The following is a 61,222-nucleotide window of genomic DNA, read 5'->3' on the forward strand; positions in this document are numbered from 1 at the left end:
ATGGCTTTGATAACATTCGATTGGGTTGTATTATTATTTGTTTTGGGTTTCAGTTATTTATCGGTTGTATTCCGTCGAATTAGTATTTGTTTAAGTTTTCGCGATTAGATTTGATTAAGTTTAATTGAATGATTATGTTTTTTATTATTATGTGATCCGGGTCGGGTCACTACATATGCGTTAGATTAAAATTATATATATATGTGTGTGATATATTTGATAAAAAAAAATTCAAAAAATTGTACTTGTTGAAATATTTTTTCTGACAACTACCACATCTAAATTCATCCTTTATTTAGTAAGTTAAAGAATATATTAGATAAAAGCACATCAATAACAAAAATATTACAAAATGCAGAAATTTTAGCATATACATTTGATAGAATTCGAAAAAGAAAAGAACAATGTATAATTGAGATAGAAGAGACTATTTAAATTAAGAGTAACACTCCTGTGCAACGGTCTCATTCGTGAGACGGGTCAACCCTATCCATATTTATAATAATAAGTAATACTTTTGACATAAAATGTAATACTTTTTAATGGATAACCCATATAAGAGACCCGTCACACGAATATGACCCGTGCAACGGTTGCATACAAGTGTTTGCCTTAAATTAATTATTTCAGTTTTAGAAAAGAAATTGGGGGCATGAATATTAAACTGATCCATATGCACCAGTAACTACTACGTCAGCCAGCCACTGAAGTAGCCATGAATATGTAATTGAATAAACAAATTGACTCTCACTTTCGTGGAAACGAGCATCAAATTGATTGATAATATACATAAATAAATATTCGCACATACAATTATACAAAGCAACAGATTCCCCCTCTCACTACACGCGACAACTAACCGCTCGCCATGTGAGCTGCTTCTAAACCCTAGATTATCCCGAAAATCCCATTTGCGGATTGGAAAGGAGGAGGGATTTGGTTGCAATGTTCGGTTTTTAGCTTTTCCTTGTTGATTTATTGATTATGGAGAGATCCGATGAAAAGGATTTCACTGACTTCTCCGACCCTTCAAGCAGCTCCATCTCTGGTTCGCCCTAAGCTTTACCAGCTCGGTTTTATCTTATCTTCAACGATCCCCGTTTCGTCTTTATCCATATCGATATATATGAGTATTTAAAAGAAATGCCCTTTTAGGACTATTTATGCTTATGTTTGGTTTTGGTTTGAAGATAATTAATTTTGATCTTGCTGGATTTACTGTTGCAGTTTGCTGATCTTGGTTTGTTTTTTGTTTTTTTTTATTCTTTGTGGTGCAGATAGCGCGCTGTTTGATGCATCTCAGTATGCTTTTTTTGGAAACGATGTAGTAGGTGATGTGGAAATAGGGGGTTTGGAAGATGAAGAAGCTGGTGTTCCTGTGATTGGAGGTGGGTTAGGTGGTGATGTGGAGTTGCACCAGTATCATCTTTTTGATAAAGATGAGGTAAAGGCATATATAAAATATTCACCGTGCGAATATAATTCGTGTGGGCTCTGATGTTTAGGCATTCATAGATTTGGATCTTGAAATACAACATTCTTGGTGTTTGCTTCCTGCGAGGACTTTCTTGTTTAGAAATTCTAAAGATTTGTGTAAATTATTAACATCTCATTCGTGGTTACTATTTATGAAGAGAATAACCGAGGATTCTTGATTTTGCGCATTCTATACTAAGTCGATAGTTTGCTGCTAGTTGCTTTCTCCATGATCAGTTTTTTTTCTTCCTAGTCGTGTTCACTATCCCAGGCTTTCTCCACGCTGCTAGAAATATAGACCGTGTGAAACATTCATTTATTCCTTGGTATTGATTTCACATACATTTCATAACGTATACAATAATGGGCTTGGGTTCTTGACTCTTAGAAACCTTTCAGCATCTCAATGTGTTGCATTTGTATGCATGGATAATATATTCTGTGTTAATATTTGTTGTAGTGAGTTTTAATGTATAAGTTTGTTCTGGCAGTTATTTGCATGGAGTGATTGGCCTACTGATTGAACTTTATTTACATTTCCCAGGGATCAGGATTTGGATCATTATCTGATATGGATGATTTGGCTACTACATTTGCCAAGGTAAGCTGGCATACAACCAAAATTTGTCAAGCCAGATAAGAAACTCAAATTAGTGGAGCTGCATGTGTGTATTAAAGGACATCCCGATTCTCATTTTCTTTTGTGCCTGCACAATATTTCGTCACTTCTTATCTTTATTAAATGTTGAGAACACTGAGTAGTGAGTGTTGCTTTAGAAAAGAAAACAGCCATAGAACAGGATGATTGAGAAACTCCTGCCTGGTTGTGGGCATTTGACTAGACAGTAAATGCATCGGGAATTGCCAAAGTGGTATAATTTTTGGGTAAGCATAATTCAAAGTAAACTACGGAGTACTGAAATTTCTCTACTGATAAATCTGATAGAAAATGTCATTGAAAGTACCTTTTAGTGACATAGAAAATTGAAGAAACTTTTTTTTTTCTAGTTGTTTTGTCTATTCAAATTATTGCTTGTTCTGTTTTTTCATTTGCCTCAATTATAATTTCACAGTTGAACAAAGTTGTTTCTGGACCCAGACATCCTGGAGTTATCGGCGATCGGGGATCTGGATCTGGATCTTTTTCAAGGGAGAGTTAGTACTTGTCTTTTTCTTTATTGTAGAATCCTTCCCATTTTTACTTAAATTTATTTGCTTTATTTTAAGTATTATATGGTCAATTCTTCATACCCATATCTTGTTAGGAACTGCATATTGCAAAAACCATATGTTTTTGTTGACATCCTGCTATTATAATTCTTTATAGCTATGACCTGTGCCGGACATTGATGCCCCTTTTTTTTTTTTTTTTTTTTTCAAATCATGTATATGTATGGAAGCATAAATAATGAGTCATATGACCCATAAGATGTTTGGTAGGTTTCAAGTTCAACAGTAATTGGAGCAGTTACCCATCAAATCCAATTCTGGATCCTTATTCTTCTGAAAATATATAATTTACAGCTTCAGGGCTTCGGTTCTGAACACAATATTTTCTCCGAACTCCGAAGTAGTGGTAGCTAATTGTAGTGACTGGTGAACATGGGGTTTGATATAATAGGTGGGATGAGGAACCTTGGAGAACTATGATTGTTGGGACGAATGTTTTGACTTCTTAAGTTTTGCCATAAAAGTAAGATAGTGACATGGGCAACCCTTAATTATGATGTAAAGCAATGGCAAAGTTTTTTTTGTTATATATGATGTAAATTAGAGTTATTGTTCTGGAATACTAATATAAATTATCTATTCATCTAAGTTTGTCCATCATGCACAACCAAAGCTAGTCAGGATTGTTGAGCTTTTAGGTGGATTCAACCGTGTACTTGATTAATCGCAAGATATAATGAAATGAGTTGGATTGCATTATTGATCTAGTAGAGCTTTTGTTTAAATTAAACCCAAACATATTACTCTGAGTGCAGTTGTTCGCTAGTTTTACAAATACCAAGGCAGACCATCCTAATCTCAGGCTTAGAGATAGAAGAACGGTGTTTGAGCGACGCTGGTTTTTCCTGAAAGTTTTTAGATATCTTTTTGGAAAGTTTATCTGGGTGTCTAACTTCAAGGTTTTCCTCTATGTGATCTGTCCTAAATGGCTTATTAATATTACTTTTCGGTTGTTTCTCATCCTATATCTTTTCATCACTATCTGGTCACAAACTAACATTGTGAATGGTAGGATCATATAATTTTTGTGTGTGTGAATGAGGTTTAGAAAATATAAACCTAAACTTTATTTTCAGAACGATTTCTTGAAATTGTCCTTGTATCATTATTCTTGGACCTTTTGGGGCTCTCTGATTAATGCCATTTTACTTCAGGTTCATCAGCTACAGAATGGACACGAGAGACTGATTTTCCTGATTGGCTTGATCATCATATGTCTGACTCAGAATGTTATGAGGAAAGTAAAAGATGGTCATCACATGCTCGTCACTCTCCAATATATCATGTGGAACCAAAGTCATTGTACAGAGCATCATCGTACCCTGAGCAGCAGCCGCAACAGCTGCAACACTATAATAGCGAGCCTATTTTAGTACCTGAGTCATCTTTCACTTCCTTCCCTCCACCAGTATCTCAACAAGCTCTGTTGAGTAATTCTCATCACCTTAATTTGTCATCTTTATCTGGTGGAACGCAGTCACCCCTCTCTGCATTGAACAACTCTGCATTGTCTAATCGATCTCTCTCGCTTGGTGGTATCCCAAGAGGGTTCCATAATAATATTTCAAACATGTCACTCCTGGCCTCACCCAATATATCATGTAATGCGCGTCTGCAAAACCACTGGAATAGCCATGCTGGTCTTCTTCATGGGGATAATTCGATCCTCTTAAACAATATTTTACAGCATCAATATCAAAATGGACTATTACCATCTCAGCTGATGTCTCCACAGCAGCAGAGATTACAGTTTTCATTTCAACCATCATTAGCTCATTTTCCAGCTATGCAATCTCGCTTATTTAACACCTTTCCGTCACCATCACCCTTCAGTAAATCTGGTTCCATTGATAAGAGGGAATTAAAGCCTAAACCAGCACACAAAGGTAGACACACAGTGCGATTCTCTGATCAAGGATCTGATGCTAGTAGTAAAAAAAGTGACAGTAACATACCACATTTCAGATCAAAGCACATGACTGCTGAAGAAATAGAGAGCATTCTTAAATTGCAGCATGCTGCAACCCATGGTAATGACCTGTATGTGGATGATTATTACCATCAAGCTAGTATTGCTAAGAAATCTTCTGAAACAAGGTCGAAATATCGATTCTGCCCATCTCACCCAAAGGAGCAATCTTCCCGGTCTCGTAACAGTTCTGAGTCACAACCACATCTCCATGTGGATGTTCTTGGACGGGTATGCTTTTCTTCAGTTCGCCGGCCTCGCCCGCTTCTGGAAGTTGACCCTCCACCCGTTGCTTGTGGTGATGTTAATGCCGATCAGAAATTATCTGAAAAGCCTTTGGAACAGGAACCAATGCTTGCAGCAAGGGTGACAATCGAGGATGGCCTATGTCTACTTCTGGATGTGGATGATATTGACAGGATCTTACAGTTTACTCAACCCCAAGATGGTGGAAATCAGCTTAGGAGAAAGCGCCACACTCTGCTAGAAGGTTTAGCAGCCTCTCTTCAGCTCGTTGACCCACTTGGAAGAGGAGGCAATTCCGTTGGCTTGTCTCCCAAGGATGATACCGTGTTTCTTCGTTTGGTTTCTCTATCCAAGGGCCGAAAACTCATCTCTAGATTTCTTCAACTTCTTTTACCAGGTAGCGAGCTTGCTCGAATAGTCTGCATGGCCATTTTCCGCCATTTAAGATTTCTATTTGGGATCCTTCCTTCTGATCCAGAAGCTGTTATTACCGTCAACAACCTTGCTGAGACTGTTTGTAATTGTGTTAATGGCATGGATCTTAATTCACTTAGTGCTTGTCTTGCTGCCGTCGTTTGTTCTTTGGAACAGCCACCTCTTCGTCCGCTAGGCGGCCCTTCTGGTGATGGTGCCTCGGTCATCTTGAAGGCTGTTCTCGAAAGAGCGGCTCACTTGTTAAGAGATCCTCATTTGGCCCGCAACTTCAGTATGCCGAATCCTACCCTATGGCAGGCTTCATTTGATGCCTTCTTCGGTCTTCTGACAAAGTACTGTGTGAATAAATATGACAGCATTTTGCAATCATTAATCACTCAAAATCCCCCCCACACGCTGGTAATTGATTCAGAAGCTGCAAATGCTATAAGCAAGGAGATGCCCGTTGAACTTTTACGTGCTAGTCTTCCACACACTGACGAGAATCAGAAGAAACTGTTACTGAATTTTGCTCAGCGATCCATGCCAGTTACTGGATTTAGCATTCATGGCGGAAGTAGCAGCCAAATAAATCCAGAATCAGTTAAAGGTTAGCAGTGACTTTGGCAAAGCTGCAAGTGGAAATGTGAATAGTAGATGCTGATCTGAAGGTCAGATCCGTTTATGTGCTTTTATTATTGTCAAAGCATGATGCATTCTTTAGGTATGTTTTTATTGCCTAAAGTTCTACTTTTAGCTATATTTTTAGTGTCTTAAGTGTCGTCCTTACCGTCTAGCCCTATCTACCCCGCGTTTTTTATGTTTAGGTCAGGATTATGTTCTGCTAATTTCGATGAACATAATATAATACCTTGCATAATTGTGTATTATGTAAAACCTTTCTAAAAACTCGGTGACAATACCCTTTTGAGTGTGATGACGAAGGGCTTTGTTTTATTGCTCTTTTGTGAACTTGGGACACCTGGAACTTGAGAAGGGTGAATTTCTGTACATCTTTTAGGGGGAATGAAATTTTCTCAACAGAAAGTAGCATCAAGTTGTCATCAAGAAAAAGTATTAGCTCGATTAACAGATTTAGTATGAATAAATTTGATGTCCTTTAGTACAGCTTTTTTAGCTGTCACTGCTGCATTTGGTGTTGTGTTGTACACATTTACTTGTCCCAGATGCGCAGATTTGGATCCTGTATTTCTTAGGAGTCTCTTGAATGAATAATTTGCAATGTTTCTTGTTTATGATTCGTTTGTGCCGTTTCGCATATTATTAATTATAATCAGGGATCTTTTTTTCCGTATGTTTTTTTTTACAATATGGTTAGCCGTGTTATCAAATTGGAGTGTTGGTTTGACAACACACTAGGCAGCTTTATATTAGAAAATTGATTAAAATGACTAAAAAACAAAGATAGCCGAATAGATTGAAATTTGACATGGAGAATCAGATTTACAAAGTGATAAATGTATAAGACCAAAATTGTGGTATTCAAAATTTCCTATTGCAATGTTTCTTATGGCTCATTTCGGCCCTCCCATCGTTCACAATATCATTGAGCACTGTTTTTTGCGCATTATATGATATTTATGGATTACATAATTTCTTTCCGTTCGATACATTTGGATTTCTAAAATATTACAAAAGATTGCAAGGGCAAAATCTATTACAATTAAAATCGATTGCTTTGTGATAATGTGGAATGTCTTGGACTTGTGGAAAGTTTGAAATTAAATAATAACCGTAAATTGTGATGCGTAAGAAAATGGGGATGATTATGTTTGGAGGCCAAAAAAAAAAATAAAACAAAAGTTGGATATTTGATTATATATTTTTGGAAAGGGAGGATGGGTGCTTGGAAAAAAAATTCTGATAGCGACGCAGAAATGTTCTTTTTCATATGTAATTAATAAGGGTGCATAAAGTCTTGTAAAAAAAAATTGCTAAATATAGTGAAAGTTTATATATTTAGAATAGATAAAAAAAAAAAGAAAAAAAAAAAGAGACGTGACATTGTGACTTACATAATTAAGACGGAGATAGTAATATTTTTCTATTAGGTTTATGAATTTCACGTGTATTAAATATGAGACTTGTATACGTTTACACATATTTAAAGGTTTTCTTTTTCCGATTTTATAAAGGAGAAAGGTGACCATGAATTTAGGATACGTTAATAAATTCAAGAAAATTATTTATTATTATTATTTTTTTGGATATGAAAATTATTTAGTTAGAGAATAAGAAATCTACTTTTGTTTTCTCCTTTTGTTTAATTTTGTTTAATTTTTTATATTTACTGGATGGTCATTTCACTATGGGGCCCGAAATGAACTAAATGGATTATTAAGACCGCTATTCAATTTAGTTGAGATCAGTGGGCATTTGCACATTTATGGTGTGCAATGTAATAATAATAATAATAATAATAATAATAATAATAATAATAATAATAATAATAAAGTCAGATTTGATTTATTGTGCTTTTAAATCGTGACAACTCACTTTATGAATAATCAAATTTTGATGGTGAAACGTAGGGGTGATCACATTTTTTAAAAAATCGCCCGAACCGACCACCCCGCATCGCTCCGCACCGTCGTATCTCATTTTTTGAAATAACCGCAGTTTTTTTAAAAAATAAAAACCGCCCCGCCGCCATTGTTCGGTTATAATTTTTGGCCCAAACCGTTCCGCATCGCACCGCCGTGTATAGTGGTATTTAGCTAGGGTTTTATTTATAGCACATTGTATATACATTATACACAATAGATTCGATCTTATGCCGCCTCCATTCTCTTCTCTCCCAACTCTTCAAAAAAATTTCTCCTCTTTCTTTCTTCATAATCTATTTACTAGTTCTCTATCCAAATATTAATCTGCAACCTTGCCTAAACATATTATAATTGATTAACTTTATTTTGTCGCTTGATTGTTATTTTATTTAATTTTATTTTGTTTATTATAGTTTTCATTCATAATCTAATAATTTGAATAATTTTTTTTCCATTTTACCTATCATTAAAAAAACCGCGAACCGAACGTAACCGCTTAAAACCATCGAAAACCGCAAAAACGATTTTACATATAAAATCGCAACAAAAAAAATAAAATATAACCGAACCGCAATTGGCAATTCGATTTGAATTTCTTATGAAAAACCGCAAAATAATCACCCGTAGTGAAACGCATCAGTTTGAGATGACAAAAAACAAATAAAAAATTTATAAATTTATTTTTCAAAAGCTAAAGCAAGAAGTTGTTGCTACGTGTACGTAGTTGCCAAGATTGAAATGGGTTGGGAGTTGGGACGACTTAAAAAATTTGATAAGAAAAATAACTTTAAAAATACTTGTAAATTTGTCTTTTACAGGTTATAAGATTTCATTTTACTATGTTATTTTTATATTTTTTTGTTATTTTTCAATGTATAATGATGTGACATTAATGTAGTGTTAATTTTATCTTAGTGTGATGCTCACATGTGTAATGTTATACTAGAATTCTCGATAAAAAAAATTTCAAAAATTAAAAGATCATTATTAAAACCTAATTTTGATAACATGCATGAAATTGCAAATATAGATGATAAAATTTGTAATTCCAATTTTTTAAAATTGAATATTTAATAGAATAATGTTTATTTAAATAAAAAATGATATGGAACGAATACCCTCACGTTATATCAATTTATTAAATTTTAATTTGGTTATACGAGATCATATATATTTATTAACTTCAGTACTTGTACAATTTTAGAACCTTCGCTTCAATATTAAAAGTTATATTTATATCAGCGTGGACCCAACTCAGATTAAGATAATATTAAAAAAAAAATAAACATGTATTTCTAAAGAATTAATTAATAAATAAAATTATTATATAGTATATATTTTTAAATTTCAGAAATTAGTTTCATTCTTGATGTGCTATGCTTTGTAATTAATAAAATGACGTTTCGTGATCCCATCAAAATCAAATGTAGTTGTCCTTTTCAAATTTATTTTTTTGTTATTGATGATGAAATTCGCGATTATTGTTTGTCTTTTATGTTAATTTGATAAATTTTCGAACTAATATAATAACTTACAAATTAGGCTAGTTAGCTAAACCACTCTAGTCAACTCGTACGATGATAATTTGATTGATTTTTTTTTTTTTTTTTGAGTTTGAGAGATGTGTTCTTATAATTGAATCTCGAACTTGAGATTTTATTATATACTCGAGACCTTAATATCATATGAACTACATGTCATCAATGAATGATTTGATATTTTGATTGATGGGTTAGTGTGTTGCTAGCAACTCTAAACAATCTTTTATATGATAAAATTAATTACTACTTTCCATATAATTTACGAATTAAAAAAGTATTTTAAATTAATTATAATAAATAGACAATGTAATATAAAATATTATATAAAATTGTTATAAGTTTAAATAAAATATTTTTATTGGTCATAGTACATGCTAAGTATTGCTAACGAGCTTTTTAATAATATTAGAACTATAACATTTGAGAAACACAAAAAAAAGTGTGAGAATTGTCTCACGGTTTAATTTTGTGAGATAAATATCTTTTTTTGATTAAAAAAATATTATTTTTATGTCAAAAATATTATTATTTTTTAATTCTATATATAGATCATATCGACATATAGCACAAATAAATATCGATAAGACCGTTTGACATAACGTTTTAGAAAATACCTAATACATCATTCACTTCGTGCGTGCTTCGCATATACTTGATACTTATATCATTAGCGTGACACCAAAAGCCACTTTAGAATGTTGTTATCGCATAACTAAAAATGAAGCATCTATGAATACTTTCAAAGATCTTCCACCCAAATTATCATATGATAAAGCCCATAAAAAACATATATTTAAAAATTCAGTTAAACGAAATGTACTTTGATAATTCTTAAATTAATTACCAATATAGACCACATATCTGATGATTTTGAAATATTATTATAGTTCTGATATTATTATATACTCTCATTCTCTCAATTTCATACTAAACAAAATTTTTTTTGTACCACCGATTTAGAAAATTCTGTTTTCCTGAAAATTTATATATTCTTAAATAAAACATTAAAATAATTCTTATGAGTCTATGACCACCATAGATTTCATTATTTCTAGATAAAAATTATCTAATTTATCTTATTCACATATTCTTCTCGTCATACTATTTATCCATCTATTAATTATTTATTTTACATCAATCAAATCATTAATCATTTATCTTACATCAATCAAATCATTAAATTTAAATTACTATATTATCCTTATAAATAATATTATTCATATTTTATTTATTCTTAAAAAGACAAAATGGTAATTTATCATTTTTATATAAAATTTAATCAATCAAATCAAATAAACTATAATCTATCAATCAAATCAAATACTATATTAACTATCATTGTTTATTTATATTATATTATATTACTTATCCATGTATTATTTACTCTATCACACGAACCAAACGATACTCAAAATTGAAAGCAATGATGAAAAACAAAACATACTATTTTTCAGTTGTAAAATACTTTTACAGAACATTTGTTCAAACTCATACTTATTCTAAAAAAAAATGTAAAATATTTTATATATATTTTTTTAAAAATATTTTTATTAAAACGTTTTATAAATACTTGTAACAGAGCATTGATTACATTTGGATTAAGAAGCCAAAAGAGAAAAAAAAAAGTGTTTTTTTTTAAAAATAAGTGTTTTTATTGTTTCAAATATGCTTGAATAGATTTAAAGAACTTTTAAAAGCACTTAATTAAGTCAAAATAATTGATTTTTTAGAAGGTAATATTTATAAATTTTCAAATATTTTTTTTAAAAACTCAAATTTAAAAAAGTGCTTTCAATCTATTTATCCAAATACAAAATTATTACAATTTTTACTTAAAAGTTACTTTTAAAACCTAATTAAAAAAAACACTTTTAAAAATAAAATACTTCTTTATTCAAATTGGTCATAATCTTGTTCAAATTTGACTCTAAGAAAAATTATGATTCTACCACCTACCTATATACAAATCTCTCAACCATCGGATTCATTCATGTAAAAAAAAAAAAAAAAAATCGTATTTATTGCCCTAGTATATTTGCAATATTTTGAAATTTTCAAGATTTTTATATATGCACGAATCGCGTTCGAGATATCGAATATTTATATCGGGTATATAGGTACATACCTAAACCCGTGACATGAGTTGGCCGCCATGCTCTATAAATAAAGGTCCAATACCACAAACAATTTTCGTTGCCCAAACTTTTCTCTTTCCTCACTCATAAATTACCTTCTATTTCATCTGCATTCAAAGTTGGCACAATATCTGCGCACAAACAAGCATAATTTGCTTCTGATTCTTCGAATTTTGTTGTGATCGTAACTTGATTTGGGCTACTTTATTTAATTTTGATTTTTTTTTTCGCTTTGTTGTTTTTGCGTGATCGAGCGAGGAGTTGTTTGGAAGACGCATGAGTGGGTTGGTCAAGCTGGGTATCTCTTCGATTTCCAACCATTTCATTACTTTCATTATTCCTTACTCCAAGACGAACATTTTCTTGTTGTTCATATTGCTGTTGAGATTATCGAAGCTTCTGTTGAGACTGAGATTAAGACTCAGCGATTTTTCCATTGATCTGGATTCTGATTGTCTTTGTTGTGAACTTTTCGACGAATTTTTTGGTGTTTAATTGGAAACATGGATTCACAGTGCAACAACGGCAATCGCCAATTACAAGCAGGTGTGTTTTTGAATCTTTTTTCATCTCTCCGTTCCCATTTTTTTTATAAAAAAAATCTGGTTAATTTCGTGTTTTTTTGTTCTTATTTGATTGCTTTGGTTTTAGTTTGCTCTGAACTTTGGATAAAAAGGGATTAATGGCGAACCCGAACAATTCGATAAATCGAACATCAACTGACGAAGGGTTGGTTCGTTCCACAGGCTTATAGATCAATCAATTAAATAAAATTATAGAGTAAAATATTATCCTTCCTATTGATACGTGGAAAATTTTGCATCCTACAAGTTGGTTTTACATGATGGAAAATTGGAATAATTTAGCTTCATGTAAAATCATCGGCAGAATCTTGGTTGTACGATGTTGACTTGGACAACTAGTTTCTTTGTATTTCATTTGACTCGTTTGGTGAATCTTTCACCATTGGCTCGGGTCTGCCCAGAATTAATTAATATCTGAAAAATACTATGCAGGAAGGGTATAGGAATGTAGCCAGCATGGGAAATCGTTCTTCAATATAAAAATATCTTCAGTTGACCTTCACCGCTCTACTCGACATAAAATAATTGTTTTGTAGAAACCCATAATCCTTAAACCACAAAAATAAAAATTATGGGTTTCATGTTGATTTCATATGTGGCTGCTACATCTTTATAAATACTTAGATGTGAAAGAGTAGTAATTTTGTCATCTCAAATGATGTTTGTTCCTCTCTTTCTCCCATGTCAGGTGGAAGTTTCAGATTTTTTGTATCGTCTCATGGGTTTCTTTAAATGAAAAAAATGTTCTTGTTATTAATCCGTAAAAATCTAAATCGAAAAAGAACACTTCTATTCACTCATCAGTTATTCCATATTCAAACAGAGTGATTCGAAAAACTTTCATGTCACGATCACCGTGCATGGGTATCATATATTAAACTGCGGTTTGAATTATTTTTTAATGGGGTCGAGAAGCATGTGGATGGTAAGTGGGATGTGAGGTCGAAGTGAGCTAGTGGGGGTAAGTTCTAACTTTCAGTGGCGAAGTGGATCAAGCACTGGTAGATGGTAGTGGAATGATGATGGCATCATTTACACGTTGGGTTCTGTGACGATTTTTGAGGGGTTTAAAGGGGGTGGGGACCAGAAAGTTCGGTTAGGTCCAATGAAGTGAAAAACTAAAAAGTCATTAGGGGATGGGACAAGTGGAGGTGTACATATTTTTTGCCCCTAAACTCACTGGGTGATACAATGTTGCTTACCTTCAGGTTACTTCTTTATTTCCAGAAACTAGTTTATCTGAAGGCTACAAGCCAAGCTTGGTGGTAAGCTCCCGCTGTCTTGCTTTAATTTTTAGGCATGCTGTACGTCCTATTTCGTTTCATATTGTAAATTTGACTGTGGATCGAGGCAAAATGGTCTGGTGGCTGTCCAGACGTGGTTGGGTGTTCTTAATGGTTTCCAAGAATCAAACACATAATCATGTCCCCGTCAAGTAAATATTTAGGTGTGAACATTGAGACTCAATGGATCAAAATTCCCTGATTGACTAATTATCATTTACTTTGTTTGATACTTGTAATGTAAATATTTCTTTTTATGCTTTGTTACATCAATAAAAATGGCAGAATTCTTGTCATGTGATAAATAGTTCGTTCTTATTTAACAAGCGCTGCTACAAATACAAACTTCAACGTGTGGGAGGAGATATATGCTCTTTAGATATTTCAGAGGTTGTATCTTAGTCAATTTTTTAAATTCTATTAGTTATTTTCTATTCAGGAAGGAGGCATGCAACCTCTCCTTCTGTCATTGTCATCGGTGCTGGTTTTTCCGGCGTTGCAGCTGCACGAGCTCTTCATGATGCCTCTTTTCAGGTAGAAACTGGGTACATATATTTTTATCAGTTGCATGATTATTGATAGTGGTCTTAAAAGTATGAGTTCTTCCAGGTAATTGTGCTGGAATCCCGGGATAGAATTGGCGGTAGAGTTCGAACTGACTATTCTCTTGGTTTCCCCATTGATTTGGGTGCATCTTGGTAATTCAGTTAAGTATACGTGGAATCTCTGTTAGAGTATTGCCTTCTAATCTCCACCTGAACATCCTTGTTTCAGGTTGCATGGTGTTTGTAATGAGAATCCATTGGCACCTCTTATAGGAAGACTCGGACTACCCATTTATCGCACCAGCGAGGATAACTCGGTTTTGTATGACCATGATTTGGAAAGGTTATTCTTTGGCCTTTCAACTTGCGATATGATCATCTTCAAGATGCTGAATGTGTTCCGTTCATTTTCGGCCAATTCATATGGTTTGCATGTGAACTTCCCTTTCAAAAGAAAAAGGATATACATCATAACTAAGGCAACTCATTGATAAATTTTAGTGATAGTCTTTTGAGAATTTCCTTTTGAAGCAAGTGACGTGAACAATCTAGTCTAGATTCTATTCTTTCTCTCATTTGCTTTTGGTCGAAAGAGACCCGGGCTCAACTTTAGCTGATTATTAGAATTGCTTCATCTTGATTCTGGTTGAGAACCGCTAGGAAAAAGTATACTTTATCTACGTCTTTACCGAAAGGTCTAGTAGTTCAGTAAAATAAAGAATCCGTCAATGAAGCTGTAATTCGAAGTAATAACATAGGGTCCTACCCGCAATGTTTCCTACTCCTCCTCCTCATCGTTGATACCGACGGGACCCCAAGATGGCATTAGCACGAAAGAATCATGCCATACTACAGACGATAACAAATTTACCTCGAGTTCGAGTCCGGTATGCCTTAAATTAAATAATTATGTATTATGTAAAAGTAAAGTTTTCGATGTCAAAGACGCCCAACTACCTTGACTAGCGCAATTGGTATATCGGTCTTATTTTCATTTTATTCCATCACCATTTTCATGTAATTATCTTTTCTAGTTTGTTTGCCAACATACACTTGAAAATTCTTTTCTAGCATCACCTGGCAGTAATGTTTGGTGGCTAATATTTTATTTCTTTTTTCAGTTATGCCTTGTTCGATATGGAAGGGAAAAAGGTTTCCCCAGAACTTGTATCAAAGGTTGGCAAAACATTTGAGAGCATACTGAAAGAGGCATGTTTTCCTGACCATCTTTGCTGCCCGCTTGCTGAGAATTTTATGTTACACTGGAAATTTAATGTTTGTGGATTGGGTATCTGTTGAATCTGTAATATTTAAAATAGGGTAAAGAAAAATAAACATAAGAAAGATCCAGATAACTCGTCCACAAGACTTAATTTTTTGTCATAGATGAGATGCCGACGTGCCCAAACTTCTATTTTTCTCTTGACATCATCACCCTTATATGTATGTAACAAATATTTTGGAGATTTTATCTCTGTTTTTTTAACAGTTTTTTTGCTGTGCCATCTGCAGACGGATGTAGTACGACAGGATCATAGTGAGGACATGTCTATGCAACGTGCCATCTCCATTGTTTTGGAGCGGAGACCAGATTTAAGGTTTTATAACGTATAAACATAATTGTTGTCTGATTTATGCCTTTATGATGCATTACAGAGTGAAAAAATATTTGCACTGCAGACAGGAGGGGCTCGCTCAAAAGGTGCTGCAGTGGTACATATGCAGAATGGAAGGGTGGTTCGCTGCAGATGCTGATACCATATCACTCAAATGTTGGGACCAGGTAATTTCCTCTTCATTGTTTTTCCCCTCGTCTATCTCTTCTTTGTGTCATTGTCAAGATCATTTCAAATACTGTGAAACTAATTATTGTGAATATCTTCTTATTTGTCATCTATTCTTTCACAAAAACATTTGAGACTCACTAAAGCTAGAGAATATTGCTCCCTAAAACTTGCAAGGACCTCACTTGAGCCAATAGAGATGTTCCTAAAATCACATGGAGATTAAGAGCATGAGCCTGAACTTTGATTGTTGGCCTGGGTGGTTAATGTGCTTTGTAGCATTTGGGTTTTACAGGAACAGTTGCTGCCCGGTGGTCATGGGCTTATGGTGCGAGGATATCTTCCTGTTATCAATACGTTAGCCAAAGGCCTCGACATCCGTTTAAGCCACAGGTAAGAAATAGTTGGTTGCTCCAACCGATGGATTGTTTTTTGTCATCTCTACCCCATTTACTGCTAAGCTTAGCCTTTTGGTTTCTGTTTTATTCAAGAGTGACAGAGATTTTTAGGCATCATAATGGAGTGAAAGTAACCGTTGAAGATGGGAGAACCTTTGTAGCGGATGCTGCAGTCGTCACTGTTCCTCTTGGTGTCCTCAAATCAAATCGCATCAAGTTTGAGCCGAGATTGCCTGCATGGAAGGAAGAGGCTATTAATGGCCTTGGAGTTGGTCTCGAGAATAAAATAGTCATGCACTTTGAAACCGTCTTTTGGCCAAATGTTGAGTTCCTGGGAGTTGTTGCAGATACATCTTATGGGTGCAGTTATTTTCTTAATCTGAACAAGGCCACAGAGCATTCTGTCCTTGTTTACATGCCTGCAGGGCAATTGGCACGGGACCTCGAGAAAATGTCTGATGAGGCTGCTGCTAATTTTGCTTTTGTGCAACTCAAAAGAATCCTTCCAAATGCTTCTCCACCGGTATTATTGTATTTTCTATTTCTGTATTCAGGCTTTCACTTTAATCTTTTTTTTTTTAACTTCGTGTGCATGTGAATAATTGAAAAAGGGGAACGAGTTTATTGAGGAACAGAATTAGAATCTAGAAGAATTCTAGCCTAGCTCTAGCTGTAAAAGACACACAATCTCTCATAGTGTGCCTTACACATAGCTAAATGTTAACCAGTTGTTTCATAATTGATCAATTCTAAGAACAGAGTTGTCATATTTGTAAAAGATTATGTTGTGTTTCTTTCTTTAAATTTATTGTCTGTCTAGTAATTATCACAAAGCCGAACTACTTTATTTATCGAAACCAAAGAGCCTATCACACTCAGTTCTTTCTATGAATCATGCAGATACAGTATCTCATTTCTCGTTGGGGCTCGGACGAGAACTCATTGGGCTCCTACAGCTATGATATTGTAGGCACACCACATGATCTGTTTGAGAAGCTAAGAATCCCTGTCGACAACCTATTTTTCGCTGGAGAAGCTACGAGTTTGGATTACACAGGGGCTGTCCATGGTGCGTACTCCACTGGATTAATGGCAGCTGAGAGTTGCAGAATGCGTGTCCTGGAACGGTACGGGGAGTTGGATCTTTTCCAGCCGGTCATGTGCGAGGAGGTTCCGGTTTCTGTACCGCTGTTGATTTCTCGTATGTAACTTCAAGAAGAGTCAAGTGGTCGAAAATTTCTGACATTGGAGAGGTTGCTAGTACATTAGACGTGATGATTGCTTTGTGAGAAATTGTGGAAACAAAAGTTTCCAGAACGAATGATCAAAGCATTGGTTTCTTGCGTTTGTGCTTGGGGCCTTCTTTGAGGTGAGAAAATTGAGAAGTATGGAGTGGAGATTTTCAATTTAAAATAGTGGAGCTACTGTTTTATGTTATGTTTGAAAAATAATTAAATTGACTGTTGATTGGGTATGAACTATATTTGTTGTGGAACTATGTTAAAAACTCGTATTGAATTATCCAAAAAAATTAAGTTGTAGAATGTGCAATCTGTATCTGCGGATAAATTTGAAAATACTTGTGCTACTCAAGGAACTGTGAACAACAACATGGCAGAGTTCACAATTCGAGCTATAGATACCTTGTCCATGAATCATCAAGTGTAGGTCCATGAAGCATAATTTCCCAATTTTTCGACAAAATACAGTTCTAAGCGTTTGAAATAAATGACCCTTGCCCGAGAACTCGGGATAATGACAATTTTCAAGCAACAAGTCTGTTTATGATACAAATCCAACACCAAAAATTTGTTTCTATCACCCTGATCTTATATTTGGACCAGAAATCCCATTCATTTGACGACTACATATAGCAGCATGAAACACTGATTTGCAGAATAATAGCAATTTCACAAACAAAAAAGATTGCTTTCTTTGTGATTTCACCTTGTTCACTGTACAAATAATGGTCCTTGATAATATGTACAGTCACCTTCCCAACGTGTGAGATTGTCTCATTAAAGAGTTCCAAGCAAGCAACGCAGCACCTACAGCCGGCTCAACCTAGTTTTGTCCATGAAAAAACACAAGAAAAAACTGAGGTCAACATCCGAAAATGTTCACAACTCATAAGTACAAAATGGGATTTTCTAGTCTAACATTGCTTTCGATTCATGAGATGCAGGCTCCCAAGAAGAAGAGTGTCACAGCGAACAAGAGAAACACAAACAGGTGGAAGTGGAATTGAAGATGCTTATGAGCTAAAACCTAAGTATCGGAATGATAATATTCCTGTCAGAGATACAAATAAGGATGGTAACTCCTGGCATTTTCACTACGAGACAGCGAGAAATTTGAGTGACTGGATCTTCTCATCGAGAAATCACATAACACAAAAGTTGTTGATATTGTATGCACTTCTTGCCTTCATTGGCACAAAGATAAAATTATTGCGCGAATGACTCTACCAAATTTAAGAAGAGTTGGCCGGAATTTTGTGACTAAGATCATTTTGCTATGATAGTTTCTGGTCCACTTGGTTACCTAATTTCGAAAGGCAACTGTCTCAATTAAAATTAAAAGGTAGTTTCTTACGGTTTCTATAACATAAGGCATGGTGTTAAATCCTGTTTTGCATATCCTGCTAAGATAAAAAATTATGCTACCTGCACAGCAATATTTACTTCATCCTAGGATCCACAATCTTATGGTTGCTAAATCCATTGAGGCAACGAGGCTCTCAAGTATGAAGAAATTCGGAATTCACGTGGAATCTATTGAGTTTTGCGACGAAAATATTGAGAGATGAAATAAAAAGATTTTAGATGATGAGATGTCAGAGAATCTAATGTAAGTGGCATGGAGAATGGAAGCAAACAAACAAGATATACTCACCTTTGGACGAATAGGAAGAACCCCAGGGAAGTCCTTGGAGATGCAATTAATTACTTCACTGCCAATGTCCCATCTCTTATTGGCTTCAAGAACACCTCCAACCATTACGAGAGGAAAATTATCCATTTGATCTGAATAAAAATTTTCAGTAGGATTAATAGTAAGAATGGAATTTGTGATTTAGGCTTAATTTTATACTGCCAATACAGCAGATCATATATTATCAAGAAAACAAATGTCATTGAGTGCAAGATGCTTTCACGTAAGGGAAATTACAGTCCAATTAAAAACCCATAAGTAGTATGCAGATATTCGGATAAAAATTGTAGCAGCTCAAAGATTTCTCAGATTTCTAACATAAAAATTTGGTCACATTGCCATTTTCAAGCCAGTGGGAAAGTTGGAGTGAAGTAAAAAGTAGATAGGACATGCGAGAGAGGCATAGTATACATCACATGACATCATAAATTTTAAGTTCTGGGCCCGGGGCGCGGCATGCCGTACCTTCACCACATAGCTCCAATCTCTCGACGACAGCTTTAACACTTGAAGCCAACTCTTTAACGGAATCATGTAAAATCTTGTTAGCCACTGGATCGCCAGCATCTGCACAAGAAACCACAACTGGAACAAGAGCAGCTATCCTTGCCCAAGATGGATCTGCATAGGTCCACCTAAAATCAAATTTAAGTATCCTTATTTCCCAGTATTGACATTCCAATGCTTCATCTTACTTCACATATCTCATTGCACGAGATTTTTTTGTTTTTCTTTTTAAACTGCACACAGAGGTTCTATCTTTATCTGGTGCCAATTGACACACTGCCGTACATCTGACTAAATCAAGAGCTGTACCACACAGCAGGTCAAAGTTAATTAAATCATCAATTGATCCTTGTTCTCATCGTAGTTTGAGCTCATATGTAAATATGTGCTACTTTATAATTATCAAAGTAGCCATGACACTACAAAAGAAAAACAAATAGCATCTGTTTTGTTGTGTCGCATGAATGTAATAAACTTTGAGGACAAAGATGATACAGACATGAATATTAGTATACTTTGTAAAATCATATTCATCTGCAAAGTGCCTGTCAATCAGCTACAGTTATTATATTCAAATGCAACTAGGACTAGCACAATGAAATTTATCATTGCTGATCATCTATGCATCAGTAGCATACCCGATTAGTTCATCTGGTGAAGAAAGCTTGAGTTCATGCAAGATACTGTCCATCAATGTTGTTTCTGGGCCTCGACCATCGTGAGCCCTTATAACAGCTGTCAGTGCCTGCGCAGCTATACCATACCCGCTGCAACTCAACATAAGAAGAACAACGAAATTGTAACCTAAAAAATTTAAGATGTAGTTGTGAAAAATAAGTAGACTAGTTGGAAAGATGCACTGGCCATATATAACATATTTTCTTCAGGGAATTAAGTATAACTGTCGGTAAACTGTAAAGGGGCATAAGTTTTGGCATGTGTACATATATAAAGAACTAAATACATCTCGACCAAGATGGCATGCATGTACAAGTACTATAATAAAACCTCTACCTTCCCCAGTCACCTAAAACTGGTCCGGCACCAGCAGCCCGAGCTTGTCTCCCATCTTCTGTAAATCCATAGGCAATGGTACCCGTACCAGCTATGAGAACACATCCATGAAGCTTTCCCATAGTCCCACAAGCCAAAGCTGCCACAGCATCATTCTGAACAAATAATCTGACATGGCTGGGAAATATTTCTCTGAGAATACAACGGAAAATGAGAACTCAAGAGTCAGAAAAGGTAGTGGTTAATGATGGCATGAAATTAAGTAAGGGTTAAAAAGGTGAGTCGGTTTATTTAAATTTGATAGATCAAGATAATCAAAGTTGAAATACTGAGAGATTCTCGCAAAATGTAAAACTCTTAGTATTTAAGTTGTCCCAGCAAGTCTCTACACCAAAGTGAGGCAGAGAAATCAGATGGTGTCAATAATGTAAAGTTGCAAAACTATCCTCATCTTATGATGAAATTCGAGCGTTCATATTGGGGCGACCAGGACACTTTAGAGCTGGAGTGGGGTAAGGCCTTCTAAGAATTCCGAGTTAAAGTGATTTTCTACACTGAAAAAATAATGTATGCAAATGTATAAGAATCCATGGAAAATAAATTCTTAGTCAAGTAAACCTCAGCCAACTGAGTATACGATGCTGATCTGTTGGATGATTAACACCAGATACCGAAAGACATACAGCTTGAACAGCAGAACGTGTTAAAGCTGACTTTGAGAGAGCTTCTGCCATAACATGCTCTAAAGTGTCTCTAGCAGCAGTTTCTGTTTAAAAAGTACAAAGAATTAAAACATCATTCAAATTTCTTGTTATAAGATGGGGTTGACGAACTGAACCCGTCATAGTATCTTTTTTTTTTTTTTTCCACTTAACACATTCAGTTCAGATGATATTTCACATTTACATTATCAAGTCATTAACTCCAGGACCTCAATGCAAATTGTAACATACCAATTGATTTTCACATACTTCAGCACTCTACATCAATTTGAAAACAAAATGACTAGTCTTCAGCTAGAAGAATTTTATTGTTTGGCAAATCCTCATCTAGTATCTTCTCCTCACCAAAATTATAAGTAAAATCTTGGCCAATGCTCAAAACCACCCCAACCCCATCCCACTTAAAAAAACCGGTGTATATATCTATATCCCTTCTGCTTTTGCTAGGATAATATCCCCACAACCAGGATCATTTTTACTATCCAACGATATTATCCCACCAAGGCACCATGCTAAACTAAAAACATGAGCCCAAATTTTCCAACTACAACACGGCAAACAAAAACCAAACGAAACGAACAAAATGAAGTACAAGAAACGTAAATATGCATACATGAAGAGACACAAATATACCTCCAACACTGTTGTGATTGGAACAGCCAGCCACTGCCCGAGCAAGGATGGGCAGAGGGTCGGGCACCGGCTGAGTAAATGGTAAGAAAGACATGCATACACACACAGTAGAAGTGGTCCCACCGTCGATACCCAGGATCACTTTTAGGCCATCAACGCCGCCATTCAAGAACACGTCATCGCCACCATTCAACCCATTATTACCGTGTGCGGCAGCCACCAATTGATGCTCGAAATCCCAGATTTCCCGGTTCCTATACCGCTTCATTTGGTCGTGAAAATGAACTCAGAAGTGGCAAGAACTTGCAGATGTTAATATAGAGTGAAATGGGTTGTTTGGAGAGGAGAGGGTGATTGGTGGGATTAAATTATTTGGGTTTTCGGAGAAATATAGTATTTGGCCGGCAACAATGAGACAAACGCTTGAGGTTTAACTCTGTGAAATGGACGAGTGTGGAATTCAATTGAATATTGAGGTTTTTGATTTGGGAAACGCATATTATATATTCCAAACGAATTGATATTGGTTGCATATTTATATTTGGGAAACGAATCGATGGATTCACATAATATTTTTTTTATGAATTGACTAAATTTCATCGCACAAAATTGAATCATGAAATTGATGCGATTTTTTTTTGTGTTTATATAATTATGTATATGTATCTTAAAGAATATTCTATTTAGCTTTTACGAAATATTTTATAAAAATTATGTGTATACGTTAGTATTTAAATAGTTTTGTAGAAAACTACGTTTATTATATTTACGTATATTTATATTATTTGTTTTGTTCACTTATATTTAATAGATAGATAAGCATAATCAGTTCAAATTTTTGCCAACTAGTGGTCAATTATAACTGACAGGTAAAACCTATCTTACGTAGTGTGAATTATATATGTTTTTTTTCCCTCAAATATATAGTATATTTTTACATTTAATTGATTATTAATTTTTCTTACTGGTTATTTTATTGGTTGTATTAATATAGATCTATTGATTAAGTTTTGGAAAAAAAGTGTAATTATTGTTTAAATTAATTGAGTAAGGATAAAATATGAATTTTTTTCCAATAATATTTTTAATATGTGTGAAAAAGTAAATAAACCTATATATACGGGAAAAATTGTACTCTAATTTGGGCATGCAGTTATGCACGACATTTTAATGGTTTGACTCATAAAGACTGGAACATATATACAAATGAGACTATAAAATTTCAAGCTCCTATGTGCGTGTGCGTATATCTATATGTGTGTGTGTGTGTGTCCGATGTATTTATTTAAATATAACTTTGTTCCGGTGACAAACAAACTAAACAAAATGTATGATAATAAAAAAATCGAGCAGTGTATATTATTTTTATAAAGTTGTATAAAACAAATAAAAGAAGCTGGATGGCAAGAATCAGGGGAATGAGGATGTACAATAAAAAATAATTAAAAAAGGGCTTTTTTTCACCATTATCATGTATAATATACAAAAGAGTATCTTTACTATTTTATAAAACTTGAGCCACCTTTAAAAATCACTTTGATACGTTTTGATGACACTAAAATGCATTTATTATTTAACCCTTGGTAGTTATTTAAAATTTACTATATTTAAATTGAAAAAAAGATAAAAATAGATGAAAAACAAAAACAAAAATAAATTACCTTGCATTTTGAGAACTGCCTTCTACCACATTATTAATAACTACACTCACTTTCTTTATGTTGAAAAAAACTGCAATCAATTTGGTTTATGTTATATTATATTAATCACACATGCATAACGTGTGCAACTTTTGCTAGTTTAAATTATACTTCTTCGGTTCTTCTTCAAATTAATTTTTTGCATTTTAATTTTACATCGTTAAATAAAGTTGCTGGTGGGACTTTGGATTTTTTGCTGGGTAGGAATCGTTTCAAAGTTAAATTTCAATGGCTTTTATTTTATGTATGATTTTTTTAAAAAAAATAAATTAATTTCATGTTGCGTTTAGTTGGCTTGAAGAATTGTAGGATAAATAATATTGTGATTAATAAATATTTTGAATAGGATATTAAATTGTTTTGAATAATAATACGTTTACTTTGATTGTTTAAAATTTAGATAAGATAAGATAGTAAATTAAGATTTTATCCTTTTTTCAATACTTAAAAATAAAATTTTAAACCCTAAATTAACGAACTTTAAATTAATTTATAAAGTTAAATGAAAATTACAATAATATTCTCATCTATATAATATATTAACAAAGTTTTTAAAAAATAAGTAAAATATTTGTAATTTAATCATCTATAATTATCATATATATATTCAAATAACATAAAAACTAACTAGCATAAAAAATTTATCGATTCAACAAAAATTATGATTTGCATACATCCTATGTAAAAGATGTTAGTATCTATATGCATTATGTAACAACCGTCGGTCTCTCCCATGCACACAATATCTTAATAATATCTTAATAAGCATAAAAATTTATTTATAATTACAAGATCTTATCTATTTTTTAAAAAAGTATATTAATAAAAATTATTTTATATTTATAAAATTATTAAATATTTAATTCATCGTATCATGAAATTTTAAAAATTAAAAAAAAATAGTATCTATACTATATATAAAGCAAGAGCACCTAGGGCTGACAAAATTGACAAAATTCTCGATCCTTCCCGAGTCCCAATCCGTTTCCATTTCCTTCCTGAATTTTTTCCGACCCGAGTGATCGGGGTTTTTCTCGACCCGATCAATTTCGGGATCGGGATCAACAACTTACAACTCTACCCGACGGGATTCTCGGCCCGACCCGAATATGTTAATAATATTTTTAATCATATATTTTTAATTAAAAAATAGAAATTTTTTTATAATTCTTTTTTAATATTAATATTTTATAATTATCTCTCAAATAATTGTTTTTTATATTTATATTTATTTGTTTTAATATTAATGTTGAGTTATAAATTTTTATTTTGTTTTTTTATTATTCCGAATAATTATAAGTTTTTATTGTATTAACAAAGTAGTTGTTTTAGTTTATTTGTAATGTCCTAAAAAGATGTTTTAGTTTTTAACGGTTATATACAAAGAAATTTTACTTTATTTGTAATGTAATAAAAATTTATTTGAGTTTCTTCATAATCTTTTTTTCAAAAAAAATTTCAAATAATTTTTTTTAAAAAAAATATTTTTCAAGAATTCCCCCTCCCTATCCGACGGGATCTCGAACATTCGGGTCCCGACACTTTTCGGATATGGGATTGGAAGAGAAAAAAATCTCAATTCTTATCGGGACGAGAATCGGGTATGGGGTTACGAGACAGGTCCCGACCCGATCCCACCCTAAGAGGCTAAGAGCACCTTATTGGTCTCTTGGTATGACCTACCTCATAATTTTACCCTTGGATGGTTATGTAATTACGAAAATGTGATCTTTATTATATTTGTTTGGGGTTAATTGCATAAACACCCCTTGTGAATATTCAAAAAAGCAAAAAAAACCCTATGTAAAATTAATAGCATATTAGACCCTATGTTTTAAAAAATTTAGCATAAAAACTCATATGAGAGGGTATAAATGTGCTACGTTTTTAAAAACTGAAGGATGCATCAGCCTATTAATATTTCTTAGGGGGTTTTATGTCTTTTAGACTTTTTACATGAGAAATTAATGCAATTAGCCCTATTTTTTTTGGCTTTTTGAATATTTATTTACAAAAATTATATTTTTTATTTCATTGTTTATTATTATTATTATTAATATTTTTAATTTAAAAAATAGACAATATAAGGCACGCAACGCGTGCGTCCGAATACTAGTATGTATAAAAGAAAGTTGTGGATATTGTATTAATGATTAATCAAAGTGCCATAAATATGTACGAATATAAACAATAAATACGGTAGAGTTCAACCTAGCCTATGGATATTACCCAAATGATAAATCTAATGTCTCATCATTTGTCACGCCAGCAATATATTATTAATTGCGTCTACGTGTAAAAACAAGAATCATTAAAATTATGATTTGAATATTATTCTTAGCTTATGATCTCATTAAATGAATACATAAGTTGCAACTTGCAACCAAACATTTGACAAGCGTATCGTGATTCACTGAAAAAATCAAGCATGAGATTCATTCTCGAATGGAGATAATCACTCTATTTGCTTAGTGTCATCGATCAAATCAAAAATTAAATTCAAACTAACTCGCATCATTAATTGAAAGAAACGATAAATACCAAAGGAGGAAAAAAAATGATCGAACAAAAAATATGTGAGCATACATAGTAAATTATATATAAATTCATTTAGAAAATATTTTTTAAAATTATTTTTTTTTAGAAGACTTTAAAATTATTTTAGAAAACAAGAAATTTATTTTGAGGAATAGAAAACATGAAATTTCAACATCATTATATCATGTTATGTTTTAGATGAGGGATATTTCATATTTTGTGGGCCCTTCCCTTGTGACATGGCACCAATCTTAAACAATAAAGCCTTATCCTCTATCATAAATCCAATCCTCCGAAAATCACCACCACAAATTTTCCTTTACATAATATCTCAGTCACACACACACACTCTCTAACTAGTCCACACTCCCCTTGCTCATATACTCGTCTAAATCAAGAAATATATATATAAGTTATAAAATAAATAAGAATATTGTGTAAATATAATCCAAGAAATGGCGTCAACTGCATGTTTCTTGAACAATCTTGCAGCGCTGTCTTCTCCAGCAGCAAGAGCCTCTTGCCCGCGCAGCAATGCGGCGAAGTCCGGTCAGGTGGTGTGCCGTGCCGCCCAGAAACAGTCTGCGGCCCAAGAAGACGGTGGCAGCACAGCCGAGGCGGCGGCGGCGGTGTCGCGTAGATTGGCTCTCACTGTGCTGATCGGTGCTGCCGCTGTGGGCTCCAAGGTTTCACCTGCAGATGCTGCTTATGGAGAATCTGGTAGATGCTACTTTCAATTTGCTCGTGTCAACCATTGTTTTTGTTAAGGTTATTAAGAAAGTTGTGGTCTCTAAAACCAGAGATGTTATGTGCACTCCGATGCTTGACTTTTGAGATTACAAAACTATCTCAATCCCAGATATTGTTTTGACATCTTTGAAATCAAAGTAAATTTGGGTAGTTTTATGTAATTTCAAAAGCAAGGTGTGTAAATGTGTGTAATTTTCATTGTACGATTAGCATGACTCTAAGGTAGTGTATGGAGAGATCTAGGAAGCATTTTTCAGCTTTTCCATAATAAAATTTTGTAGACGAAAAAGCTAAGAATTACTTCAGATCTCTCAAACACTACCTAAATATATGTTCTACTGCTATGGGCCTATGGCAAGGGAAGTTTAGTGCAAAACATGTGAGGTCATATCAAGGTGTTTAGGTGACTTCTAAATATTGATTTATACGTAAAAGTGAGATTTTTTTTCACTTGAGAAGTAAGTATAAAAGCACCTTCTTCCCATTAAACAATGAGTGGTGGTGTTTGTTATGTGCAGCCAATATCTTTGGGAAGCCAAAGACCAACACAGATTTTACGCCTTACACCGGGGACGGATTCAAGTTAACCATCCCAGCAAAGTGGAATCCAAGCAAAGAAGTAGAGTTTCCAGGACAGATTCTGAGATACGAGGACAATTTCGATTCCACCACCAATGTTTCTGTGATGATCACCCCTACTGACAAGAAGTCCATCACTGACTATGGTCCCCCTGAAGGCTTCCTTGCTTCAGTAATTTCCCATCCCCTCTCTTAACATTTGGTTGAAAACAGAGCACCCTTGGAACTGTCTTGGTGTACTGGTCTAGGTTCCGGATGATTTTGGCTTTAAATGAAACTTGACATTATAGTTTCCACCACGAATTCGTTTGAGCAAACCTTGTCACATGTGTAAATAAATGTATGTTCAACTTTCAATGCTTTTGTAGCTTCTTATGCAAAATTAAAGCTCATTCTGCAAATCCGTGTCTTCCTAGCATGAGTGCTCTTGGTTAAGTTAAAAGCATGATTTAGACGATATGCCGGAGCTTATGTACAAGTGTATCTGCTGATTTTTCAGGTGAACTATCTTCTAGGAAAACAAGTGTACTTTGGACAAACTGACTCAGAGGTAGAAAGACTTGTTTACACAGATAGTTTTGCATATACAAAAACAATATCTTAGGCGTAAATCCTCAACACTTGGTGATGTATTTTCTGGTTATGAATAAGCTCCATTGTCATTTTTTAGGGAGGATTTGAATCAGGAGCAGTGGCAACTGCAAATTTATTGGAGGCTTCAACCCCGGTGATTGGTGGAAAACCGTACTACCTTTTATCGGTTTTGACACGAACAGCAGATGGAGATGAGGGGGGCAAACACCAGCTGATTTCGGCCACGGTGTCAAATGGGAAGCTGTACATTTGCAAGTCACAGGCAGGAGACAAAAGATGGTTCAAAGGTGCTAGGAAATTTGTCGAGGGTGCAATAAACTCTTTCTCCCTTGCTTGAATGGAAAGATCGAGGTGTGAGTATTTTGTATGTAATTTTAACCTCGGACTTATGGTACTTGATCCCTTTTGTTTGTCTCTGCCAGAGGCTGTTGAGTTATGCCCAAGGATTAAGGTCCAAGTTCTGTTCCTGCACAAAAAGAACGTCTCTTTTAAAGAGAGCTTAACTATGACTCGTTATTTTAATTTTTACCTTGAATACATGGACTTGAACAACTCACTAGGACTCAGTCAACCGAAAACCAATTAACTTTCTCATCAAACATGATGTAAATGAAACAAATCGTTCTGAGTTATTCAAAGCATGATTCGATTAAAAATCGTCTGAGCTCTTTTAGATAAACGAATCGAACTCAAGCTTTGCAATATTTGATTCGTTAGCTCGTGAACATGTTTCTTAGTAAGTTAATTAGTCAGTTCTAAATAAAGAAATAATATTTTTTTATACTTGATATATAAATTTTACAAATGTACAAATATCTATTAAATTTATTTTTTAAAATAAAATTACAAATTTATATAAGAATATTATATCTATCTAATCTAAATATATAATTTAGTTTTTTTTCAATTTATAATTTTTAAATTCATATAAATTCGATAAAAATTCGAATAAACTTGTGAATCGTGAATGTATTCTTTAAATAAAGTTCGACTCGAATCAAACTCAATGGTGAAGGAGTTTGACTCGGCTCGACCAATCTCTCTGCCGAAATGGGTCAAGCTGAAAGCAATCGAGGATTAGTGTCAAATTCTACACGCTGAAGGCAAACCGGGTTAAATGTCTCCTACATAACTAAATTCTTGGTCTATGTCTTGGTCATTCACACCTTTTGGTGGCAACAAATTTAAGGAAAATCGAATGGCTCGTTCATTTATTTCTTAGTTCATTTTAAACGTAAAATAAGAGATGCGATAGATGTTAATTGAAATTGGATAGCACAAAAATTTCATTTGAACCTCGTACAGAGACGATAAGGCTCATATCACTATATCATGGAAGATAGCATCCACCAACTGATTTGTGCACATATAGCATTTGGTTTGCCTTATTTTTTTTCCCTTCCGACAAGTTTGGTTATATCCCAATTTTTATTCGATTGATGAATGAACCTTAAGACCTCGACCTTCATGATAATCAATTGACAGTTAAAAATTAAAGTAGCATGAAATAGCATAGACAGGAAACATCAAAATGTTCATAACCATGTTTACATCACATAAAACACCATATCGTCTCTACTACACAGTATACTACATAACCTACCACACCAAATGTTATTCACTTGATCAGTGTCACTTCCTCCAAATTTCCTCTACGTTTGTAACATGCTGGAGAGAAGACAATCGATTTCTTGAGGATTCTCACATGCTAAAGTATGCTTCTTAAATGACGATGCAGCTTCTTCCCTATCATCAAACAGCCCCAGCTTGTCATATACAATGGCCATCAAGTGGAAAGCTTCGGATGCTAACTCGTGATACTGTACAAAAACAATATTGTCTCATCAGTAAAGTAAATATCCTAGCAACTCCCAATGACGTAAATTTAGGAGAGTAAATAAAAAAGAACCACTACAAGGAAGTCGATTTGGTGGACTAAAATAATGTTTGGAAAAGCTTCTAAGAAGCACTTCTCAGCAAAAATGCAACTTCAAGGTCAATCAGTATCGGTGGCACCAAAAAGATTGGAAGCTCAAGTTCTTGAAATAATAGATTCAATATGGCCGTTTCTAAAACGAACTAATGGGTTAAACAGTTGAAAAAAAAAACAAAGACTTCCCAACTTGCAATAAAATCATTTTTTCTCATCATATATTAACCAACCTCTAAGAGTTGAAGTTCTTCTGAAGCTTGTTTTAAAGGTTCCAGCACCATCCCTGAATTATCTGAAACTACAGAAAGAAATGCAATAAACACTTGCAATAAGATCTTGACAGAAAAAGGCAGGAAGAAATCAAATGTTAAAGGTGATAAACAAGACTCCAGTAAATCAGTACTTTAGACACTTGTGGCAAATTTTCAACTTCTTTTCAATTGAAAAAACTGATACAGTACTTTAGACACTTGTGGCAAACATGATATACATATGACACATCTTTACTAATGGTGTTATCAAAAGGATATAAACTGAAATTATGAAAAAAGAACTGATACAGTTTGCCAGCCTCCCACTTCAACAGTAAACATAGTGTAGAATGTAATCACAATAGTAGGAAAATTATACTACACAAAAAGCAACAAATGTTTAGAAAATAATGTGAAAACAATATTTACACGGTTACACCTACTATGACAATGAAAGAATCAACAAAAAAGATGGGAAATCAGAGCCACTGTCAGATGTTGAGCACCATTACATAATTTTTTAGATGAGAAGGGAGGATCACAATAAATGGTTACTGATCATCATATTTCTCAGGCGTGAACACCCTGAATGAATTAGTTCTTAAGATACAGCCTTCTCTGCTCCCATTCTTAAAACTCCGTAATGAACCAAGTGAATGAATGCAAAATAGAATTCTGGTATTTTAATGGAGAATCGTAAAGACAGTACTAAAATACCAGAAAAGCTTGAATCCGATAAATAGCATTTAGCTTCCACTATGAATGCCCGAGCCCGGAGCTCCAAGCCACCATGACCGAGAAGCATTGGAAATGAACCATGCAGAAGGGCCAAAGCTTTTTTAGCATGATGTGATCCAAGAGAGAGCCACAACTCAGCCAGTGTCAGTGTTGCAGAGGCTTTAAGAAGATCCAAATTAAATGACTGACAAAAAGATAGGCATGCCAAGGCATAGGGAATTCCTAAAACAGCATTGCCTGACCTCTGAAAACAAAGGAAGGTCCCTTGAGATCACAAGAGCAGCATGCAAGAGTTAAAAACCAAGGGTATGGTCACACTAAATGCACGTATAAATGAATCAGTTCCACTTGGTAAGTGCCAAGTAGCAATACACAGATTAAAAATAAAAGTGAAGTTATAAAACCATATAAATTACAGTAAATATCACATTCCGGCCAGCACTTGAAGTCGCTGTCAATGTTCTAGTAAAACAAAAAAGTTGTTAGAAGCAGCCTACAAACATAAAATTCTGAATACCTTGTGTATTTCAGCAAGCAGGAGAAGAACACTGGCATTTTTCAATTGCATGTTGAACTTATAACACATGCGGAAGAGAGAGTGTCCAACAGCTGCCGCCTACAAAAACCCACACCAGGAAAAAAGTACAAGCTAAAACCAGAATAAACTAAATGGTAAAGAACTAAAGATAGACGAATTCACAATCTTTTAATGGCATTTTTGAAATTTTCAAGCAAGAAGAGGATGTCTATAATCCAACAGAGGGGCAGGAAAAAGTTCTCAAGCCCTCGAACAAACAACAAAACATTCAAGTTATTATCCTCATAAAACATAAGCAAATGCATTGTGAAAATTGGGTGCTAAATGGTAAAGGATGGCATTATAAAATTAACCACCATTTATAAAACCTTAAATAACAAAGCAATATTACCCATTCATAATTTTTCTTTTTCCCAAAAGAGAACATGAAAGAATTGGACCTGACTGTATTGTGTTGCAGCAAGCAATGTTCGAGCATGACGGAGACAAGCCTCTGCCTTTAATTCCATGTCAACACCAGTTACAGAAGAGGCCAGAACCCCAAGTTCATCACATAATTGTTGAGCTAGTTTTAAGTGCCCCCTGCAGTAGCCCGAGGGCCCAAAAAAAAGAACAGGTAAGCTATCCTGTATATTTGATAGATAAAATAATGCAGAGTTGCAACATACCTATGTAATGCACACTCATGCAGCAATTGTAATTTTACCAACTGGATTCTTGACTTTGAAACACAGAAGAACTTCTCTTCTGCTATCTTTAGAGCAGCAAAGGCCTCTGGAAATGTACAAACACATGGAACGTGACAAAAGGAGGCAGAGGAAGTAGATCTCGAAGTCATCTTGAACTTCTACTTCATATATTTGCTTGATAGTTTTCTTTTTCCTGTTCTTTTCCTTTTTCTAGTTTTCTTAACATGAGGGCAGGGTGGATTGATTACTATCAATATAGTGATCTCAAGGTTAGGCAACTTCTTTAGGGCACTAACACAAATGACAAATGCTAATATTAATCATTCATTTATTGCACAACATTACCCGATATTTTGCTAATTTTGTGAGAAAGGAAAATACAGTGGAGGATAATAATTATTTTTAATTAAACTAAATGACCAAATATTCACTAATTGTTCTTCGTTAATATTAAGAATCCTACGAAGCATAGAAGGGGAAGCAACAAAAGGAAAAATATGCCACAAGATGCACTCAAAATCAAGATAAGAAATATTTGTGTGCTGTGAAATTGAAAAAAAGGTGGTTCAAAATCGCATAAACTAGTTTAGTCATAGGAAGCCAAAGATCAGAATTCTACATAAAATAAATTTATCGTCATCCTTCTTTGCATTATTTTCCTTCATACAGTGCAGTAGCTAATTCATGTCAATCCGGCATTTAGCAGAGAAAAAGCCAAAAGGAATTGAATAATGAATTAAAAATTTTATACCTCGCATTTTTTCCAATTTCCAACAATATAGGCATCAAATTTAGGCATTTATCTGACGCACAATTTTTTAAAATTTTAAATATAAATAGATGTCCACGCACTCATAATCTTAAAATTCTCTCTCCTCAAAATAAGTTCTTAAAAGTGTCTGCTAATGTTACACAGAAAAACCATCTCTTTAGTATTTTGATACGGTCCAAGAGCTACATAATCGTGTCTGCGGAATAGGAAAACAAGAGGCCTGTTAAAAATATTGATTGCACTACTGGCATACATAAGAAGTTCAGTAAGTAGTAATCCTAATTTTTGAAAGAAATCTTTACTTTGGACACACGCTGGACTAAAAACAGCACGAATAAAAGGACAACTAGCAGAAACAAGATACGCAGAAAACTCCAGTCACTCGAGTATAATAAATCACTGCAGTGCACTAGGGTCAAAAATAAAATTGGAACAAGTCCAACAACGACATGATTTGCATGCAGAGATCTAATTCATCATCTGTCTAACCTTTGTATCCTTTATGCACGGCCAAATATTGGATCAGCTTCGAATACGCTAGAGCAGCATCTGCTAAACTGTAAAATAACCAAATGCTACATTCTAGTAAGACAATGATATAAAGAGCACCACCCAAAAATCGACAAACAGGTGAAAATATAACTGACGACAAAGATCCTGACAAACTAACCATTACCTTGAAGAATCAACAAACCAAGTAGCATAAACCAGTGTATTTACTCGAGCTTGAGGAGCACTGGATATAAAAGTTGAAGCAAAATGAGAACATTGTACAATTGTATTAGACGATCAAAAGCATAACTGCCTATTTTAGACCGTGAAAGTGTGATCCACGTGACTCGGAGGCAGCAAACTGCATATGGTCTGAGACAGATGGATGAATATTCACCATCATACCATTAGATCAGTCATAGACTAGGACGAGAACTCATGATATAACCACTTGTAATATGGCAAAGTGTGTTAACAAACCAGCAAGCATAAAGTTACTGTTGCATGCTCTGTTTTAATTCTATTCAGCTTATGTTTCTTTTTATTTTGTTTTCAAGAATTTATCTTACATATTTTTTAACTGATTTTCCCTTATACTAGTCTTGTCTTGTCCACGTCAATCATCTGATAGAGTTTGGTTCTGTTCAATAAGCTCGGTCTCATTCAAAATATCTTGCTCTAAGGCAACCACCTAGTAGGTGAGCTGGTCAAGACCGTTTCCTGATGGGCGTCACATCTAACGACATAAAAGGCATGAAGCATTGTTATGGCAAGGTACTATTTTCTACAGTAAGGATAACATGTGCAGGGCACCTGCCTGTATGCATACTACATAATACCCTTGCGCACACACCGAACGAATCAAATATGAAGACATAAAACCGTTATCTACTTTGAACCCTAATAATGAAGAGCAGATTCCAACTTATCACCTGCCGTACATCTCCCACGACGTTGCGCGAACCAAATAAGAAGACCCTAATAACTGCAAGACTGATCCAGGAATAGAACTTGGCTGTGTAAAAAATTCAAATGCATTTGAATTACTCCTGTTTTCGTTTTCTTGAGAGAAAATTAATGATCCAGTTGGCCTTTTCAAATTCTTCAGCCACTCCGTGCAGAAATGACCTTCGGTGGTCATCACAGAACTTTCATCACCAAACTCGTTAATTAGATGAGAACTCAACTGCAATTCCTACAGTAATATTACCACAGAAGAAAATGAAGACAGTATCATTTCTCATTCTAAATAAATATAAAAAATCGATGAGCGCCACTCAGCATAACATCAAGAAACTGAAAGAACCTTGTAAACATTGGCAGGGTTCGTCCTGAGCTTCATGTAAACATTCGGCCCAAAAGAAAGAAGAGGTCTTTGTACATGCTGCAAATTGAAATGCTTCAATCTAACTAGTCTTCACAATCTAAGACAATATAAAAAGTTTAACTCATAGTTTTAAAAACGCAAGGCAGATAAAAATGCTCAAATGTCCAGGGGCTTTGAGTCTAAATCGAAACACACGCTTTACTTCCATAAAGCGCAATAAATAAATTATTTTTTAAATAAAAATAAATTCAATTTTTAAAAGATGCAAAACATAAGATGTCAGATATTGAAACCATCATCATGTTCATCTTTAAATTATAAAAAAAATTCAAATATCAAAATGCGAGGGCAAAGGACCGAGGTGACGCAATTGGGAAGGCATCACGTTGATAAGGTTTTTCTGTGCTCATTTTTCATGGTAAACATAGGTTAAATCCCACTTTAAAAGAAAATTTCACCTCTCACATTTTTAAAAAAAAAAAAATCTGTTTTTCTCCAAAGCATGCTTCATTGAAGTCGTGCACTTCACTGTGTGCTTAAAGCGCGTTCTGCGCTTTGACAACCGTTGTGTAATTGGATCGATTTTTTACTTGACGAAGACTGCATCTGAATTTTCAAGAAACCCAGCCAAACTAAAGCCTGCCATCCTGCCCTAGTATTGAGTAGAGCACTTTAAGATATAATAAAGGTGAACAGACTCAAAAATAGGTTTACTGATTTTAACCAGCTGTTGCAAGTTGCAACATGATCGAAACTTAAACAATAGGTTTACTGATTTAAACCAACTTGACCACAAGATTGTCTAAAAACAAAGTCGGTACAAGGCACAATACTGATAAATACCACAACTCTAAAGTAAAATTCTTGTTTTATCTCTGAACCTAGGATGGGAATGTTACATTCGGTACAGTCTGGAAAAGATTTCTCACCATCATATCATACTTTGCAATTTCAAGATGAATCGATGCCACCAATCGTTTCAATTTTAGACTCTCTGCCCTCTTCAAGGATCTTCGTAAGAGCACATACAATTGTTGTTGAACAGAAACAGAGGTACCTAAACCAGAAACAAGCCAATATGAAGATCCAACAATTCCTGACGTCTTTGAGATACCGATTTCAGACAAGAGACTGGAAATGGCAGCCAATGTGTAAGCAAGACAGGTATCATCGCTGTACTGAACAAACGAAATAGATTAAGAAAACCAGAAAAAACTCACAGATTAACTGAGATGTGGTCCACGTATTTTGAAAAATTAATGGCGCAAAAGACACAAATGATTAATTCCAGAGAAACAACGAAGCATATCAGAAGTTTGTTGGTGTTGAATGTGCCCTATGATCCTATCCCGCTAGCACTATCTTAGAGAAGTCATGTAGCAACTTGTAGCAACCCATTCTAAGATATACTCAATTTAAAGCTGTGAAACTGCTCAGGCACTCTGTCCATGCGAGCAATAAAATTTAATCATGGAAAAGAAGCCTATAGGCACCATTAATATGTTGCTACTTGCTAGTCACATAATCCATCACAAGGATGAGTTGAAGTAGTATCTCTATCATCAAGGCCAACATATAATTTGAACCAAAAACCATGCAAAGCACTATAATTCAATCAACACAATAAGCATAATCAGTCAAACCACCCACGGATGGGATCACAATAACTTAACGAAAGAAATAAAATAAAATAATGCACTCCGCTCATCAGAAAATTTTAATTAGAGAACTTCAGAAATCATAATTGGAACCGAAAAATTCACCTGTTGAGAAACTCGAACTGCTTCAGTTAGAACCTGAAAATCAAAGAGAGGGCAACAGTTATGTTGAATCTATTACAAGGATAGATCTTAAAAACAGTAACCACCAAAGCAAGACATCATCATCGCCACCACAAGTACACACAAAGACAGGAAAATAAAATAAAATAAAAACAAATAAACAACCCAAAAAAAAAAACAGCAGATGACCAAAACCTTCCAAGCGAGAGAGACTTTAGATATGAAAGACAAATAGCAGAATTTCAAATATAAAATTTAAAGAGGGAGACGAAACGTTGCGGAGGCGATCACATTGATACGCTTACTTCTAAAGCTTGCTTTGGGTGTCCGAAGTGAAAATGCATCATTCCTAAGCATAACAAAGCAATTTCATATCTACCAAAGCTATTGGATGCAGAAGACAATGGAACAGGATCAACTCCCTCTGTCCCTGCACTTTAACATGAAACTTTCTATTATAAGGTGATTGGCCGTAAAATAGTGTTAAAAAGAAGCAGCAGTGATGAGCACCACAATGAAATTATGAGTAAATTAATACAGAAATGGCATGGATATTTATGTAAATCAATCATAAGATCTGCTTGGACAATAGTGGGCAATACAAGGTGGTGCTAATAATAGAACAATTATGACCTATCAGGTGCAAAACCTTTTTCCAAAAATTAAAAATAATCATCACCAATCAATAATCAAATAACTGGCTCCCAACAAATTTCCCTTTTCTGCACTATTCGTCTATTCCATTAAAAATTCCAGTACCAAAGAATAAACTTAAATCAGATAAACTATTAAGGTTGATAATTCTCTGGCAGTCTGGTGCTCAAATTTGATGAAACTCAAGTGATCTGACACTTGAAAATCTCACGTTGTTTAATCAATTTAACTAGTGAAGCACATGAAATAAATTGGCTTCAACCCATTTTATTTGCTGCGAGTTAGAAGCATAAAAGGCTTATAAAGTTATATGGTACCATATAAGATAAAATCGACATTATCTTTTGGCAAATAAGCAGATAATAACCGAGTATTTGAATCTCATAAAAGTAAATATCGAGCGATCAAACAATGTCAAAGTAACGAATACAACAATAAATATCTCCCCACAATTTGCATTGTATTGTGTTTCGTAATATGTAACTATAAGCAGCATTTATGTGTTCTCGTATTTCACATTTGGCACAACAATGGATCATTATTTCCATATGACAAATTAACCTGGGAGAATTATTTGGATGTAATATGAAGCATCAAGCATACTCTACTGAACTGTTATGCCTCGCTCCTTTCCCTTTTTGTCCGCCCATAGTGTCTATGTCAGGCTTCCCAGAGTTCGCATGGGTCACCTCCAAACACTTTATTGTAACATTGGCACAAAAATTCTCAATTATCATCTCTCCACAAATTGCTTAATAACGGAGCAACTGGAAATGCTTTAAGCTAAAGATCACTAGATAAGATCTTTTTCCGAACGGGACTAAAGAATCTATTCATTTAAACACTACACAAAAGAAATATAGACAAGCTATTTCACGAAGATATTTTACTTTGTTTGGGAAGGAGGGAAAGAATAAGAACCAAACAATAACAATAATCATCGGAACAAAAATACAGACATAGAAAAAAGGGTATAAGGTGTTTTTCTCAACTCCAATAATGTTCCCTCTAAAAATTGTTGCATACATATATCTTGAGCTCTCTCAGCCTAAACCAAACAAAATAATGTAATTTCCTCCATAAATTGTTTACTCTCAGTTTTCCTTGATATGTATTTTCCCTCTTTGTTCTTCTCGTCCATCCAAAATTAACTTCACCCAATAGTGTGACTTCAAACTTTTCAATGGATAAAACTCAACCAACTGCAGAAGCGTGAAATAAAAAAAGGAAGCTCCAGTACAGAGGAAAACATGTATCAATCTATACCTATAATCAAAATAGCGGTGAAGATTTTCCAATGCACCCGGGTAGTCATCATGGTAAAAGTTATTCAAATAACGTAAGTAATGGACCTGCAATTCCAGTATGGAATCAAGAGAATTGTTGAAGTCGAGCTAATTAATCTCCCATTCAAAATGCAAAAGAAATTACAAAAAGTGATGACGCAAAAAAGAGACTCACTCGATGCAACTCTGAGGCTGATTTTTGAAGCTTTTTCAGCAGAGACTCAAAAGCATTCAACGGAAAGGAGCTTCCGAGTCTGCGATAAGAAGATAATTACTCGGATTCCATTAAAGTAAGTTTTTTAGTCATACAATCAGCTGTAGATCCATCGAATTCAATAATATGGATACCTGCTGGAGGATCTTTCAAGATATTTATTTGTTTAGTATTCTAAATGCATGAAAAAAAAGAGCACCCACTTTTCAATAACATCTGATTGCTCATATAGGTATCCTTGAACCTGCCAGATTGTACGTAGAAAAGAGCCACTATGGGAGCCAATGCCTCCCGCCGTATCACCAGAAGATGATGCACTATGGCTAGCTTCCATAGGAACATCAATATTTTCCAGCCCCCTCAAGGAAAAATCAGAATCTGTTCATCGAAATGGCCAAAGAAACGCTATTCAAACCACTGAATTGAACCGAGCGTTAACAACTCTAATATCAGAAACGACAGGTTGAATGGAACCTTAGGTTGGTTCGTTGCAAGTGTTTTAATTTGCTATCAAGCTTTTTTTGACTTAACATGCAAGGAAAGGATGTTGAATGCTATAGTTTACAGAAATCAAACAACCAAGTAACATACAAATAAAAGAGAAAAACAGATGAGCCAACCGTTGGAACAGTTGATAAGATACCAGCAGTCCACAATGGCAATGAGGAAAGAATAGGAGGCGAAAGTTATTGATGAAATACCTCCAGCGAATTCGGGGAAGGCATTTGGAGCATGATGGTGAAAAGGAATTGTTCCAGTTGCCATCTTATTTTCTTCAAAATCATCACCAACTTTTTCAAAAACAAGATTCTCCAACTCCATATTCTGAAACTCTACTGCAGTATTTGGGTAGTTAATCGAATCATCTAATCGAGATAACTCATAAGGAGGGTAACCTGAAAGCGCCTCCTTACAATATGTCCCTATATTTGTTAAAAGATGGCAGACACCCTACAAAGTAAAAGTTATAAGTAATTTCTCACTTTCCAGAAAAAAAAAATTATGATGATCGTGATATGAACAAACAATGGAAACGTAATGTTAGGCTGTGTAGCAGGTATTTCCTCCAATAGAACGAAACTAGCGATGCTCCTCAACAATCATTGTAATATAATATGTTCTTCCATTAATCAAACTAAGCTCTTTTTATTAGCACTATTCAAGAAAGTGCCAACTTGAATGGAGACTGCTTTTGTAAAAGCACTTACAAGGTCAAGATTAATCAAGTGCGTTTTTAAGTTTTGACTACTCGGAAATTAGATCTTCTATATCATTAACTCGTCATAAAAAAGAGCATCTAAAACGCCAAATTTGATGTGTAATAATCTTATGTACTTATCACAATATGTAGTGCAGGCAAAAGCCATCAAATAATAATTATTTTGAATGATAATATTTAATTCTTTAAGTTCTGATAATACTTCATTGGCTCTCATATTGTAAATCTATGACTACATCTACATGGCATACTCAAGAGCAATGAATGAAAATCTAATACAAAGAAATAAACACATGAACACACACAAACACACACCAAAAAAGAACTTGGGAAAACGAATGAAGTGTGATGTTTAAACTTTAACTGAACATCAAATGTAGGTAAAAGCTATGCATAATTACCTCAAATGACATTTGATTAAAGGAAAGCAAACAGCGACGAACAAACATGCCAATGATGCTATTAGGATCAAGCATTATTTGATCATCATCCATAACATTTGCGTCACAGACACCCAGAATCCCTGCTCAAGAAGTCAAATAATGATATAAATCAAACAATTATTTGACTGGGGTTATATATATCTAATTAACCAGTATAGGATACCATGATTTCACCGTGTAAATTTTCATGTTAATACAGTTGTACTTAGCTTCGTAATCCCACAGCACGACACATCGAAATAACTTTTTGCCGTTTTTGCTTGGGGAAAAGAACAACTACCTCTCGTTTCGTTGAAGAAATTAAACAGGTCATCCGGAGAAGCCAGAGAAGAAAGTCGACGAGTTAAATGGTCACTCAACCAATGATTGAGTACACCACCAATCTCTTTCAACTGGACAATAAGCTCACCCAGAGTAGGCTCAAAAATACTATCGCATGCCTGAATAATTCAAAAAAAAAAACAGTAACTCATAACTAGACACTTGCAGGTTTCTACATTAAACCCAGAAAAATAAAATTAAAAAATATATAATATTACAGATATTGATGAAAACGTCACCTTGGTAAGAGATAAGAGGAAAATGCCGAGACAATTGTGCTGCGAAACGGAGGAGAAAGGAAACGGGATGGAGATTTGAGAAGGCGGTGCGTAGACTTGAACTAAAATGCAAATAGAGATTTTGTGGGGAGTGATAGTGAAACTTGCCGCCGGCTTCGGAATGCCGGTGGTTGCCATCGGCGGGCGTCGGAGATTTGGATTGAATTAGATTTGATTTTGGCGGTATCGATTCCCGTCTAGGGTTTTTGAATTCGGGACCGAAGGCGCCTTCTTATGGAACCAATTTTGCTCCATACCCGCTTATGTACCCGTTTTTTATTAAATGAAAATGAAAATAATATGATAGATCGAAGATTTTAGCTATAAAAGTGTACTAGAGAAGTTCAAATCAATTTATTCAAAAAAAAAATGAAATTCAGATTTATATATAATCCATTCAATTCATGATTATTTTCTATTAATATTAATATTTAGATGTATATAAATTTATCAGTATAGAAGTTCTTGTTGTCGGGTAAATTAGTTGCGCTGCTCCACCAGCTCTATCGCTCTCTTTGCAATCTTAGATAGTGACGAGTGAGGTACAACATGTCTTATATCTGATAGACAGCTTTCCATAAAAAAAATTTATTGTTGAAATTCATAATTTCAATCCTCTATGCTTAATGTTTAAAAAAATACAAAAAGCAATGTAATTGGTGGAGTTTTGCAAAACTCCATTGACAGTGGTGGACGCGGCAAATGCGGGTGATTCTATGCTACACCGGGTAAAACATTTCCTAATTTTTTTGAGATGTTTGCGTGAACATATCTAAATTACAAAAAATATCATGCTAAATGACAAAAAAGTACAGACGGGGTCCACATGTTTTATTTTCAGCAAGATGTTCGCGCGAATATCTTGATAAAAAACACAAAAGGAATGTATCTCACCGTAGCATAGAATCACCCCGCAAATGCTTATTCTGCAGCATCTGTCAAAAGTTGCATGGTTCGCTACAATTTGTTAGACATGATTCCGCCGCGTTTGTCAAAAGTTGCAGAATTGGCTACAATCTGTCACGCCTACTAAACCATCTCGCCACATTCGTGATGTCAGTCTTTTGACTTCTTTTATTTTATTATTCTTCCTAACCATGTGAAATACCTATATATAAATTCATTTACTCTTATAAATTTTTGTAAACCGGAAATTTTCATTTTACAAAATATATTAGTGTGCGTCGCATATTATTTTTATATCAAGATGACAACAAAGGAGGTGAGATCTCGATATTCTGTATTTACATACATCACATATCTCAATGTATTCTCTTTTGAAACGGTTGATAATATCGTACAAGTTATGCATTCAGATATACTTATTTTTCTCTTAAAAAAAATATACTTATTTAAGTGTTGTACATAAGTAATCACATACACAAATGTGTTTTTAGCATACTTAAATTACACGAGTCATATGAGTATTTCACAACATGGTTTTCGATAATCATCTTATTAAACAGTTTTTGTTGAGCACTAACAGCTTTCATTTTAGACGTTATAAAGCAACGATCACCTTATGAGATGATTCAATAATTTGGAGTCCCAATTTTGATGGTGAGATCGTGACCAAAATAGATTATTTGTACACCGTTGAAAATGACAACATACATGCCTCGAGCTGTTAGGAGTTGAGCCTTCACAATCACAAATTTTTTATAGACTCCGAAAATTCAAGGACATTTGACAATTTAACACAGTTTCAACGTGGGAATCTCACTGAAAAGATTACCGGGATGTAAGATACATAAACAAACTTTCATACTCGGTTACACATTATCGAACTCCAACCCAGAAAATTATTAGTTTTTTTGATAATTTACGAATTATACACAAACTTTAAACATTAATAATATAATATGGTTATATATTAAATAAACATATATCGAGTCTTTCACGTATTCAAGTAATTATTTTCATGCAATAATTCAAAAAAACTTGCAAATATGGTCGAATTATTCAAACTATCTTCATATTCAACTAAGTTCAGTTCGTTTAAATTACCCCTAGCTCCTTGTTCAAAACTAGAGAATGTGATTCCATCAAAGCTCAAATAGAAGTCAAATACTGATATAAAACACTCGAAAACATGATGAATCAAGAATGAGAAGCACCAGAATTATTATCACGCTGACCGGGTAAGTCCACATTAAATTCAGTTAATTGCCAGCTTGACATTTGAAAGAATTTACATAAAAGCAATGGCAAAGGAATACAATGTTTGAAGGAATAGCGTTTATCAAGTTCCTCCATTGCAGTGGTGGACACCATTACTATGCTTTCCATTGTAATTCATGTTTACCTGATGTAAGCCCCATATACGTATAGTTCCATCGTCGCTTGCGGAAGCAAGCATATGGGGATTGACGGGATTCCAGCTAACACAGTTGACAGCTCCCGCATGTCCCGCCAATGTTAATATCAGCTCTCCTGAAGATCTGTGCCATATATAAATCTACACAAAGTATCGAGCTATTAGCAATTATCTTCCATGAGACGGGCAGTTCCAATTAAAATACACAAATGATTCGTAATCATCAGAAGAGGATCGATCGAGGTTGAAATTCAATTCATGAAAATTTCAAAACTTTTCTAGATGGTAGTCCATAAAAGTTGAGTGAATGAGAAAGTACAATCTGATAACATATTAGCAGAGAACATCCATAATCAGATAATAATTTCAGTTAATGAATGGATATTCAAAGTAAAAACATATTGAAGGATTGAAAGATTTGGACTTGAAATCAAATACATTAGTTAATAAACAAGCTAAACATGTAAATAGATGGACTTCAAATCCATGGATTTCAAGAATGCACCAACAATGGGGATCGATTTAAACTTCGGGTTTGAAATAATTTCCCATCCAAAATCTAAATTTACTCTTGGTGCTTTTTGAACCAATTTTAATTCCTGAAGCAAAGTAAACCCAAACCCAGCCTCCTTGTCAATACGTCAGTTACCTTGACACTGGGAAAAATTATTGTAGTTTATATAAAACTAAGTACGATCTGCATATATGCAGTGAATTGAAGTTTACCGCCTATGTAAAGACATCATGTCCATGCTATTTACATCAAACATTTTAGGACATGCAAATGAGCACAAAGCATTTATCTAATCATGCATTTTAGAAGTCGCTCACTTCTGAGCCACATTTTTGGGGCTAGAGAAGTTTCCTGTCTCTGTTCTTAAAAGCAAAAAATAAGCATTTCAAGTATATGCCGGACACAAATTTCCAGGCTCGTTAATAAACACCATAAAAAAGCTTTAGAACATGGAAGTTTTTTATTTTCGAAGTTTGATTATACAATAATACAAGGAAATAGCAACCGTGCTATTGCCACTTTTAGCCCTGAAAAAACAGTTCATGGAAGAGCAGAATAAGTTAATGATTAGGTTCGGTGATTCCTGGACTGGCTGTGGCGTGGGATTATCGTTTGAGGATTTGGCAAAAAAGAGAGATGGAGGATTGAAATTAAATTAGGCATCATTACATTTTGTTACAAAACTTAAATCGCAAGTCACATGTACCGATGAGGTTCAAATTAAAAGCCATTTGGTAGAAGCATTTACCAAATTCATTTATGGGAAGGTCAAGGGCTGGGGTAAATTTTACCACCTCTAAGTACACATCATCATGACATGTTTGTTCACAAGAAGGGATCCAGCATGATTCAGAATTGGTTACAAAATCTTCAAGTTGATCTACATGCAGGTCTTTTGAAGATTTCCCAGTTTTACAAATTATAATCAATTTTAGAAGTTCCATAAAAGAAGAATGTGGACAATTAAATTGTAACAAAGGGAAGACTCAAGTCATCTCAAGCTTTGTATCTCATATGATTAATTCAAAAGTTTAACTCTTATTACAAGTGCACAGAAATGCATAACTGAGTATTCTTTTTAACCAGGACTAGAAATTTAGATAAAATAGAAGCAAAAGAAAACTGGTAAAGAATAGCATGGAATATAAAATATAAAATCAAGATCAGAAGGAGAGTGGAAGTATTACTTGTGAGTCCTCACTTCCACTGGCAATGAAAGCTTGTTCTAATCCGCCGAAACAAGCCCTCACAACAAAGCGTGTGCGCTTATGGCCTTTGTACTTTGCTACCAGCTTGACACGGCCGTCTATATTCCAAAGATGAATTTCTTGATTCATAAGGCTAACTAGCAGAAACTTGCCATCTTCAGATAGAGAAAATGAAATTATTGTCTGATCTTCCTCAATAAATTTATCCAACTTTGATTCCCATCCACATAACAGTATTGTAGTTTCCTTACAAACAGATATCAGCTCTTTTCTATCAGTAGTGACCCCCAAGTCAGAAATCCTAATAGTTCGTTGCCCTTTCCAACATTCTACCTCTTTTCCTTCCAGATCCCACATACTGATGCTTTTATCAGTAACACCAGAAAATATACTCTTCCCATCTGGAGCCCATCCACAAGAGATCAAGCCAAGACCGTTTTTCTCATATATATGAATGCATTCTCCAGAGGCCATATCCCATCGTCTGACAGACTCCTCTGATCCACAGGTAAGAAGTTGACGATCATCTGGGCTCCAAGACATAAAGGAAACAGGTTTCTCATGACCAGATAATCTGTGTTTTACAGAAACTCGACCATCAACTGCAACCTACAGTGAGCAACAAAACGATAGAGTTGTCCATCTAGCTATCCAATCGCATATAAGTGCAAATAAAGACAGCTGTATGCAATACATATCATCACGAGGAAAAATAAAAGGATAACACGATAGTCCTAATAACTTAACGGATGAGGTGCATATCAACTTATCATCTAAAGAGCAACCCTCTTCCACATTGCTCGAAAAACTTTTTGTAAACACGGTTCAAATGCGTAGTTTGCAAATGCATGAAATTGAAAAACCAATTAAACTCCAATTATGTCAAAGCTTTCATAGAAAAACAAATGTTAAAAGATTCATTGTTATTAGATTACAACTAACGTACATAATGAGATAGAAAACTAGTGCACACAAACCAATTATCTGGCATAAAGAAGGCTGAAGGGTTTAGAAAAAACAAGACCAAATGTAACCAATTCATTCATAAATAAAATGAAAGGCATACGAGAATTACCTCCCATACAATTACAAGAGCATCACTGGATGAAGACGCCAAATATTTTCCATTGTGAGAAAATTGCAAGAACCAAACTTCGTCACTGTGTTCATGCAATATCTGGAGGGTTAAAAGCAATGCATGATATCAGTAGTCACCGGAACACATCAGCTTAAATGGAAAATAAAAACTATATAGCACTCCAGTGATATTTGGAGTACATAGAATTTTAGGGAAACCACATATATGATTAGCCTGTGTCATTATATTTGCACAAAAAGAAAACACAGTCAAGATGACAAAGTTAATCAGTTGGTTTACTAGAAGTTTCAATTAAAACAGAATAAAAGATGATGTTGACAAATACTCATTTTGCAAACAATTCTGAATACTGGTTTGATCATTTAAAAAATCTTCCTTTTTTCATTTTCGTACATGAAAATACTTATAAACTAGTTTGAATAACAAATGAAAGGACAAATGTTTAAGTTGGAATTCAAGTATTCATCAATATAACAAAAACAATATTGACTGCATCATGCTATTATTACCAGTAAGCTGCTTCATATTGTTCTCGATTAGTCAAAATGGGAAGTAGTGCTACCTGCAAGGTTTGAGAAGGAATCTGGTTTCTTCCACACTGATGATCTGTAAGCAAGGACATTTCTCCAACTGATGAGTTGTGATACCTACAAGCATCTTTTTGCAAATCAAGAGCTTGTTCAACAAGATGAACCAATCTCTTTTCTGGAATCATCACAGTTGGGGGAAGCAGCTTTTGCAATTCCTCCAGTAACTTTTTACGCGACTTTAGCCTAGACTCATGACCAGAAGTTCCATCAAACAAATTCAGGGAGGGAAACAAAATTGAAGAAGACAGCTCGCGAACTCTGTCATCATTCACACAGAGTGGAGCAATCTCAGTCCTCAGAGTTTTCAAAGCATCCATGAGTTTATCTCCACTCAAAAGTTCAAAAAATTTTTGCTCCATTATTACAAAAGATGCCAGCTTAATTATAGTTGCATCTGCTAGGCCAATTTCATGTAATGTTGCTACGCTTTCATCCCATTTACCATCAAGAATTTGCTGCATAAACAAATCTACTACAGTGGAGTGCAACGGTATTCCCGACTCTTCCTCCAGATGAGCCCCTGTCTTTGTGTAACCAAGAGAATATAACGCCTCAGCTATGATTCGAACAAGTTCAACTTTCTTGACAATACCTTTTGAACCAATAATCTCATCATCCCCTTCAGATTCTATGGGGCGAGCCATCGAGCAACTCAATGAGCAACTACCTTGATCTCTAACAGATACACCGTTTGAAAGACCTCTTAATTTTTCAGAGGATGCTTTCACACGTTTTGATGGTGGTTCATCATCCTCTACACCTCCCATGAAAAGCACACTTCAGGCCATATATGAATACCACGAAACAGCGGCGAAAGAGTCTGACTCTTTCCAGTATCAATAAATGAACGACAAAGTTCTGCAAATCACAATGAACAAAAAGGATATAAATTGATCTGTTAATAAAATGCTACCTCTAGCAACAGCGAGACTAAAGATTAAAGGGTAAAAACGCAAATAACGAATCTGCTCTCTTGCATTTGCGTAAATTTAGCAACCAAAAGTTCAACATCAATGGCAATAAATACACAAGAAGAATAGCATTAGATGGAATTTAAGAAACCCATGGATCATAGTTCTCCCCCACGGTGAATCCAGTCAAACAAGCAATGCTTCGCCATTCAACATTAATGAGTAACGATCCATATCAAACAATAAAGGACTAAAGGTAAACTCATATGCATCAAGAAGGGGTTTTTCTTGATCTTTTAACTTTAAATAAATGACCGACCATTAGAACGAGGAAACTACCATCACATTGCTGATCGACACATGTACACAAACAAAAAGGAGAGAATGTGGATAGATTTTTATGTGGTCAGTATCCAAACAATCACTTGGAATGAAACTTAACGAAGTAACATCATATTCATAGACATCAAACAAGAGAAACTCCCAAAGTTTTTTTTTCGTCGGTTGGCTTGGTGTTGTGGGGGGATCCATTTATGAGCAGGCAAAGCAATATCTGGGAAAATGAAGGGAAAAAAAGTGTTAAAAGTATGCAGCTTCTCCAAAAGCCAATTGATGAACTAGCCACATGAAACAAAAGCCAACACAAAATTATTATAGCAATTCATAACCCATTAATTTTATCACGTCTACCCAATGTATAAACAAAGGGAAGTCATAGACCGATCCCCAGAGCATTCAGACGCTAGCAAATCACATGAACCCAATCAAAACAGAGTGGAAGCATGTCGAAACCACTAGGGTTTAACCAAATTGGGGAAAAAGCAAACATCGAGCCCCAAATCTCACCAGATACACGCTTGATTTCTAACAAGGACAACGATCAACGGAAATCAGTAAATAAAATCCAACAAATTAAAATCAAAATCCAACTCACGTAATATCAAATAAAATCGGCGAAATAATATATTTAACAATAGAAAGCCGAGAAGCCACGCAAGGAACCGATGACTGTGCTGAAACTTTAATGGCGTGAGGAGGAGGTTACGGAGGCGAGCGGCGGCGGAGAGAGAGGGTCATAGATTGGTGAGCCGATGGTGGGTGGTTTCTTGTATAATTTTTTTTGGAGTATTATCCTCTGTGAGGGATCGTGGCAAAGTTATATATATCGCATCCCGCATCTGTCGAAATATGCTTCGACACTCGAGCATGGTTTGATTATCATTTCTTTTTTTTTCCCCATTTTCTCTCTTTTTCTTTTGTCATTTATATTTCAAAAGGTAATTTCATTGTTTTTGAGGAGTTAGATTTTTGGAATGAGTATTAGAAAATTTGAGTTTGATTTTAGATTATTTATTTTACTAGGTTTTTTTGTGGAGTCAATAAATGCACGTCGAGAAATTTGAGTTTGTATGTGTGAAATTTTTTGTTTCATTTCATTAGTTTTTTTATTGGATTGATAAATTTTAAATTTAAAATCCATTGAACTCAAAATTTCCGTATATATTTTTTACTTGTTTATAGATCAAAATATCAGATACAATAGAATACATAAACTAGAAAATTGCATCCATGTAAATATAATCTTTCTTAAAACTGAAGCTAAGTTTAGCTAATTTTTATTTTTTTTTGTGACGTGGGAACCCGCAGTCGCTATCTTTGGTGCGCACTGGGTAAACTTCCGGACTAACACAATAGCCTGTAAACTACGTTAGCCAGGTAAACTACACTATGCAAGTCCTGTATGACAGACTAGTCCTGTTGTACTAATGCTCCGAAAACATTGGTATTTTTTCAACATACCTCACATACATTTACATGTTATCAATTGGATCTAACTCATGATATCAAGATCAAAATTTTCACCACTAGCATGTCTCAGCCCAAATTTCTCTAAGATTTGGTATCGATATATGTTCGTATATACGTGTGTGTTGATTCAAATATATATATAAGCACACATTCGTATATTAAAACAGTATTTACAACCTTTAAAAATAAATGATTATATATTTTTTTTTAATAAATTCACAAGCATGTATGTTTAGAGGTTGCATGCTACCTAAAAATGATCAAATATCAACCAAACACCACCAGACGGTTTGGTTAATCACTCATAGTCTTTGTTAGACATAATAAATGTTAACCTAAGTGTAATACTCTCACACTACGTCTACGAATCCAATTTAATTTAATTATATGAAATTCGTATATGTTTTAAAAAATCACGTGTGTTCAAATCAATTTTAACAGTAGATTTAACATCAAAATACTATTATTATGCTAAGATGATCTCAATCGGGCGGACCAATTAAGGTCCACGGTACTTGAAAGGCATACTAACCGCCCTACTACTTATTTAATTTAGCTGCATGAAATTTATATATTTTTTAAAACCACATATTTTCAATTTAAAATATAATATTTAACATTAAAATACTATCCTTGTATTAGCATATGATCAAACGAAGTGAACCAGTTAAGCTCCACGGACCACAGCACTGGAAAAGCATGCTAATCGCCAACCGGCCTATTAATTATTTAATTAATGTAATATTTGAGGCTTATTAGGTGGGCTTTGATTTTCCGGAAAAACAAAATACAATTCATTTAGTAGTAAATGGCTAAATGCATTATCTAGAAACATGGAGCATCGATAATGTCCATAACTAGGAAATGCTTCTTGTTTTTTTTTTTTTACTTTTGAAAGATTTTCCAATCTTTATCCTCTTAAAATTCAAGAAGAACATGCATTTTTCATAGAAACACATTAATTAAATAAAAAGGAAAAAAATAGCAGAAATAGCAATACAACAATCTCATATAGTTTCCAGCAAGCTTTCAAGGGTTCTATCATCTTTGTAAATTTTGTACTTGCATGTGTTTCTTTGATAACAAAATGTGAAGTTTACATTAGTATTCAGTTAGATCCTCCAAGTTCATGTAGATATTTAGCTTCTCCCAAACTCTCTTACAGAAAATTCACCACGTCGAGTGCGGTGATACACGGAACACTATTCAGTTGTCTCACAAGTCACAAGCATGAGAAGAGGCAAATCACGACGTTAGTGCAAAATATTATCTGCATAATAAGCTCTTTGTAACAGATGAACAGCAGAGAAGTTCAAGTTTGATTGCATTATTACATCAGATCACCAAAAAGAAAAAAAAAGAAAAAAAAAAAAGAACTATATCACATCACTGAGTTTACCTAAACGTTCACTTGCAAAGTTCTTGATTAATATATGTGCATAGAGTTTTCCTAACTCGGTAATGCTTGCGACGAAAGAAAAACACGGTTGCATTCTCAAGCGGTTGCTGCTTCAGTGACTTGTTTTGCCTCGAGCATTTTCTCGTATTCTTCGATAGATTTAAAGAGCTCGGAGAAGTTTCCCTTCCCAAATCCTCCGCATCCGCCCTTCTGATATACTTTTCCTCCGTCGTCTTTGAGCATGCACCCAATTCTTTGAATGATCTCTATAAAGATTGTTGGCCTGTGTTTCGAATACAAAGTCAGATAAGTCTTCATAAATATTCTTGACGTAGGAACTAGCATTTTGCTTTCCATTCCCACACAAATATCCCAAATGGGAAAATAAAAAGTACTCTAAATCTTTTTATTCCAGAAAAGAGAAACAATCAATTAAGAGCGTAAACGGACGAAAACAGAATTTAATGAGAACATTCATAGATAACAAAAAGAAATTAGTCGGGAGTCAGGACAATGGGATTATGGGAACACTTAGTGTGACAATGCCCCATATTTATCCAAGCAATGGGAAAAAGGTCTTTATCCCAAATAATGCCTTATCCCCTTGATGCACAGGTGATTGCACCTTTCATGGAATTTACCAAAAAGAGCAACATTGATAGTCTCCCTGAATTTTAAGCAACATAAACAGTTGGTTATAGGAATTTGTTGCAAATGCATTGGCCAATGGGGGTCATAGTGACAATTGGTTTAGCTTTAGAAAAAAGAATCTTTGAATAGCTCATTTATTGTACCAAAAAAACACATGATAGAGCTATTTACATATTTAGCTGATATCCGCAGAAAGTTCAATCGTTTACCCTTCAAAGTGAGAAGCAAAACAAGCAATCCAAGTTACTCATACCTTATGGTTTTAACAATAAGAAGAAAATAGATGCTAACATGAGAAGAGAAAATATCACCAAAAAAACAAATTAGCACACATCATTTAACTTTGCTAGTTCTACTATCAACTTTCTTTCTATCTATCAGTTGAACACTTTTAAATGAATTCATAGGCACAGAAAGGCTTCCACAGGCAGCTTTCTCACGAGGTTGGCATGTCTATTTCCTGTTAGATGAAGCTATGCAATGTGTAAGTATCGTCAAAAGAGAGAGATGTGAGGAGAACGTGAAAAAGAATCAACCAAGCTCCTCATGAAAGTTTCGAGATTCACAAAGGACTAAGATAACACAAATTCCGTGCTAGTTGCACGACACAGTTGGATGGCGGGAAATCAAATCAACATCATGAGCATCAACTATCAATTCTGGATCGAAGCAGTAATCTTGCAGAACATTGAGCCAAGTCACTGGCTTGTAGACAAATTCTAGACAGGATCATATGAAAAGCAAAAGCGCTAGTTTTTATCCATTCTTTAATCACACCGTCTAATTGAGGTAACCGAGGGATACTTCTTAATCTGATAAATATAGTGGCAAGTGGCACTCAAGATACTTCTCAATCCGTGATCGAAATCCAACACCCTTAATCTTAATACTTTTCCACGGTCATGTGGACTCTGAGATACCCCAAAGTTCATTGTCCAGAAACCAGAATCAATTCCAACATTGATTTTTCAGAATTAATGTATATCATCAAACCAGTGAGCTATGTTTGATTTACAACAGTCATAGAGCGTGAACAATAACCACAGCAATCGTAACACAAACATATACCTGTCACCAATAGGCTTAGTGAATATCTGAAGCAAAGTCCCTTGGTCATCCCTGTCGACCAAGATCTCCAACTCCTCGCACTCCTTAATCTGTTCATCAGTAAGCACATCTCCAGCCCTGCTCTTCAAATTCTTATAATAAGTAAGAGGTGGCCCCGGCATGAACTCGAATCCCCCCACACAACTTCTCTTCCTCATCTCCCTCAAAGTCATAAAAATATCCTCACTCACCAATGCCAAATGTTGCACCCCTGCCCCTTCGTTGTGCTCCAAATAAGTCTGTATCTGGCTCTTTCTTTTCGTCCCAAAAACCGGTTCGTTCAATGGGAATAACACATTCTCATTGTTGTTCGCCAGAACCACAGAATTCAACCCGCTCTCCGCTGTACCAACATCCTCCGCTGTGAATTCAGCAAATTCATGGAACCCTGTGAACTTTTTGAAGTAGTCCACCACAGGGCCCAATGCAGGCACATTTCCTACAGCATGATCAAGCCTCCTGATGCCATAATCCAGTTCTTGATAAGATGCGGAGTGCTCCACCGGCTCAAACCCGGGTAAAAAGGAGAACCCATTATTAATTGGCGAGTCGTCAGCACCATAACTGACGAAACGTAGAACCACATCACCATACAAATGAACCTCAGAAATGGCTGTTTTATTGTCGGACAAAACCACTGGTGGTGAGACGGGTCTAGCACCGCGGGATACGGACGCAGAAAAGGCGGAGAAGGCGGATTCGACCTCAATGGCGAGAGCGCGCACAGCGAAACCATGAGATGAGGCAAACGAACAGTGATTGGAGAAAGAAAACGTAGGAATGGAGGCAGATGCAGCAGAAGCAATGGAGGGTGAATAAGGGGCGGTGAATAGGAAGCTAAGGTCGCCGGAACGAAGAAGATAAGACGCGTGAACAGAGTTTCCGGTTGAAAGATCCGATTTTGCAGCCAAAGGCATGCCCAGACCCCATGAAAAACGCCTGCAAGTGTTGGTGGCGTCTCCGCACCAGAATTCGACGTGGTGGAAGCTTTTGACGGGGAAATGGTCGGATTTCGGGTTGCTGCGTTGGAAATTCTTGAATCCCACGAGCTTAAACGCCGTGGAGTCGGCGGCGGGGGACGAATTCTTGCCCATTTGCTCGGTTTGATTTGGTGTGGGGTGAGTGGAGTTGGTTCGCGAATAGCCGAGTGTGGGTAAGGAGAACGATGACGAAAACGGTGCGAGCATCGTCTGTTTTATAGCCAGATGGATTTGGCGCAGTCTTCTAGATGCCAATATATCCTTTACTCAATTTTCAAAAATTAAGTATACTTTATTCAATTGAAAATTGAAATATATAATCATACCACCAGAAACCATGTCACCCACGTTAATATTTAATATTTAAAAAATTTATCGATTCGACTCATATTTATAATAAAAAATAATAAAATTTTAATCAAATCAAAATAATAGATATATATCATAAAATTGCGTGATCCGTGAAATCTTTTATATAATTTTTTGTGTTTATAATATATATATTATATTGATGTTATAATGATTGCTTCCTGTTGGATGCATTCACGTATTCAGTGTATCTCATAAATATTTTTTTAAAACAAAAGTTCAATTTATATTATATACTTTATTCATTTTGTGTGTGCTTTTATTATATTGATCATTCAATTATATTAACAAAATTTGTGTAGTTTGATGATACTTATCTATTAGTTGTTTATTTATGGTGTATATGTAAAATATGTTCTAATTTTATTCAGATAAACACCAACAAAACTCTTTATTTCACGTTATAGAATTTAAGCTTCTTCAAAATTTTAACAACTAAATATTAGTTGGTAGGTGATTGGTTTTGGCGTGGAGATATACATGACACGTACAATTTACTAATCAAATTTTAGTATTATCATTTATCAGTTGGTAGGTTTTTGCTAAAACATGTTTATTTTTTTATTCAAGTGGAAACAACATTAATTCACATGAAGACGTCAAGTCATTTATTACATGAACATAAACCAATGTGAATAAACACAATCGATTCACTCAAATTCAGACCAAGATAAAAAGGTTTTTAGAACTAGATTATGTACAACTTCATTCGCTCTTCGACTCATATGATAAATAACAATAAAATCAGGAGCTTGAAGCAAACTCCACACTTCCAATGCTAACAAACCTTTCGCTCCAAGCTTCTCGACTTGTTGTGTTACGTCACGAACTGTTTGTAATGAACACGTTTATCTTACCAAATTGATTTGAAAAAAACTTATTTATTCTAAAAAAGGAAAAAAATTACATTTTCGAAAACTTATTAATTTATTTTTTGTTAATAAAAACCCCTTGTACTGACAAATCTCAAGTTTAGAGTCCACGAGGGAGGACAAGTAACAAACATTCACTTCTTTTATTCTATTTGAAAGATGCAATTATTTATGTGATTTTTACCTCGAATATTTCAACATATATATATATATATATGTTTTTTTATAAATATTGTCATATACCTAAATACATGATTACTCAAATACAATGTCATGAATTACTAGTTGGCTAGTCAATATATTATAATAAAAACGGAAAATTTGCCCTGCTCATGTAGGCCACCAAAACGGAAATATAAGGGTGAGCAGAGGAAATTTCATCTGCAAAATATTAATACAAAAGTAGATTTAAGATTAAATAATCCAAAGTATGCTCAAATTTGTTTTTTGGTGCATACCAACTTTAATTTGAGCCAAGCTTTCATTCCTTTCATATTTGATTAAAATGGTTTGTAGTCTATTGTATCAGACCGAGAGTTCATCTAATATGTCAAAGACAAACGCTTGTGAGTTCTATATCTTGTCATAAAAATAAATTGAAATAAATTATAGTGTATATGTCCATAAGCTTGTGTCTTTTGATTTTCTGACCTTAAAATATATGCTCTTCTGAATAAGTAATTAAGAAGTTTGTAAGGGATATCATGGCTCATAAAAATTATCAGAATCAGATGTTGTCACTAGGTGTTGACAACATCCTACACAACATGCAGCAAAAATATTAAAACGTGAATAGTAACAATAAACCAACAGTAAAAATACTCAAGAGTAAATATGCACAAGTACTAAAGTAATAAAAGGTTGCGCATACAAATATATTCAGATGTTGTCACTAGGTGTTGACAACATCTTCAATAACACCTTGATTACCATGCATCAGAATTTTTTAAAGCATGAATAAAATAGATAAGCAACCAAACAAATCAGACTCAAATATTTAAGCAAGAGTATAAAATATTCTTGCAGCGCCTCAGGGCAAAACTTTCAATAGAAAATAATCAAAGAGTTTTACAAACCCTAAAACTAGTGAATTATTGTAAAAATCAATTTTCTCAAAATATGGAGAAAATAAAGAATAAAACAAATAAACCAACTCCTAAAAGTCTACTGAAGGTAGGCAAGAAAATCAAGAGAATAGAGTTGGCCTTAGATGTCAAAACACGAGAGCAAAAAGGCTTTCAATCTTCGATCTTCAATCCTCAATCAACATGCTCTCAAACTCTTCACGGCATTTACAGAAAATAATTTCAACAAATAGACAAGGACTCTTCAACGCGAAAGCACTCCATAAAGTCAAGTTCCTTGTCTTCTACACTTAATCTCTCTCGTCTCTCTCTTTTATTTTGTACGCTCAAATTCTCATCTACGGCTTGAGATCTCTCTTTTATGCGCTCTCTCGTTTTTCTCCAAGCCGCTTGATCTCTAAGTTCTTTATACTATTTAAGCGTGTCAACTTATCTCCAAAAAGTCTTGATCTTTTTTTCTTAATTCAAACTTGAATCTGCAATGATAAGGAAACAAAGATAAGTTAGGAGATAGATATATATTATGATAAGTTCAAATATATCTCCTACCAGAAATATCAAACAACTAAATCTAGATAATTAATATAAGATAATTTCTATCACAATTAAACGTATCAATCTTATTTTAAATATAGGAAAATTATATTATATCACTTCAATTCAAAACAATTCCTAATTTAAAATAAACTATCAATCCAAGAAACCATATTTTAAATCTAGGAATATTATATTATCTCAATTCAAATAAAAACTATTCCTAGTTTAAAATATATCAAGCATAAAGATAGAAAACACAATATCAACTAACAATCCTAGAAAGACAAAACACAATATTATAATATTTCAAAACATGGAAATATATCAAGAAATAATTATCCTTTCAATCTCCCCCTTTTTGCCTTTCTGGACAAAACATCTAAAACCAATTCAGCAACTCCCCCTGAATATTAATTCTCAGAACTCCCCCTGAGTTCAAACTTCTCAAATCAGTTCTCCCCCTGAATTTGATCTTTCAATTCTGAGTGTTGTCAAGGATGTTGGCAACATCTGCCCACAACACTTGGCGATATCAGAAAATACTTAATACCTGTTCAGAAGTGAATCACAAAACACATTTAATCAATTCAGTACACATCACAACTCCTCTGAATATCAATTCTCTCCCTGAATATAAAAATACATTCTCCCCCTTAGTCACAGCTTGGATGTTGTCGAGGATGTTCCCAACATCTCCTCACAACACCTAATTCAGAGTAGAAAAGAAAAAAAAAACTTAGAACAAATCAGAGAGTCATAATCAAACAAGCTAAAATTGATTATAACCAGATCAGAGCAAAAACATAAGACAAATCAGAGCAGAGCAAAATAAACTTAAACCACAAAAACTAAAACCGATTGCTCTGTGACAATCCGTCATTTGTTTTGCCAGAACTAGCTTCTTCTCCATCAGAACCAGAGTCACTATATTCTCCATCAGAACTAGATCCACCAGATTCAACATTTTCGCCCCCTTTTTGTCCATAAGAGGTACCTACACCAGGAAAAATTTGATATTAAGACATAAGAGCTTCATAGTAAGCAATGTCTGCTTTGGCTTGTAAAATCTTCTGTTCAACATGCAGCATCTGGGATTAAATAAAGACATATTCCAGTTGTTGAAGTAGGAGGAACAAATATGGCAGTGGCAGGGGAGGTGTTGGCAATATCTGCCACAACATCTGCAGCAGCACATGTTTTCTAACCAAGGTAGGTCCAATTTCATATTACCTCTAAGTAATGTAGGTGCAAGCTTCAGAACAAAAGCAGATAAAGGCTCGTCATCATCTTTTTCAAACTATTGAGATACTAGCACAACAAATATCAAAGAAAGAAACATGAGCATGTAAGATACCAACCCACAGTTTGCATATTGCATAACTGTAGTAAAACACAAGCTTTCCAAAGTTCAAAGCTGCTCCAGTTCCTATAGTAAACAACACACCAACTTGTTGTTTGGTGACAAAGATGAAATTTGTGGACGGAGTCCAAGTCTTGATTGCAGTATTGTAAATAACATAAGCTATCTTATCAGAGCAGGCTGCACATCTTCTTCCACCTCGGATGGGTTTAAAAATCCATTAATCACAATAGGACTAAACTCGAAAAATATGAACCCTCACATGAATTTTCCCAAATTTTGCGAAAGAGGGTTCGGCACAGCTTTAGTCAAATTTCAGTAGAATTTCAAGACCATAGGTCTACAGTAAAGAGTAGCATATGTAACATTAGAGAGCATATTCCTGAGTTGGAAAATTCTTACCAGATTTTGAGCGCATATGCTTCCAAATCAATGATGTGGTCCTCAAAGAAGTCACAATTGACATAGTGTTGCCAATCGTTTGCAGCATTCTCAGTAAAAAAAATATATAGAGGAATAGGATTGGCTTACTCGATAGTCTTCATCCAAGGTGTTGTCCAGGGTGTCAGCAACACCTTCAGAAAACATCTTCTGCAGAAACAACAACCTTGGATTCCTACATAAAGGTGTAATAACAGTGACAGTAGCCAGCAAATTCCGAATTCTGAAAAATTCTACAATATTCAAATACTCCTCATCTAAGATGTCAGCAGGAATGTCAACAGCATTTGATGCAACATTTTCTTTTGAGGCAGATTCCTCAGAGTCTTCATCAGAGAATGCAAGGGATGGATCAGCAGCAGTAAAAATGACCATCAAATATCTCAATTTTAAAAAAATCATCCTCTAAGGTGTTGTCAGAGGTGTTGTAAACATCTGGCTCAATATCTTCTTTGTAGTCCATCTCTGTTTGAATATCAGTGAATTAAAATTCTTCTCTGCCATAAAATTTTGAACAGTTAGAAAAAGAAGAGAAGAATTTGACAATAATGCAAGGATAGACAAAATTCTGTAGAAGTGATAATGTGGTGAGGGAGAGCAAAGAGTAACAAGACCATAAATATTATGATGATAATATCAAATCTAACAACAAACCCTTCACCGCTTAATCACTCGGTCACAGTTAATGTTCCCTAACAGTAACAATTGTCAATGTTAAAATGGAGTTTGAAATCATTATGGCAACAAATTTCCAAATTAAGGCAATAAATCAAGCCAATTGATTTTCACAAAATTTCCATAGATAAACTCCACATCGAATTTAACTCCACTAAAACACTTTCGATCACAAAACAATTCGAAATATTAGTGGATTGGGCGAATCACTAAATTTTACTTATTTCGAACTTCAAACTTCTCAGCAAGATATATTAACCATAAAATAAATATGCATGTCCTAATTATGTCTAAAAACATAGTGTAACAATGCAATAAAATGCAATCACATGCAAAAACAAATATGTTGACAAATGAGGTGTTATCCACGATGTTGGCAACATCTTCCAGCAACACTTCAGGATTCTCAAAAAATTTTATTTCCAGATAGCCATTAAATTCATTATTACAGAAGTGGTAGCCTGCACACTAAAGGAACGATCTTCAACGGACCCCTTTAGGTAGTTTTTTCCATTTGCTTTTTGCTTCTGATTTTCAATCAAATTTGATGATTGAGATGGTCTCTTTTAACCATTTTGTTATTTTGAGTTTCTGAATTTGCGAAATCACTTTTCACTTGGGACGGGATCATGGAATACACGAACATCCTTCCACTACTTTGTGATTTAGTCAGAACTTTTCTTCAATTAAATCTCATTAAACTGTAAAACAATTTGCAAAGAATCCTGAGTGAAAACTGGTCAATGATTACAAAGTATCAAACACTTCACAAAACAGAGTGTATGCATGAATGCAACATGCCTAATGATCCTAAAGATGCACATTCATGAAAAGGTATTGTCGCAGGGTGTTGGCAACACTCCAGACAACATCTCAGTTCTGTCTATAATGCACACAAACTGAGAGACTTCTTTCGACTGGAAAATCTCTCGAAATCCAATGCTTTGGTGAAAATATCAGCTAATTGGTTATCTGTTCTAATAAACTCAATACAGATCATGCCTTTCTCGACCAAATCTCTAATGAAGTGATGTCAAATATCTATGTGTTTGGTTCGAGAGTGTTGTACTGGATTTTTGTATATATCAATAATGCTTGAATTATCACAGTACACATTCAACTAAGCATGATATCTAGCCCAGTAGCACAAAAAAACAAGATACTTCCAATTATGCTTCTGTAGAGGGTGTTGTCAACACCTTCGACAACATCTTCCCTCGACAGTTTTTCACTTGACCTCATCGGTGTACGCATGTGTTTACAATTTTCATTTAAATATTTTTTCACAAGATTTCTAGCATACTGTATTTGACACACAAAAATTTCACCATGCATTTGTTTCACTTGCAACCCCAAGAAATAATTCAATTCACCAACCATACTCATCTCAAAAGTAGACGACATGCACTTCACAAATTCATCAACAAGTTTTTTACAAGAAGCACAAAAGATTATGTCATCCATATAAACTTGGCAAATAAGAATATTACCTTGAGACTTTTGCACAAACAATGTCTTATCAATCTCACCTCTTTTGAATCCAAGATTGAGCAAGTATTTGGTTAATCTTTCATACAATGCACGTGGTGCTTGCTATAATCCATACAGTCCCAACCTTTTTGGTTCACTGTTTGACACAAAGCATGAAAATCTTACCTGTGAAAACGTGGAGCTCATGCAAATTAGTCCAGACATCTTTCGATAATCCACATTTTCTTTCCTTCGGGTTTGCATATCTCCATGCACATCTCCATTGACCTCATTGTCTTCATCCTCATTTTCAGCAGTGGATTGTTCAATTTTTTGTTTTTGGAGATTCTATAGGAGGTGTTGTCACAGGTGTTGTAACACCTTGGACAACATCTAAATTTTCAGAATTTTCAAACAGATCATAAACTTCATCTTCGACAGTTTTCTTCTTCATATCTGCAAAGTCATCAAAAACAACATGAATAGACTTAAAAATTGTTCGAGTTCTTAAGTTAAACATCATGTAAGCTTGAATATCCAAAGAATAACCTAAGAACAAACCCTTGTCACTTTTATCATCAAACTTTGCAAAATGATCAATATCATTCAAAACGTTACATACACAGCCAAAGACATGAAAGTACTTAAGGTTCGACCTCTTTCCCATGAGAGTTTCATAAGAAGTCATAGTAGAACCATTCCTCAAATATACTCTATTTGAAATGTGACGTACTGTGATTAAGGCTTCT

The 61,222-nt window shown here is 34.6% G+C and overlaps 7 protein-coding genes across 10 annotated transcripts; 3 read left to right on the forward strand and 4 right to left on the reverse strand.

Annotated features, from left to right (window-relative positions):
* The first annotated feature begins 746 nt into the window (after positions 1-746).
* LOC140880726 (protein PAT1 homolog 2-like) lies at positions 747-6,614 on the forward strand. The gene is made up of 5 exons (XM_073285414.1): positions 747-1,048; positions 1,278-1,444; positions 2,021-2,077; positions 2,550-2,631; positions 3,861-6,614. The coding sequence occupies exons 1-5, from the start codon at positions 985-987 to the stop codon at positions 5,948-5,950; spliced, it is 2,460 nt and encodes an 819-aa protein (XP_073141515.1). The 5' UTR covers positions 747-984; the 3' UTR covers positions 5,951-6,614.
* Positions 6,615-11,614: 5,000 nt separating this feature from the next.
* LOC140885126 (polyamine oxidase 2-like) lies at positions 11,615-17,718 on the forward strand. The gene is made up of 10 exons (XM_073292059.1): positions 11,615-12,124; positions 13,885-13,979; positions 14,055-14,143; positions 14,220-14,333; positions 15,112-15,199; positions 15,503-15,588; positions 15,671-15,773; positions 16,070-16,167; positions 16,266-16,695; positions 17,073-17,718. Exons 1-10 carry the CDS (start codon positions 12,082-12,084, stop codon positions 17,379-17,381), a joined length of 1,455 nt encoding a protein of 484 aa, XP_073148160.1. The 5' UTR covers positions 11,615-12,081; the 3' UTR covers positions 17,382-17,718.
* A 137-nt stretch (positions 17,719-17,855) lies between these two features.
* LOC140885127 (uncharacterized) lies at positions 17,856-22,476 on the reverse strand. The gene is made up of 7 exons (XM_073292061.1): positions 21,983-22,476; positions 21,246-21,393; positions 20,628-20,819; positions 20,252-20,380; positions 19,572-19,741; positions 19,068-19,198; positions 17,856-18,236 (listed from the first exon to the last, which is right to left on the reverse strand). The coding sequence occupies exons 1-7, from the start codon at positions 22,248-22,250 to the stop codon at positions 18,162-18,164; spliced, it is 1,113 nt and encodes a 370-aa protein (XP_073148162.1). The 5' UTR covers positions 22,251-22,476; the 3' UTR covers positions 17,856-18,161.
* A 4,095-nt stretch (positions 22,477-26,571) lies between these two features.
* On the forward strand, positions 26,572-28,678 carry LOC140882028 (oxygen-evolving enhancer protein 2, chloroplastic-like). Its single transcript, XM_073287753.1, has 4 exons — positions 26,572-26,940; positions 27,489-27,721; positions 28,049-28,099; positions 28,220-28,678. The coding sequence occupies exons 1-4, from the start codon at positions 26,676-26,678 to the stop codon at positions 28,478-28,480; spliced, it is 810 nt and encodes a 269-aa protein (XP_073143854.1). The 5' UTR covers positions 26,572-26,675; the 3' UTR covers positions 28,481-28,678.
* Positions 28,679-29,639: 961 nt separating this feature from the next.
* On the reverse strand, positions 29,640-41,333 carry LOC140879842 (anaphase-promoting complex subunit 5). Of its 3 annotated transcripts, XM_073283766.1 has the most exons (20): positions 41,041-41,333; positions 40,761-40,920; positions 40,439-40,560; positions 39,520-39,769; positions 39,022-39,196; positions 38,780-38,858; positions 38,585-38,670; positions 36,970-37,099; positions 36,647-36,679; positions 35,813-36,061; positions 34,863-34,940; positions 34,489-34,751; positions 33,741-33,800; positions 33,554-33,621; positions 32,272-32,377; positions 32,044-32,185; positions 31,583-31,681; positions 31,045-31,309; positions 30,307-30,374; positions 29,640-29,963 (listed from the first exon to the last, which is right to left on the reverse strand). In XM_073283766.1, exons 1-20 carry the CDS (start codon positions 41,215-41,217, stop codon positions 29,796-29,798), a joined length of 2,778 nt encoding a protein of 925 aa, XP_073139867.1. In that variant the 5' UTR covers positions 41,218-41,333; the 3' UTR covers positions 29,640-29,795. The 3 variants fall into 3 exon arrangements, with proteins under 3 accessions (XP_073139867.1, XP_073139869.1, XP_073139868.1); XM_073283768.1 differs by lacking the exon at positions 41,041-41,333 and having other exon boundaries at positions 40,655-40,788; XM_073283767.1 differs by lacking the exon at positions 41,041-41,333 and having other exon boundaries at positions 40,644-40,773.
* A 1,842-nt stretch (positions 41,334-43,175) lies between these two features.
* LOC140879700 (WD repeat-containing protein 26 homolog) lies at positions 43,176-48,951 on the reverse strand. 2 transcript variants are annotated; one of them, XM_073283548.1, is made up of 5 exons: positions 48,721-48,951; positions 46,780-47,665; positions 46,194-46,295; positions 45,098-45,727; positions 43,176-43,537 (listed from the first exon to the last, which is right to left on the reverse strand). In XM_073283548.1, the coding sequence occupies exons 2-5, from the start codon at positions 47,572-47,574 to the stop codon at positions 43,322-43,324; spliced, it is 1,743 nt and encodes a 580-aa protein (XP_073139649.1). In that variant the 5' UTR covers positions 47,575-47,665; positions 48,721-48,951; the 3' UTR covers positions 43,176-43,321. The 2 variants fall into 2 exon arrangements, with proteins under 2 accessions (XP_073139649.1, XP_073139648.1); XM_073283547.1 differs by having other exon boundaries at positions 48,653-48,950.
* Positions 48,952-50,793: 1,842 nt separating this feature from the next.
* On the reverse strand, positions 50,794-53,913 carry LOC140882633 (4-hydroxyphenylpyruvate dioxygenase). The gene is made up of 2 exons (XM_073288749.1): positions 52,646-53,913; positions 50,794-51,209 (listed from the first exon to the last, which is right to left on the reverse strand). The coding sequence occupies exons 1-2, from the start codon at positions 53,869-53,871 to the stop codon at positions 51,023-51,025; spliced, it is 1,413 nt and encodes a 470-aa protein (XP_073144850.1). The 5' UTR covers positions 53,872-53,913; the 3' UTR covers positions 50,794-51,022.
* Positions 53,914-61,222: the final 7,309 nt, after the last annotated feature.

The sequence above is a fragment of the Henckelia pumila genome, chromosome 2 (genome assembly GCF_033568475.1).
Source record: "Henckelia pumila isolate YLH828 chromosome 2, ASM3356847v2, whole genome shotgun sequence".
NCBI classification, from domain to species: domain Eukaryota; kingdom Viridiplantae; phylum Streptophyta; class Magnoliopsida; order Lamiales; family Gesneriaceae; genus Henckelia; species Henckelia pumila.

Excerpts from the sequence above, each read along its gene's own strand:
- LOC140880726 (XM_073285414.1), top strand. The coding sequence starts at position 985 with ATGGAGAGATCCGATGAAAAGGATTTCACTGACTTCTCCGACCCTTCA. Across the intron at positions 1,049-1,277 it reads TTCAAGCAGCTCCATCTCTG|ATAGCGCGCTGTTTGATGCA; the intron begins GTTCGCCCTAAG and ends TTTGTGGTGCAG. Across the intron at positions 2,078-2,549 it reads TGGCTACTACATTTGCCAAG|TTGAACAAAGTTGTTTCTGG; the intron begins GTAAGCTGGCAT and ends ATAATTTCACAG.
- LOC140885126 (XM_073292059.1), top strand. The coding sequence starts at position 12,082 with ATGGATTCACAGTGCAACAACGGCAATCGCCAATTACAAGCAG. Across the intron at positions 14,144-14,219 it reads ATTGATTTGGGTGCATCTTG|GTTGCATGGTGTTTGTAATG; the intron begins GTAATTCAGTTA and ends TCCTTGTTTCAG. Across the intron at positions 14,334-15,111 it reads TATGACCATGATTTGGAAAG|TTATGCCTTGTTCGATATGG; the intron begins GTTATTCTTTGG and ends TTCTTTTTTCAG.
- LOC140885127 (XM_073292061.1), bottom strand. The coding sequence starts at position 22,250 with ATGAAGCGGTATAGGAACCGGGAAATCTGGGATTTCGAGCATCAATTG. Across the intron at positions 21,394-21,982 it reads CAATCACAACAGTGTTGGAG|AAACTGCTGCTAGAGACACT; the intron begins GTATATTTGTGT and ends CTTTTTAAACAG. Across the intron at positions 20,381-20,627 it reads GTTTTAGGTGACTGGGGAAG|CGGGTATGGTATAGCTGCGC; the intron begins GTAGAGGTTTTA and ends GTTGAGTTGCAG.
- LOC140882028 (XM_073287753.1), top strand. The coding sequence starts at position 26,676 with ATGGCGTCAACTGCATGTTTCTTGAACAATCTTGCAGCGCTGTCTTCT. Across the intron at positions 26,941-27,488 it reads TGCTGCTTATGGAGAATCTG|CCAATATCTTTGGGAAGCCA; the intron begins GTAGATGCTACT and ends TGTTATGTGCAG. Across the intron at positions 27,722-28,048 it reads CTGAAGGCTTCCTTGCTTCA|GTGAACTATCTTCTAGGAAA; the intron begins GTAATTTCCCAT and ends CTGATTTTTCAG.
- LOC140879842 (XM_073283766.1), bottom strand. The coding sequence starts at position 41,217 with ATGGCAACCACCGGCATTCCGAAGCCGGCGGCAAGTTTCACTATCACT. Across the intron at positions 31,310-31,582 it reads TGCTTGCTGAAATACACAAG|AGGTCAGGCAATGCTGTTTT; the intron begins GTATTCAGAATT and ends CTTTGTTTTCAG. Across the intron at positions 29,964-30,306 it reads AAGAACTTCAACTCTTAGAG|TATCACGAGTTAGCATCCGA; the intron begins GTTGGTTAATAT and ends GTTTTTGTACAG.
- LOC140879700 (XM_073283548.1), bottom strand. The coding sequence starts at position 47,574 with ATGGGAGGTGTAGAGGATGATGAACCACCATCAAAACGTGTGAAAGCA. Across the intron at positions 46,296-46,779 it reads TTCCTTCTCAAACCTTGCAG|ATATTGCATGAACACAGTGA; the intron begins GTAGCACTACTT and ends TTAACCCTCCAG. Across the intron at positions 45,728-46,193 it reads CTCTTGTAATTGTATGGGAG|GTTGCAGTTGATGGTCGAGT; the intron begins GTAATTCTCGTA and ends TGCTCACTGTAG.
- LOC140882633 (XM_073288749.1), bottom strand. The coding sequence starts at position 53,871 with ATGCTCGCACCGTTTTCGTCATCGTTCTCCTTACCCACACTCGGCTAT. Across the intron at positions 51,210-52,645 it reads ACTAAGCCTATTGGTGACAG|GCCAACAATCTTTATAGAGA; the intron begins GTATATGTTTGT and ends TTCGAAACACAG.